The sequence below is a fragment of the Amblyomma americanum genome, chromosome 1 (assembly GCF_052857255.1).
Source record: "Amblyomma americanum isolate KBUSLIRL-KWMA chromosome 1, ASM5285725v1, whole genome shotgun sequence".
NCBI lineage: Eukaryota > Metazoa > Arthropoda > Arachnida > Ixodida > Ixodidae > Amblyomma > Amblyomma americanum.
In genome coordinates this window covers 101,151,922-101,222,377 of record NC_135497.1, presented here as the reverse complement: position 1 = coordinate 101,222,377, position 70,456 = coordinate 101,151,922, and the positions used below count along the sequence as shown (strand labels likewise).

The following is a 70,456-nucleotide window of genomic DNA, read 5'->3' as shown; positions in this document are numbered from 1 at the left end:
AAAATCAAGCTGCTGTATCGTTGGGGCGCATATAAAACTCGCGATGCGTCCGTGATAGGTCCTGCAGCACGCCTATACACGCTCATGATTGTAAACAAGCGCATGCGCTCATACGTACGTGTGGATATCAGGTGCGTCGACAAGCGAAGGCCTGTCCTCTCTTGGAGTATATTACGCGAGCTCTACAGCATGCACGTTGAGGCACGGGTTTACAAAAGTGGGGTGGTCGGTCACACACTCGGCCCCTTCCGGCACTCGGGCTGCCACCTTTGGAATTTCGCGGCAACACAGCGATTCTTGATTCGTTTCCATGGGCTTGGTTCGTTTCCATTGGTTCTCTCATAGCCTGGGTCGCTTTGGGACGTTAAACCCCCATAAACCAAAAATAAATCATGGGCCGACACCGACCACAGGTGCACCTGCAATAAATACGAATTTTATCGTATCTCGGACTCTACCATATATCACGCGGACAGAAAACTTAAGAATAAATTTAGGCGCCATCCTCTTACTTGATTGTGTACATACGTACTACTCGCGAGTAAATATGACCGCAAAGCGACAGATATTACATCTTTTTTACCGCTCGCGGCAACTGCAACGACAAACTATACTGCTGTGGTAGAGATCGAGCGCGGGCAGAAAAATGGGAAGGAAACCCCTCTAGTCGAAACGTTGGCTAAGCGTCCCAAACTCCCTACTTCATTGTTCAGTCTGCTTTGGTTATTCATTGCGGAAACTCAGCATACATTCTCGTTATAAGTTTCAACAACCTACCTACCAGCTGTGCGATAGCGCGCTACAGAAATTGCCCTGACACCAGCCGTCACTCGGAAGTGGCCTCACTATACCGAGATTTGTTTCCTCGGCCAGGGTGCCCGATATGTAAACACGAGGACATTGAAGCCAACATTCATCACTTACTGTGGGACTGCCCAGCTCTCAAGCCTACAAGGATCCGGCACCTGATGGTAGCGGGTCTTTCACCAAGCAACCCTGCTTCATACATTGCTTGGATGCAGGGACCGTACCATCGTTCTCTACTGGACTTCATCAAATCAGCTACCCTTTTTCCATTCATTTAATCTCTACGACATCATTCATCACACCTACACCCATCATTGATGCCCTGGGGCAATAACTTTCTCTTAAAAAAATATTCACAAGAGCACTTGCCGATCATGATCTTCTTGAGCACAAAGGCGTTCACAGCACGACGAGACAAAGGGCCTAATGGTAATATAGCATACGCCGCCTACATTGGAAAACAGCACAGTGTACAAAAATGTCAACGATAGTGCCTTACCACTCAACGCTGACCCGCCGCTCAACTTGTTGTTGTTGTCCTCACACAATGGCACATACCCACAAGGGGGATTGGCCATAACCAGGCGGTGACTATTTAAATGACCAGTTGCATGTGGCAAGCATGGGATGACCTACCAAAATTTGGATCGCACAGTTTCCGTAGCCGAGGTGGTTGCAGGAGGTTAGGGGGGTCATACAAACTACAATTTAGGCAAAGAAGGGGTAGGGATTACTATAAGTGGTTGTAAAAACAGAAATACAGAAGCTGATAATGGGATGGGCAGGACGAAAGCTCGTGATGGTAGACGTTTTGATTCTAGGAGATAATTTTGAACGGCAGAGCAAACATTCCCATTGGTATGGCCAAGCATAGAAGCGCCAAGAGACAGAACAACCGCAGAAGACAGGCGCAAACAGATTCTGTATCTTCATCGCTGGAAGCGGGTCAAATCTGAAGTGGTTTGTGGGATCGTGAACAGAGACATCTTCCCGGTCGTCCTCGCTGCTTCCGTCAAAAAAAAGAAAGAAAAAAAAGTGATGTACTCGTCGAAATCCGAAAACGACGCGCCTTCGTCGAAATCTCGCTCACTGCGACATGGCGATGTGACTGTCAGTGGTCGCTTGTCTGCTTATGCTGGCGCAGCACGTGCGTGCGAGAGCAGACGATGCAGCACGGTGTACGTTTGAGTCCCACGTGACCAAGGCGGCCTGCGCAATTCCTTGATCATGACGTCACAGCACAAACTGCCGCCCAGAAACCGAAACCACCGAGTTTAATAATGCGATAAAAATTATTTACCGGCCATATATAATTCCTACAGGGCGTATCATGCTTCCTGAAGCAGTAAGCAACGGTTGAAACAAAGAACGCACAAACGAAAAATGTGGCGTCTCCACCCCTTTAACCATCTTAATTTGAATCATTGCTCGCTCCGCCTTGCATTGTACGACGTGCTAAAAAGAAAAAAACTGTACTGCTTTCCAAATAACAAGAACATTCCTTGGTTTATTTCTATCCCCGCGGGCGAGACGTGTGACCACGTAATCGCGCACCTGATTTTGTGAACTAAATTTTTTTGCAGGCATGGTATATAGGGAATTGACGCTCAGCGTTTAGTTGGGTAAAGCGTACACGTGCAAGCAAAAAAAAATCATGGGCGGTTTAGCTTGGGGTGAACCACGAATTATCGCTATTGCGCGCAAGCACCACGAGCCCTGTTCTTGCATGGTTTTATCTTTACTTTCTATGCTTTTGGTTGACCTGAACTAGCTTACTTTGGTTTATATATCTTATGATGTAAGTTCACGAGATATTGCATCATTTTAGACGTACTGCAGTGGAATTGGTTATTCTCTAGATTCACAGATCCCAGGGTAACCTGATTCCGCTCCTGGCGCAGAGGTACAGCGGTTAAGCTGTGCCACTGCCCTGCGATGGCAGGTGCTGTCATCGGTGGGGCTTGTGAGATCCATGTTGTTCCTGAGGAATCTCTCGCGACTAATCATTGATTGAACTGCCACGGTGGGCAGTTTGCTCGCAATCCGGTGGACAGCTTGTGATGACGTTACAGCGTCACGTGGCCAAGGCGGCCCACGTACGTGCTAGAAGCAGGCTTCGGAAAGACAGACGACCGCTTTTCGGCAGAGTGAAAACGTTAGGGCATTAAAATGGCAACCACAGGAATCGTTCACTCCAGACTCTAGGAGTTGGTGATTACGATTAGTCAGCACAAATGCTGCATTTTAGCGAACCGTTTTATTTTCAAGTGGCCTGAATAATGTTTTATTTCAAGCGGCAGCATAAGATCCCCACTGCAGCGCAAGGCCGGCATCACACTGGGGAAAGACAGTAATTAATGAAATAAAAAAAAGTCATAGCTGGGGGAGCGGGATGCGAACCCGTTGCGGCGCTAAAAACTCAGTTCCGCTGGCCGCTGCTTCAGACCACTACGCCATCGCCACAGCAATTTTAAAGAATGGTATTCATTACGTCAAAATATATTTTATTTACATTAAATTATTAACAAAGCTTTCAGGAAACCCCACGAAACACATCGCAAAAAGACAGAGCAACAGAGCAGCAGACGCGAGGTAAGGCTGAGCACATAACCAAGGGAGAGTGCTACTCCGGTTTAAAGTTGGTCGGTTCACACACTCCCCTCAGATGAAGCAGTTGGGAGAAATCTTAATTAACGGCCTCCCTGTATACGAACTGCCAAGCTCTCGCTGTGCTTGTAATGTCGATCGTCGTCACGTACCCGCGTTTACGCGTGTTAAACTCCCAATCTCCCACGCTGTAGTTCGAAAGCGTGGTCTTCATCATCTTTCACCCGTGCGCGTGCAATCATATGGAACGAGCATGCTGCAAGCCGCACGAAATGGCGGGAGATTAGAAGCAGTGAAATTCAGAAGTCCCAGTGCTATCGCAATGTCATCGGGTAATGGTAATTTAGCGACCTACAAACTTTCCTTGTTCTGAGTCTATTCTGTGTTTAGCATTTATTGTAATTGTCGTGGTAAACGCTACTGCATTGTTTTCTAAATAATCTTTCTCTACACAGACACAACAACGCGCTGACTCAATTTAGCAGTTCATATCGATAACAATGAAAGGAAGAAGCTAGTGAAGCGAGGCAGTCCATTAACGAGCTAGCGGTAAGAGGGAAAATAGAGGAATTCAGTATATCGCTGCAGAACAGATATTCAGCTTTTAATAAGGAATACGACCTTAATGTCCATACAATGAACGATAATCTGACGGCTATCATTACGGAGTGCGCAGTAGAAGTATAGCGGTAGGACGGTTCGACAGGATACCAGCAAGATATCTCAGGGAGACGAAAGATTTAAGAAACGTCAAAGCATCACAGCGTCTAACACTACAGACAGAATAGAACTAGTAGAGCTATGGAAGTTAATAAATAAGCGCAAGGATAGCCGACATCAGAAAGTTTAATATGGAGAGAATCGAGCATGCTCTAAAGAACGGAGGTAGCCTAAAATCGGTGAATAGGAAATTAGGCATAGGTAAAAACCAGACACAGCAGAGGAGAGCACACCTAGAAATTCTTACTAAACACTTACTACAAAGTGAGGCCCAACAGGGCCTCACTTTGTCGGTTCCCCTCTTCCTTTCTTTCGGCGCGAGCGCCAGGGGTTTTGCATTGCATCAAGTTTGCGAGTACGTCCACAATTATATAACAGCTACCAGCAGATTCCCTTGCTAAATGTTTCAAAAATTTCCGAATTTAAAAGACCGTTTGGGTATTTTCATATATTTAATTCACAGATATTCTCTCCCGATATTTTGATTTTTTCCTTTTCTTTTTAATTACTCTGAAATTTCACCCAAGGCACAACCATTATTAGCTTGGCACAAGTCTACTCGGCCTATTCTAAGAGGTCTCCCCACTAAACCCTGGCCAATCCCCCCGTCGTGGGTATGTGCCACGTTACGAAGGCAACAACAACAAAAACTAGACGTATGCGTTAAGAGATAAAGAGGGCAATGTCATTAGCAATATAGATAAGACAGTTATAAGATAGATATAGATAAGATACTAGCGCACAGCAATGCGTCATCCCGACAGTAACGAAAGAGGAAGTAAAGGCACACTTAGGAGCAATGGAAAGGAGAAGAGCAGCTGGTGAGTATCAGGTAACAGCACATCTGCTGAAGGACGGAGGGGAGTAGAAAAACTAGCCACCCTGTATACGCAATGCCTTATGACCTCGATCTTACCAGAAGCTTGGAAGAACGTTAACGTTATCTTAATCCATAAGAAAGGAGACGCCAAGGATTTGAAAACTTCCAGACCGATCAGCTTACTGTCCATTGTCTACAAGGTATTTACTAAGGTAATCGCTAATAGAGTCAGGACAACCTTAGACTTTAATCAATCAAATGATCAGGATGCCTTTCGTAAAGGATATTCCATCATAGCTCATATTCACACTATCAATCAGGTGATAGAGAAATGCGTAGAATATAACTAGCCCCTATATATAGCCTTCATTGATTACGAGAAAGCATTTGACACAGTGGAAACCTCGGCAGTCATACAGGCATTGCGGAACCAGGGTGTAGATGAGCCTTATGTCACAATACTGGAAGACATATATAGGAACTGCACAGCTACAATAGTCCTCCATAAAGCCAACAATAAAATTCCAATAAGGATGGGCGCCAGACAAGGAGACACGATCTCGCCAATGCTATTCACCGCCTGCTTACAGGAGGTATTCCGAGGCCTGAAATGGGAACAGTTAGGGATAAGAGTTAATGGAGAATACCTAAATAATCTGCGATTCGCTGATGACATTGCCTTGCTGAGTCACTCAGGAGATGAACTGCAAATCACGATCAATGAGTTAGACAGACAGGACAGAACAGTGGGTCTAAAAATTAACATGCAGAAAACCAAACTAATGTTCAACAATCTAGCAAGGGAACAGCCGTTCACAATTGGCAGCGAGGTGCTGGAAATGGTAAAGGAATACGCCTACTTGGGCAGGTAGTGACAGCTGATCCGGATCATGAGAGGGAAATAACTAGAAGGACAGGAATGGGGTGGAGCACATATGACAGGTTCTCTCAGATCATCAATAAGAAGGTTACCAGTATCCCTCAAGAGAGAAGTGTACAAAAGCTATATCTTACCGGTACTGACCTCCGGGGCAGGAACGTGGAGGCTAACGAAAAGGGTTCAGCTTAAGCTAAGGACAACACAGCGAGCCATGGAAAGAAAAATGATAGGTGTAACGTTAAGAGACTGGAAGCGGGCAGAGTGGGTGAGGGAACAAACGCGTGTTAATGACATCCTAGTCGCAATCAAGAGGAAGAAATGGGCTTGGGCAGGGCATGTGATGCGAAGGCAAGATAACTGCTGGTCCTTAAGGGTAACAGATTGGATTCCAAGAGAAGGCAAGGGTAGCAGGGGGCGACAGAAAGTTAGGTGGGTGGACGAGATTAGGAAGTTTGCAGGCATAGGGTGGGCGCAGCTGGCAAAGGACAGGGTTAATTGGAGACATGGAAGAGCTCTTTGTCCTGCAGTGGGTGTAGTCAGGTTGATGATTATGATTGATAACAGTGAAATGTTATAAGCGCAGAGCACATGTATGTATGCAGTGCATGCCAGAAGTAAAGGCTGAGTGATATTTTGGGACTCGTAACTGTTTCGGTTTCGTCTCATGTATACTAGTGCACGCACGCACGCACGCGCACACACACACACACACACACACACACACACTCTCTCTCTTCTCTTATACGTTTATTACTCAGTAATATCGCCAGAAGTTGCCGACTACAAAAATACCTCGAGTTTTAAAATGGCCGTTAGTATTCCGGAGCCCTCCACTACGGCACCTCTCCCTTTCTTCTTTCACTCCCTCCTTTATCCCTTCCCTTACAGCGCGGTTCAGGTGTCCAACGATATGTGAGACAGATACTGGGCCATTTCCTTCCCCAAAAACCAATTATTGTTATTATTGTTATTACTCTCCCACCTTCGCCCTCACTTCAAAAAATTTGCTGGCCCTCCCTCGTCCTCACATCATCGGCTCACCCTGACTAACGGCCGTTTTAAAACACGAGTTATTTTGGTGAGGGAGGGCCGGATAACTTTTCCGAATGAGGGCGAGGGTGAGGGAGGGCCATGGATTCAAACGTGAGGGTGGAAAAGTAAAAATGAGGGTATTTGCCCACTTCTGGTCATTAGGAATGCCCACCCTTCATGCAAAATCCCCTTCAGAGGAGAATTTGTGGTATTGAAAGTGAACTGTACAGAATATGATCGGCAGCAGCAGTACCCCGCCTATCTACTACGAATAAAGCCCGTTCCAGGGGTGTCTATGGCGCTCCCTCCTACTGTGGTGTCGCCGGGTGCCTACCGATGAAATAGGTAGGAGGGCGCTTCCGGCCTGGTGCTCAGCCATCGTGGGGTTTCAACCCTCAGAAAGATGACCCAGCTCGTTCTGAGAAATTGCCCCATTGGCAACGGCGGCCGTCTTTAACCGAAGCGAAGGCCTTGTGGCAGAGCATCCGCCTCGCATTCGGGAGGTGCTGGGTTCGATCCCCAGTGCCGCCAGGTACCCATCGGTTGTAATGGACACAGAGTTTACCCCAGCCTGGTGCTCGGCTTTTGCGAGATGAAATGCATGGGAAAGGGTCTGAGACCAAACCGTTGCACGACGGGCCAGTGATTCCTTCCATTGTCGAACAACCTTAAATCCGCCTCGTGCGGTAAAAGCCCACTGGTGCCCCCCCCCCCCCCCTTTTTTTTCCCTCAGAAAGTCAGACAGCCGGAAAAACCAGACTTGCCCAAAACCGCAGTGATACTCCGAAGTTTCTTCGAAACGTCGAAGGATCGCTTACAGTAGTGACATTTGAACCTATACGTGCATTGAGACACGCAGGTTCCAAGGTAGCACAAACTGAGATAAAGGCCGTCCTCAAAGCAACTATCCGAAATGAAAAAAAAAACAGCTAGAAAACGTGCATGGAAAATCCGTTTTCAGCTCGTTAGCCTCTTAAATCAGTCATATAGGTCGTCTAATGTCTGGGTAAAAAGACGTTTCAGAATCCTTCTTCTAGGGATAGTCGAGAAACTTCTATAAGTGGTTTATCGAATACCTTTTCTAAACGCAATAAAAACACCTAGAAATGAGCAACAGGAAGACCTTTTCTATACGAATACAATACGATTTGTGGCCCCCATTTTGTTCCTGCGAACTTTGTTCAGCAAAAGAGGAGCTAGAGAACTATGTAGGCCTACATCAAGCTTACACTGTGCACAGCACAACAAGCCTGCTGCACGCAGCAAGCGTGATGCTGGCGTCAACGGCAGTTATTACAATTAATTGAAGAGAAAAATATCCGAACAACGCTCTTTATTGCGATGAATAAAAGGCCTTATAAAAAACAAATGGCACAAGCAGCGTCTGAGCAGGTTGAACTAAATGGGGTAGCGGAGAAAAAAGAGCGAACCTGGAATAAGTCGTATCACCGGTATCTGATGCAGACGAATGGTGCATCAAAAAAAAAAAACAGCATTACGACACAAGCAGGTAAGATCCAATTCAAAATCACCTGAGACGTGACATGCACATGACCGCGCTTGTTATGTCGCGAAACATTCGTTACATGGTGGGCAGACAAAAAAAAAATTAAAATGGGCCTGACCACATCGCCCATGTCGAAGCGATCTATATCAATTTAAAATAATGAGGCCCAAGCTGATCGTGAACTTTCCCGCCTCCTTGCGCAGACTGTGGCACATCAACTATTCTCTAATCCCGCAATAGCTTCTGTAAACTACAAAGTTATTGACCAATACGCTGCAACTCAAAAACAGACCATTTAAGCGAAACGCGCACCAGGAAATGAGTCGATATTGTTTTTACTCTTCTGTTGAATGCGCCCTCTGCTTGGCGTGCACATGGCTGCTTGAAAATTGGTTTTTGAGGAAAGGAAATGGCGCAGTAATTGTCTCACGTATATCGGTGGAGACCGGAACCATGCCGCAAGGAAACGAAGGAAGGTGAAAGTGAAAGAGAGAAAGAGGTGCCGTAGTGGAGGGCTCTGGAATAATTTCGACCGTCTGGGGATCTTTAACGTGCACTGACATCGTACAGCACACGGGCGCCATTTGCGATGCGCCTGCATCGAAACGCGGCCGCCGCGCTCGGGTTCGAACCCGGGTACTCCGGCTCAGTAGACGAGAGCCTTAAACAGTGAGCCACCGCGGCTTCGACTCTGAGAAAAAAAAAGTAATGGTGCTTTTAGTACAGCTCCAGTCCAGTGTAAATAATATGTGCGCGCATTCTTCGCCTGTCCGGATAGTGATTCACCGTGCTTATGCAGTCTCCTCGCCTTCGAATTCACCGTGCTTGTATAGTCTCCTCGCCTTCGAAGGCGAGGAGACTGAATAAGCACGCTGAATAAATTATTCTGGCAAGAGCGAAAGCAGATTCTGTATACTAACTTGATAAAAGAGGCGAATCAAGCAATACCCATGCATGAGAACAAGATAGGGGTACTGTGACAGTATTGTGGCGTAAAGACTTTCAGTTCTGCTGTCTTTTAAAACGAGCACTGCTCGGAATTCGGGATTGGAGAACGGGATTGTGTGGGCATTGGGTACGTATAAAGACAGACCCTATTGAAAAATCTCGTATATATGTGTTAAATGTGTCTCATATATAAGCAATTATTGGATATGTGTCCACATATATGGTCGTATGAATACATGCTCGTATTGCATACGCGTTCTCTCCACGTATGGCGAAACACATATATACGGGTGATACGTGCCTCATATATACGCTATTGGATATGTGTCACTCCAGTCCCTCGTATACCTTCGTACAGATACGAGGGCCTCGACATGGGGATACAATGGCCTTGCAACACGTACTCTGGTGTACAGTTAATACCTCTGAATATGTAGGCTACCCGAATGAACTTGCAACCCTTCAGTGCAGCAAATGCTGCATCCCAGCACTAAATACCAGGCTACAGTCAATGAAATAATTTTTCTTGCTGCCTTTATTTTATCATTTTTATCTGACTACAGCCATTGACTACAGGGGCAGGTGCAGGCGATGATTACTTGATGTCCCTCAGCATGTCCGCCAGGTAGCAATTCAACTGCTCTGCGCATTTTCTCATCCTCGGCAGCTTGTGCAGCTTTGATGTATGCATCAAATGCATCTGAAAGAGTATTAATCATGACAATATTGAAGACATGCAGGTGCTGTAAAATAAAGGTATTTAAGTCATGCACACTTAAATAAACAAATGCCTTTGTCAGTCAGGAAATGTACCTAAATAAGAGGCTTACTGCCCACAGATGCTAGTTTTTCTGAGCTCATCCGAGGCTTCTGCATGCCACCAGCCTTAAGCGATTGCCGGCATACTGAGCCGGTGATGCTCCTTCCCTGAATGCTCTTTCCCCTAAGGCTCTTCGGGGAAGGAGCATCACCAGGAAGGAGCGTCACTTTTGTGGGGAACCCCACAAAAGTTTTGTGGCGTCCTTGCAAAACAGGAAGTCTCGACCTTGGGAAAGAAGCCAGCGCCACCGCTCTGCACTGACAATTTCCGCTCCCGAGGTGGATCTGCAATAAAACAGCTGCACATATGCTTTGTATAAAGCCCTATAACAGATTGGGGAGAGAAGTATTTGCCACATTAAAACTGCTAAAATCCTATTCCTCAGGACTCCTATATGTAACATTAAGAAAATGGCAGTTTTCCTTGCAAACGCTACTAATGATAAAACATGACACATCGCTCTCTTCTTCGGAGTGAGCAGCACGATGGGCCACCAGGTCGCGTTTATGTGCAATCATATAAGCTGCCTTTGACAACATAGATGAGCCTTTTTATCTTTACTTCAGGCTCCACTGCACCCTGGCAACAGTAATGCTGCCAAATATTCGGAAACACAGAACGAACAGATGAAAGATTATGAATATTTAAAACACAGCAATTAAATCTTAGCACAAGAGGCTGTGCTAATTAGAACATGAAAGGTGAAAGGTTGTGGTCATGGCTTAGTGATCTAAGAGTTCATTAAGCAAAGCTGCCCTGAGCTGTCACAGGTTCAAATTGTGCCTGGGGCTCCTGCGCAGGCAATTTTTTTCCGCTCCACGCCATTTGGATGGAAAATTCCACGTGTCCGAGAGGTGTGCACTGATCCTCAGCCCTATACGTTTCCACAGTTTCTAGATTGTTTGCCTGCAGTTACCAAGAACGAGAGCTAAAAGCATTTCAAGCTTACAAACTAGTTCTAAATATGAGAAGCCATCGTACCTGGCCATTGACCTCAGCAAGAACACCTGGATTCCATGGTGCAGCAGGACCCATGCTAGTGGAAGCCTGGAAAGTGTGCAAAGTGTTCGCATTTGCAACAAGAGTAATGTACAGTGTCGGTGAAGTCTTAAGGCCAAAGGCTTTTCGCTTCAGCCGCATAGCAGAGCCATTACAGCAATATTAAAGACCAAGTGACCTTGAAGTGCTAGCAGGTTTCTTCTTGCGATACAGAAGCTTCCTGCTTGACTACAGTTTTGAATGATCCGCTACATGAATTATTCTAGGAACATTGATTTCACTGCAGCTGAATGCTGTAGCCTTAACACTTTTGACCTAGACTGTACATGGTACATTAAAGGGACAGTGAGGAGAACTCAATCAAATTTCTTTTGTAAGCAAAATCTGATAGTTCAGCATTTCATGGCTTTGTTGCCGCTTGTCCGAGAGCGAAAGATGCATTTATTTCAAAGAAATTTGCATTCGAAGTTGAAAAAGTTTTTCCCGCCACTCCGATTCAAACTCGGGAACTCTTATGACATCACGGCGCACTCTTATGACGTTACAGGACGCAGTGACAAGAAACATGACGTAAACGCAGACTCCGTGATTTCTCGCGGCTAGTGGTGCGGTCTAGCAGCAGCCAAAATGAAAGCTACCGCCCCCACACGTTGAAGGCATCTATCGAGGGTCGCTACCATTGCTTCGTTTATGTTTGCACCAGCATCTTGCCAGCGTTACGATGGATCCCGTTCCCGAGCCCGATGACAAAGTTCTCGCAAAAACTCCGGCCTGCATTTCAGCGACCTCTGCCCCACAGAACGTGCGATGCCTTTGAGGGAGCACGGTTAGTTAGGCGCTGGCGGGTCGATCCCCCTTCCGCCATGAGCAGCCGTTGCAAATTAAATATCATAACCCCAGTGCGGGGAGTCGCGAGGGGCCAGGACAAGGTCAGTGCGTCGCGCCCATCGGAGGCTGGCCGGGGCTTTGGGGTCAACAGATTGTGATTCCTTGAACGGCGCGGTTGCACGGTGCAGAAGACGGCGTCCAGGTCTCCCACGGTTGCAAGGGCGAGGTTATTTATTTATTTTTTTGCCACAAAAACGGATGGGTACTCAAGGGCGCTTGCATTTAAAGTAGGCAGCTTGAAAGTAAGGCCGACGCTTCAACGGCTTCTCCGCATTTCCGGAGGTACAGGGTCCACTGGACCGGGTTCTCTCGCCCACTTGCATGTACCTTCAGATGTGTACTGTGAATGGATTAAATTAGCCGAGAGTTCGAAAAGAACAGCACCGCTTAACGACCGAAGCTATTGAATGATGTCACAACGCGCACCTCGCCATGGAACCGTATCAGTCTGGTCTGGCTGGCACAGCTGGCGCACTCGGCGCGAAATAGAGACATGCTCTAAGTCTCCGCCAATGTGGTCAGAGTGCGCCTAAGCTGCCGAACGCGTCACCGGTCAAGCACAGTTGGAGTATAGAGGGTCTCGCTTTGGCCGACGTGACGTTGGTGTGCAGTGCGCGTGCATGCATTACGCCAGGCTATAAACGCGCATTAAAGGGACACTGAGGAGAAATTGAGGTTGCCTTGTATCGATAGAATACAAGCTCCTGATCACAAAAACGCAACTCTTACAGAAAACAAAGCTCTTGTAAGGTAGAAAATAGCAAGTTCCAAAACACAGGTATCGCCGCCACAGGGCAATCTCGCAAGTACAAGCGTGATGACGTCATAGGACAAGAGACGCCACCTTGGAAGAATGTTCCTTTTTACATGGAAGCTGCTAAATCTCTGAGGCTGAGAAAAGAAGGTTGCGCGGTTCAATATTGAAGTAAATTTTGTTTTAAAACCGATAGCGCACTTTTATCACACCAGGAACACAGACAAAAGACAACCTGAATGTTGGAAGCAAAGAAAACCAATGCTTGGGGGCGCCACAGGCAGCCACGAGAGTTTCGATTTGTTATGGCGCTTCGCATCTATGAGCTTTGCGTGCCCCGAGGTTTTGTTTTTGACGCACCTCTATTTACAAGTGCCGAACAGCAGAGGAGCTCCAAGTGCCGCTTCAAGTGCTAGTTAACCTTTGAAGGAGCCTGTTAAGGCTGGTCAAATGATCGCCACGGTCGATGAAAAACTATCATGGCACGATGGTCGGTGATCGTACAAGGCAGTTCGCAGTATAAAGAGCACTTGTGTCTTCACATGCTCGCCCGGCGAAACATTCTTTGGCTGTGCCAGTCAACTTCAAACTACTTAACGGAAATCATTTATTAGGGACGGGAGACAAGGTACAAGGCAGTTAAAAAAATTGATGGCCTAGCTGTATTAGGCCAGGATATAAGTAGCGAAAGCGCGGAGACTTCTGCATCGGAAGAGTGCAATCACTAGATGCGCCTTTTTTCATAGTTAAATCTTGAGCCGTCGTGGCGGAGTGGTAGAGTCTCCGCCTAAAACTACAAAGGCCCTTGTTCGATTCTGAGCCTCGGCACAGGTTTTCTTTTTTTTCAGTGAGTGGGCGGGGGGTTTCAGTGGCTACCATAGGTGCCGCCACTGAATACGTTGGTTAGCTGTTAAGCGCAGGCTCTGTTAAGGTGCGTTTACACTCCGGAGTAATGCGCGCGCGCGCTGCATGGAGACGTCACATCGGCCAAACCGAGACCCTCTATGCTCCAACTGTGCTTGACCGCCAACGCGTTCGGCAGTTTCGGCGCACTCTGACCGCACTGGCGGAGACTTTAAGCATGTCTCTATTTTGCGGAGGGTAGGCCATCAATTTTTTTTAACTGCCTTGTACCTTGTCTCCCGTCCCTAATAAATGATTTCCATTAAGTAGTTTGAAGTTGACTGGCACAGCCGGGAATGTTTCGCCAAGCGAGCGTACGACGACACAAGTGCTCTTTATACTGCTAACTGCCTTGTATGATCACCGACCATCGTGCCATCATGGTTTTTCATCGACCGCGGCAATCACCTGACCAGCCTTAACAGGCTCCTTCAAAGGTTAACTAGCACTTGAAGCGGCACGGAGTTCCTCTGCTGTTCGGCACTTGTAAATCGAGACGCGTTAAAAACAAAACCATGAGGCACACAAAGCTCATAGACGCGAAGCGCCATAACAAGTCGAAACTTTCCTGGCCGCCTGTGGAGCCGCCAAGCATCGGCTTTTTTTGCTTCCAACATTCAGGTTGTCTTTTGTCTGTCTTCCTTGTGTGATAAAAGTGCACTATCGGTTTTAAGACAAAACTTACTTCAATATTGAACCGCGCAACCTTCTTTTGTCAGCCTCAGATTCGCAGCTTCATGTAGGAAGGAAAATTCCTACAACGTGGCGTCTCTTGTCCAATGACGTTATCACGCTTGTACTTGCGAGATTGCTTTGGGGCGGCGATACCTGTATTTTGGTTCTTGCTATTTTCTACTTTACAAGAGCTTTGTTTTTCAGTAAGAGTTGCGTTTTTGTGATCAGGAGCTTATATATTCTATCGATACAAGCCAACTTCAATTTCTCCTCAGTGTTCCTTTAATTGGCATCTCCAGGAGATTTTAAAGCACTTTGAGTTTATTATCACATTACAGTTCTTGAACTTTGTCTGAGTTGCAAGAAATAATTCTGCAAAATAATGAAATGTCAACAACTAGAACACAAACAAAAACTGCATTTCGACCACAAAGCCATCGCTAAGCAATACTGCTCCGAGCTGCCACAGGTTAAAATTGTGCCTAGGGCTGCTCTGCAGGCAATTTTTTTTCTGCTTCATATTATTCGGACAGAAAATTTCCCATTTCCAAGAGGTGTGCACTGATGCTCATCCCCATGTTTCCGGTTTCTAGATTGTTTGCCTGCATTTATCAAGGATGAGACCTAAAAGCATTTCAAGCTTACAAAATCATTCTTGTAAGATCGACAATTGGGCTTTGATGCCCCAGCGCCCCGTGCTGAAGAAGGAGCAAAACACAGGCAAAGACGAGGCTGACAAAGTTCAGTTTGGCACACAGAAAACGCTTGGCTACCGAGGTGCGCTGTACTAGCAAAGATTGTGGCCGTCGACACTTCTTGTTAGCACTGCGCACCCAGCCCCTCCACAAGTGTAAAGACGCAAATCAAACAAGAAGTGTGGACGGCCACAATCTTTGTTAGCACGGCGCACCCCGGTAGCCAAGCGTTCCTGAGCACCAAACTGAACTTTGTCAGCCTCGTCTTCCGTCTGTGTTTTGCTCCTTTATCAGCACTGGCCGATGGGGCATCAAAGCCCACTTGTCTTACATTCTAAATATGCGACACCTTCATACCTGGCTGCTGACCTCAGCAAGATATCCGGGTTCTGTGGTGCAGCAGGATCCATGCTAGTGGAAGACTGCAAAGTATGAAAAGTGTTCATATTTGCTACAAAAGACTAATGTACAAGGTAAATTAAACGGCAACTTCAGAGGATTTTCAAACATATTCTGTTTACTATCACATTACACTTCTTGAGCCTGGTCAGAGTCCCGAGAAATAATTTTTCCAAATAAGGAGCAAAGAAATAATGAAATACCATTAACTAGAACACAAAAAAACTTGATTTCAATCAACAGATCAAAATATGATGTTAAAGGGTTTTACTGGCAACACTGGTGACTCACATTCTGTAATGCACCAACTAGCTTTAAAGGAGTATAAACACCCATCTTTTGGGTGTGTGTTTTTGCTTTCTAATGAGGCATCAGGCATTATTATCCATGGATTACCTTGTGGTATTCTCCTATTCTCAAGTCTAGCAAGAGAACAGCAGTTCACAATTGGTAGCGAGGTAAGGGAAAAGGTAAAGGAATACGTTTATTTAAGGCAGGTATCAATAGTGACAACTGATCCGGATCATGAGGGAATAACTAGAAGGATAAGATTGCGATGGAACGCATATGGCAGGGTCTCTCAGGTCATGAATGGCAGTTTACCAATATCCCTCAAGAGAAATGTGTACAACAGCTGCATCTTACCAGTACCCACCTATGGGGCAGAAACGTGGAGGCTAACAAAAAGGGTTCAGCTTAAGCTGAGGACAACGCAGTGAGCCACGGAAAGAAAAATGATAGGCGTAACGTTAAAGCAGTATAACACCTACCGTTTGGGTGCGTGCTTTCTTGCTTGTAATGATGCATAAGGCATTATTATACATGGAGTAGCAGCTAGTAATCTCTTACGACCGCTTAATAATTTATAATAGCATTTATTTTTCGTCCAGTTTCGGCTTCAACACTTGAACAAGGACAGTGACGTCAATGTGTGCTTACACGTCACGAGACATGAAAAAACAGCAATATAATCACTGCTTGCACATTTGTTGTCATTCCAGCAATTGAGGAAGGCTGATTTCAACACTGCAGTAAATTAGAACAATGAAGCAGCGATTCTATGGACATTTTTCCATGGCTCACGTGAAGGAAAAGCCCTCTTTGACGTCAGAGCCATCGTTCGGCTGTTCCAAAACTGAAACAGCATGCCAGAAAAAAAACAATTATAAATTATTTAGCGGTCGTAGGCAAGCATCACATGGTGATTCATGCCTAGTAGCGTCTTCTGCATCATTGAAGAAAAGAAAACATGCCACCAAAATTAGGTGTCTATACTCCTTTAAGAGACCGGAAGCAGGAAGAGTGGTTGAGGGAACATACACGCGGGTTAATGACATCCTTGCCAAAATCAAGAGGAAGAAATTGGCTTGAGCGGGGAATGTAATGCGAAGGTAAGATAGCTGTTGGTCCCTAAGGGATTCCAAGAGAAAGAAAACATAGCAGGGGGCGGCAGAAGGTTAGGTGGGCGTATGAAATTGAGAAGTTTGCAGGCATAAGGTGGGCGCAGCTGGCAAGACATGGTTAATTGGAGAGACATGGGAGAGGCCTTCACCCTGCACTGGGTGTAATCAGGCTGATGATGAAGATTCTCCCATGACTACTAAATAATTTATAATCGAATTTCTTTCTCGCGCCGTTTCAGTTTCAAGAGCTGAATGGGGACTATGACGTCAAAGTGAGCTTATAGGTCATGCGAGGCATGAAAAACTGCAATATAATCGGTGCTGCTACATTTGTCATTCCGACTATTGAGGAAGGCTGGCTTCAACACTGTAGTGAATTAAAACGATCAAGCAGCAATTATATCGCATTTTTTCCATGCTTCACGTTACATATAACCTCTCTGATGTCACAGTCTTCACTCGGCTGTTGAAATTGAGACAGCATGGCAGAAAAATTCGATTATAAATTATTTATAGGTCCCAGGCAAACACCACATGATGATTCATTCATAGCAGTGTCTTCTGAATCATTGTAGGGAAGAAAACATGCCACCAAAATAAGGTGTCTATACATCTTTAAATCTTTAAATTATCATTGGGCTTTTTCAAATTGCCGTGCTCGGAGAGCCTGTTCGCTGCCAGAAAATTCACTCCTGACAGGAAGGTGCATCATGCTCACATGAACTAGTCGCCGCCAGAACCAGCCTGCTGGCAATCATGGCGCCAAGGCCGTCCATGGATCACGGAAGGCGAGTGCCCTCTGCTGCTTTGCTTGCTGTTGCGTCTCATTGCTCGCATGCGTACGGTAGAAATCTGATCCTTGGGAGCGAAAGAAAGGACGTTAGTTATTCAGGGCAGCCGCGGACTCTTGCACTCAGATGCATACATCGGCGGCAACAACGCAAGTATATGTCCTTCAGTGCGTTGTGTGCTGTCGTGAAGTCTGCATGTAAGCTTCGAGATATCCTCAAAAGCATATGTGACGGGCAGTCGCACTCTAAAGACTTGCATTTGACACCACATAGGAGGGCTAATTGGACAGTGTTAATTGGAAAGACATGGGTGAGGCTTTTGCCCTGTAGGTGTAGTGAGGCTGATGATGAGGAGGAGGGAAAAACTGCGGATGCACTGCTCAAACAACGTGCTGTAGTCTCAGATTATTGCATATTTGTTAACCACACACTAATTACTTGGGCGCCAATGATCGACCCTGCCTATACTGACTCTGCTGTGGTAGTTGCAATTTCTGTTTGTGAACTAATTCCTGTGGGCTGTAAGCAGAAAACAATCACGATATGTTCCACTCAACTGTAGTCTGCCGCCCTCCAGCTGTTAATATTGCTGCCAGCAAGTAATGCACGCATTATTTTGACAAGCGTGCATATCAGCTGGTTGAACATTTTTCTGAAGTGCGTGCACTGTACAAATTTAGCTGCACGTCGTGTCTGTATGCTATCGCTTTTACTGCAGAGCTAGCACTAGAATGAAAGGCATTACAATCTGGCCTTGCATGTCGGCCCCGCACTGTGTGTGCAGGCATGATCATCCACACCGGGAAATTTTTCTTTTTGATGAGTCAAATGCAAGGTGAAGTATGCATACGGTATTTCTCAGGTATTTTAAGCACTTGTGGCAGAAGACCCGAGCACCAAGCTTTATGGCAACAACCGAATCGGCACACGCAAGGTTATGCTTCATCTTCAGCTGTGAAATGAAAATGACCTCCGTAGAGAATAAAAATTTTGAACAACAAATTTGGCAGAGCACACATGCACGCCAGCCGGCAGCCACTACTTAAAGTGCCCCGACCACCCTCTGGCTGAAAATGTCCTCTACCAAGGTTGTTGTGAGGCACCGTCCCCGGAACACACAACCGCAAACAATCTTTAATAAAAGACATTATATTGGAGTTACATATATGGCAAACTAGCTACTTTTCCATGCTCCTCTCCTTCCATTCCCTCTCAGAGGTTTTTCTCCCTTCCGCTTGGACCACTAGCTTTAGTCCTCGATCCCTGCTTGTTCTGTGTGGCTGCCCTTCCGTTTACAAGAGTAGACAGCACCCCTTTTGTTTGAAAGTCAAATGGGGAGCTTTTGGTGGCGTCCGCGTTGGGCCTATTATGAACGGAATGCACACCAGCCGAAGAGGATTAAGGTGCAGATCCCATCGACAGGGATGACCACGGTGGCGCAGCAACAGCAGCGGCAATTTCGACAGCGTCATCAGGTGGCCGACGACTGCACAAAATGAAAGGATGACTAGCTGGGAAGGAGCCTGTTCTTCCCACGCTCGGCTCAATTCAAATGACCTTCCCCCTTTGACTGGTTCCCTGCAAGAAGCGACCGACGATGAACAGATGACGGGAAGAGGGGAACGGTGCCTTCCAGTAATTAATCGTGTCTTGACAAGAGCCGCCCCGACCGGAGAGAGCCCACCGCAGTTGTAGCCCACAGCGCAGCACAGGTGTTTTCGATAGACACGTGAATAATAATTATCACCCCTCGTGAATAATAATTATCAGAGGCCCTATCCGTGTCTCACGTGGCCCGATTCGCTTTGGTATGCCGCATAACCGAAGAATAGCAGGGCTTATAAATTTCCAGAAATACATATGTTTAACCAGTATCATGGCACTGAGAAAACAGGCCACCGAGTTGCAAGCCGAAGCTAAGACAACGTGCTGCAATGAGAGAAGTGCGCTGTCCCGCAACGCCGTATCGGTGGGCTCGATACAAAGCTCTCTGTTGTTGAAGGCAGCCTGGCTGCTCCCCCAAACAATAAATATTTTAGACAACAATGTGAGGAGGCAATACGAAAAATGAAACTTTGACCTGACATGAAGCACACAATATATGAGAGAACAAAAAACAGAACGATGCTTCCATTCCACATGCGGTTCTCTAGTGTCCTACGCAATCTTTTACAATGGTAGCATTTAAGCAATATCTCTATACTACAATTCAAGATCTGCTACAAAGCTCTCTGTTGCTGACGGGAGCCTGGCTGCTTCCCGCAACCATAAATATTTTAGACACACACAAACAGAGACGCCTGCCTGGCTCTGAAGTATGCTGCTATGTAATGTACATATTGCGACTGGTAAGCGTGCGAGTGGCAGTAGCAGAGGCATCCGCAGTAAAACTTCGCCCAGTACATACATGTATCTGTGCAACTGTTGTTGCTGGCTCAGACTTTTCAAGGTCCATTGCAGTGATTTTTCTCTTGGACACCCTCTGGATAAGCTCCGCTTTTGTTACTGGAACACAAGAAATGAGAGATAAAATAATGAAAGCGACAGCAAACACAGGGCAAGCTACGGAAACGGATCAGTTAGTGTGTCGCGTTCATTGCTTTCCAAAAATCATATGATGCGAAAAATTAGCAGATCTGAACACAGCCGATTTCCCCCTGCCTCATGCAATTACTTGAATTCATGAAAAAAATCACGATATATTATTTCGCTCAGAGTGACGCTTACGTCGAGACCTGCTACAACGCGACCACGCAGTTTTTCCCTTCTTTGGGAAGCATGCGCTGGGCTGCTGTGTGCTCGGATCGCAAGCACAGAGGAAGTGGTATCGTAAGCGTTCTGCAAGTGCTCGCAACAGTAAAAAAGCATGTGCATCGACTTTATGTAAAACGCCACCAAGCTTTGCTAAAAGCGTTAGGCTTGACTGTACACGCATCACACGTTTGGCACTTCTGAAATCTGACCAAGTAGCGAAGTAACTGCAAAACTCACCTCCAAGCTCCATTACTTGGGCGGAATAGAATGCCTTCTCATCTTTTCCGCCGCGCCAGTAGACGTCCTTTTTTTTTTTGCCAGGTCGCTAACGCCAGTCGGTGAGGCATCATGGATAGGTGTAGCGCAAAGGAAACAAGGACGACATAGAGACGTGTACGATAGCTTTTGCGCCGTCGGTCGAAGTATTTCACGTACGCATAGCTCGCCGCAGCTGACGAACCCATAGTGGAAGTGTCACATGTGGCTGCAAAACACACAATCTAATAACTGTAACAACCACACACACCGACACGAGTGACGACGCAAACGTTGGACGCAAACGACCGCAGACTTGGATTGGCTTGGCGACGCGCACCGCACAGGGCACTGCATACGATGATGATGATGACCTCTTCTTTACAAACCAGAATAATAAATACGTTTTATTCGTTCAATTTCGTCTGTTTGTTTCCTGCGGCAGAACTTGCGTCTCCGACCGTGATCTCTATACCGCTTCATGTCGCAGCCTCCTCGTGCAGCGCATCCGTCCATCCAGTTGACTGCTGATTGACCGCATGTAGTAGCAGACGACGCGGGGCTCTACACACCATGAAATACTTATAGTTGAAAAGTTACAAATACTACTTTGAAGGGGAAATAGTTATGAGTTCCGTGTCAAGCTGTGCCACAGAGCGTTGGTCCAACATAAGCAGAACCAACTGCAGAACCAACTAGCCCCTCAAATCGGTCTTGCACCTGTGACTGCCCATGGAGTGTGAATAGGGTAGCTTAGTGTAACTCTGTGGGCTCTATCATGTATGAGCTTTATGGTACCGCTGTAACCTAAATGTTTGAAGTGTTCTGCGATTTTTGATCGCCACTGCATTAAACAAAGTAGTCGCTATGTGACAAATCGCTTTCGGTTTCGGTTTCAAAGCTGGAAGCTATAGTGGCGCGCGGTGCCTGATTGTGCTTTGCGCTTTTTACTTAGTGCTTTAAGCAGAAAGTTTTGTGTGGCTTACGACAAACAGGAAGCACCTATAAAGTCTGGGCCTGCTGCTCTCGTGGGTATTTATGTTCATTGGGTGTAAGCGAACCTTGAGAGTGTTCACCAGCGTTGGTAAGAGCACCGGACGCGATATTCGGAGGTCGTGGGTTCGGATCCCACCGGCGGCATGGTTGTTTTTTCTGCTGCTTTATAAGTAATTTTCTTTAATCGATTTATTAATCTAAGTACTCTAATATCCCACTGATAAGCACAACACATAAAAAAAAACATTCCCCTATATGCACCTTGGTTTCGGTGACTGTTAGCTCCCTTAAAAAAGTTTGTCAAACGGGCCCCTCATTTCATTTAACTTATCTGCTAATAGCTTAACGAGGATCTCGGTTCTGGCAGTCTTGATGCCATAGGTAGCTTAAGAGGGCTCTCGCACAGTTTCCGCCCTCGCCGTTAGATGACGTTCCACGTCACACTCGCGGTATTACAGGACGTGCTACGTCCGCCGCTATGGTCGAGGGTGGCGCTGGTGAACACTCTCAAGGTTCGCTTACACCCAATGAACATAAATACCCACGAGAGCAGCAGATTGGACAGCCGTCGCCGTAGCTCAGTTGGTAAGAGCACCGGACGCGATATTCGGAGGTCGTGGGTTCGGATCCCACCGGCGGCATGGTTGTTTTTTCTGCTGCTTTATAAGTAATTTTCTTTAATCGATTTATTAATCTAAGTACTATAATATCCCACTGATAAGCACAACACATAAAAAAAAAACATTCCCCTATATGCACCTTGGTTTCGGTGACTGTTAGCTCCCTTAATATATATATATATATATATATATATATATATATATATATATATATATATATATATATATATATATATATATATATATATATATATATATATATATATATATATATTCAATGTTCAAAGCTTGATGCAAAGTATCACGATGCGGTGACGACACTCCAGCTGTCAGGAAGACAACGAAAAGGCTTCCAAAATTAACTGTTTAAGGGGCTGACTCACGCCCACTAAGAACTGAATTACTCGGCGGCTGCAATAGGCTTAATCATGCGTGCTCGGCGGTCATCGACCTGAATGCCATGCAGTTCTTGGTCGTGCTGAATTTAAAGCTGGCAAGGAACCTTCGAGATAGAGAACCAAAAGCAGCAAGAATCTGGAAAAATGTGGAATCATTTGCACGTGGCCATGATCAAAGGCATAAGTCTGGTCGCACCTCGCATTCCAAAACAAAATGATAAAGCCGCGTGCCGGAGGTTGTGAGTGCGAACGAACAAACGGAGCAAAGATCTATGGCAATATAAAATTAATTGAAATGAGGAGCTTATAGGTGGGAAGCTGTACGCACGAGGAGTGATCAATTCCATTAAAAAAGCCTGTGCATAGTTTGTTTAAATTCTGCTAATCGTGATTATGTACGCGGTCAGGTCGATATATAGTCGATCGAATTCTGTAGGGACATGACCGGTTCAGGTTACTCATATACCAAATGTTTTACAACTGGCTACTAAGCCAAGCAGCTCATGCAGCCCCACTGTGCTTTGAATTAAGAGGTTAGAACTAATATGTGTTTCAATTTTCAGAAATCTGATCCAAGTAGAAGCAAATGGAGATTGGGGGGGCACACCCCCCCTGAAAAATGTGGTGGGGGGGGGGAGGCGACCTTCCCCATTTCCACCCCCCTGTTCCGTGCTTCTTGAGTATAGCCCCACCTGAACTCGGGTAGGCAGCCCTATAGGTACGTGATCGGCCCACTGGAGTGGGTATATCTCGCATATTTTATATCTGATATTGGTCGCAAAGCCGATGTCTATTGGTAAACAAGTTTAAAACATCCAAGGTGTTCTGAGAGATGTTCGATCCAGTGAAGCATTCGGTCAGGAAAGACCTTTGAAGGCAGTTCGCAGTGTATACCGGATTGTTTTTTTCCGAATATATAGCTTTCGTTGAACTATAGGAACTTTTTGGAATTCTTTTATTGACATATCTCAAATAAACCCTTCATTTCTGCAAGAAAAAAAAACACACACGGGTAAGCGGCCCTATAGATACGTGATCGGCCCGCTGGAGTGGGTATATCTTGCATATTGTATATCTGATATTGGTCGCAAAGCCGATGTCTATTGGTAAACAAGTTTGAAACGTCCGAGGTGTCCTGAGAGATGTTCGATCCGACGAAGCATTCGGTCAGGCAAGATCTTTGAAGGCAGTTCGCAGCGTATACCGGATTGTTTTTTTCCGAATATATAGCTTTCGTCGAACTATAGGAACTTTTTGGAATTCTTTTATTGACATATCTCAAATAAACCTTTCATTTCTGCAAGAAAAAAAAACAGATGGGTAAGCAGCCCTATAGATACGTGATCGGTCCGCTGGAGTGGGTATATCTCACATATTGTATAACTGATATTGGTCGCATAGCCGATGTCTATTGGTAAACAAGTTTGAAACGTCCGAGGTGTTTTGAGAGATGTTCGATCCGACAAAGCATTCGGTCAGGCAAGATCTTTGAAGGCAGTTCGCAGTGTATACCGGATTGTTTTTTTCCGAATATATAGCTTTCATCGAACTATAGGAACTTTTTGGAATTCTTTTATGGACATATCTCAAATAAAACCTTCATTTCTGCAAGAAAAAAAACACACACGGGTAGGCGGCCCTATAGATACGTGATCAGCCCGCTGGAGTGGGTATATCTTGCATATTGAATATCTGATATTGGTCGCAAAGCCGATGTCTATTGGTAAACAAGTTTAAAACGCCTGAGGTGTCCTGAGAGATGTTCGCTCCGACGAAGCATTCGGTCAGGAAAGATTTTTGAAGGCAGTTTGCAGTGCATATCGGATTGTTTTTTTCCGAATATATAGCTTTCGTCTAACTATAGGAACTTTTTGGAATTCTTTTATTGACATATCTCAAATAAACCCTTCATTTCTGCAAGAAAAAAAACACACACGGGTAGGCGGCCCTAGTAAATAGAATGGTTAACAGAATAACAGAATGGTTAGAAAGGGCCAATGCAACATATTTTTACTAAGAACAGAAATTATGTGGACATGTCCTTAGTGTTCCTTTGAGAAGCAGTATTTTCTTTTGTGTGTTGTGTAAACAATAGTTGAATACAACTCAAGAATGAAGTGGCAAATGCTTCTCTATAATTCCCTTCGCAAGTTGTTTGCATGGAAGGTACGACAACCTGAGACAATCAGGATGGCGCACACTATATAATTCGGTTGCTGCATGCCTACCACACCCGTTGCCTTGTGACAGGTAGCTCCATTTCTGTGAATGAAGGTGTACTAGTGTTTCGGCTGTTTATTTCTTCAGCAGGTGACACTTCATGTCTTTTTATTTTTATGTTTGTTTTCAGATGGGCGACATGTTCACACAGTGAAGAGGGCATATATGGCCCACTTTTCTTTTTGTCATTACCTGTCCATATTCAGTTCTTTAGTTGTCACGTCACAGTTGTTTGGATGGACATTTATTCACTCCATTGTGGTCTATGCCCAAGGAAGCTGAGTCAAATCCAGGCGAGAGCAGCCACATGTTGATATAGGTGAAGTGGAAAACACGCCTCTTTGCTGTGCTTTGTCAGCGCATATGCAGTTGAAGTTAATCTGGAACCCTCTACCATGGCGTCTACAATAGCTCATTAGAGACATTGTCATTCTCATTATTGCTAATCTCATTGTGGCAGTGCTCGATGTGCTCGGCTTGTATACGCAGACGTTTAATGGATCACATTGGCCTGTTAACGGGCTCACATCTCATCGTCATCATCAAAACTCTCATGCACTGCTGGTTGTGTCCTCCTCCTCCATGCTCATTACAATGCCTGGTCCTTTGAGAGGCATCTGCCACTTCATTCTTAAGTTGTATTTGAGTATAGTAAATATGGAGAAATGTAACTAATATTGTATGTCACTTGCTGCTGTGTTGTTCGTGTGGTCTGTGTACAAAACTCTTACTCTTGTTCCATGATATAGTATATATGTAGTGTTTTTGTGTATTATGTAGGTTTGTTTCATTAAACAGATGGTATTGGTGGATTCTGTTTATACGAGGGGAGATCAGTATATTTTTTACCTCCTGGTCTGTAACACATTTATCACCTCGTGAAAGGGAAAGACGTTACAATGAAAAGAAAGTTTGATGTTCCCACTTTTCATATTTTCATTTTGCACATGACACCACTGATATTGAAGTAGTCACAAGGAAAGTGTTAGTATACATCAGTGTACGGTTATAACAGTTTTTCGAAACCAAATTTTGGATGGCAGAAGGTGTTCTCCCTATCATTATCCACCATCGAATGAGTCCAATTTATGGTAATGGGTATGTTATGTTTCCAGTCAGAAGGTGGGTACAAACTGTACGTACATGCAAGATCCAGCTGTGTTGAGTGTGAAAGACGAGGAGTGCAGTGGATGCCCACTGTCTGCATCTCGCATCTGAGCTCGTGGCACATGTGGATGAATTTATTTGTGATGATTGTCACATTAAGCAGACGGTTATTGTGGGCATTCTTGAACTTGAGGGTGCTGAAGGACCGTGCACTTTTTCTTAAAGTTTGTCCTAAAAAATCCATCATTTAATGTGACAATGCTTGGCATGACAACAAGTTAGGTGGCAATACCGCCGTGTTGAATAAGCTGCAGTTTCGGGATGTTCTGCATCACCCACCAATAGTTCTGACCTGGTGCCTTGTAGCTACTGGCTATACCGTAGCTGAAGAAACATTTGAAGATCTTTAGTGTCCAGTTGGGGCCATCAGCCTCATTCTTCTCTGAGAGCATGTAAACAAGAATAATGCATCGATGATGCAAGGGCATCAGTGTAAGTGGAGGACGATATCAAAAAATGAATTACACCTGTGAAAAAAGACATCTGAAGCTTCGTTTATAATAATATCTTTCACTTTCAGTAATTAGCATGTTATAGACAAGAAGGCAAATTACTCAACACACCTCTCAAGCTTGGGATATATGTATGGGAAATTTTTGCATCTGTATAGTCACTTCCTTATTATTGGAAGCTACTTGAGTCATTTATCCCATGGACCAATGTTTTGTGGCCTCATTATCTATTATGTTTTAGATGGTGTCCTTGGCTTAATTTTACTTTTCCTGAGGGTGTTCTAAACTTTTTTTTGAATGTGTGCACTTCAGCTGAGATGTAGCTTTGAAACAGGACAGTATTGGAATGCCATATGCTTGTCCATTCATGTGCTAAGCTGATACAGCGTAAAATGGTACTATACTTGGGATTTAACATCCCACCACGTTAGAGGGATCTAATTTGATCACCTGTGTTCTTTAATTATGAGCTCAAGTGCACCGCGTGAAAGACAAGATGAAATGTTATCCATTTAATTTCATACGTCGAGCCTTATAAAAGACAGATATTGTTACGTGACGGCAAGCATGGTGAAGAGTACTACATAACAGATGGCGATGGAATGATTTAATGGCAGTGGGCCTAGCGCGAGAGCTCCGTGCCGCGCCACTGCCCACTTTGTCGTCTTCGAGTCCGTGACACTACCCGGGGCTGCCGAGCGATCGTCCCGATCGCGCGAACTGAAAGACCGGCAGTGAAGACGAAACGCAGTGCGTGACGATTAGCGTGACAGGACGGATGAACACAGAAGAGAAGAAGATGCAGGGTTTGCCGTCACGATGAAAGCGATGAACAGATGATGATCAGATGAGCGCTGGTCCAAGAAGCTTCCGGGCCGTAGCTAGCTAGGTCACCTTGAGCCGACGGCCGAGGCCCATGAACACACCGAACGGCATGGGCAGGGGCTGTGTTCGAATATGTTGGCGACTTCTAGGGTCGGTGGGGTCATAGGTTCGAGTAGCGGCGGCGTCGTCAAGTTGTCGTGTCTTCTGGCCGGGGCATGGTCGGTTCTGCATGGTCTGGCGGGCTGGGGCACAACCGGGCGGTGCGGGCAGGAACACACGACCGACGACCACGGCACATGCAGGACACCGAAGCTCCAGGACCAGGATGGGGATGAACTCCGCACCTCACGCCAAATGTTACGCGACGGCAAGCAGGTGAAGACAGTACTACATAACAGATGGCGATGGAATGATTTAATGGCAATGGGCCTAGCGCGAGCGCTCCGTGCACGTCACTGCCAACTTTGTCGTCTTCGGGTTCGTGACAATATCAGCTCACTGAGACACGCAGTTCACCCATATGAGTGATACGAGAGCTGCATTTGCCTCAAATGAGTGATACGAAAGACACATCGGCCCATTCGGGTGATACGAAATCCATCATCATCATCAGCCCTACTACACCCACTGCAGGGCAAAGGCCTCTCCCATGTCTCTCCAATTAACCCTATCCTTTGCCAGCTGCATCCACCCTTTGCCTGCAAACTTCTTAATCTCATCCACCCATCTAACCTTCTGCCGCCCCCTGCTACGCTTACTTTCTCTTGGAACCCACTCCGTTACCCTTAAAGACCAGCGGTTATCTTGCCTTCGCATTACATGCCCTGCCCAAGCCCATTTCTTTCTCTTGATTTCGACTAGGATGTCATTAACCCGTGTTTGTTCCCTCACCCACTCTGCCCGCTTCCGATCTCTTAACGTTACACCTATCATTTTTCTTTCCATGGCTCGCTGCGTTGTCCTTAACTTAAGCTGAACTCTTTTCGTTAGCCTCCACGTTTCTGCCCCGTAGGTGAGTACCGGTAAGATTATGCTGTTGTACACTTTCCTCTTGAGGGAAATTGGTAAACTGCCACTCATGATCTGCGAGAATTTGCCATATGCGCTCCACCCCATTCTTATCCTTCTAGTTATCTCCCTCTCATGATCCGGATCAGCTGTCACTACCTGCCACTACCTTCTAGCTGTCACTACCTTCTATGATCAAACGAAATCCATATTTCGGCTCAAACAACTGATACGATAGACACGTATCAGCCCATAGAGGCATACGAGGGACACATATGCCCATACGAGGGATACGAAGGACACATATGCCCATACGAGGCATACGAATGACACATATCAGCCCATACGAGGGATACGAAGGACACATATAAACCCATACGAGGGATACTAGGGACACATATCAGCCCATACGAAACACTATTGGACACATATCAACTCGTATGACCACATACTAGACACATATCATCTCGTATGACCACATACTAGACACATATAAATTCATACGAGACACATATGCATCCATATGAGATTTTTCGATAGGGGAGAGGCCGAGGGGGATGCGGAGCGAGTAGAATGGAATGTGATTAATAATAATAATAATTGGTTTTGGGGGAAAGGAAATGGCGCAGTATCTGTCTCGTACATCGTTGAACACCTGAACCGCGCCGTAAGGGAAGGGATGAAGGAGGGAGTGAAAGACGAAAGGAAGAGTGATTACCGAGTTCTAATCTAGGACACATGGGAGAAATGGGTCGAATGACACCATTAGCGCCGCGCACCCCAGCTGGTACATGCAATGACAACGGGCGGAGGGACGTGCGGTGGTAGGCAAGTCCATACAACACCCACAATAACAAGGGGGCCTCGAGGTCTACACCCGGAGGTGTCTGCTGCAGTTGGCTGGCGAACTCATCTGCTGCAACGACAGCAGCCCTCGGGCACATTACACTAGAGCAGCTGCGACCAATCCAGGAAGCACGCTCCACCACTCACCGCCACCAACTTCAACCAGGTAGCAGCAGAGCACGGAGATAACCTAAGCCCAGTGAGACGCTGCAGCTGCAACAGCTCCAGAGAATGAGATGTGAACGATAAAGCGAATGTAGAAGTGGCCACAATTACCTCGGACGGACGCAAATGGTATATGGTGCGCGGACGCAACACGGTGGAAATGCCGCGCGCGCGAACAGGGGATCACCGAGGAACCATTGCACAACGATGGTGCGAAGAGGTGTGCGCGCTCGATGGTCGCTGCATGGCGGGGAGGTGGAACAGCGACAAAGTCCGTTGGGTACCACCGCGCAGCGATGGCGCGAAAGGAAGAACGCGCGATATCCACCGTGCAAACGGACCACCGGAGAGCCTTGCTATAATATATAGGGAGTGATGCTGATAGTGCTGCAGGCACGCAAAGACCGCGACAGGACGAGTACCGGGCGACGATGGGAGGTCCACGGGTGCTCACGCATAGCGCTGGCGCGAAGAGAGGGGCGAGCGCAGGAAGGCACAAGCAACGGCCACCGTGCAGAGAAGCCGGACGAGCGTCGAGGGATCCGCTGCTGAAACTCGGTAGAGTTGCGTGAGGTGCCCCCAAAGTTAGCACCACGATGAGGAACCTTCACATCTTATTAAAAGGCTTGGTTCAGTAATTCTCCTCCCCTATCCTCTCTTCCTGTCCCCTCACCTCTTTCATTTCATTTCTCCATTCTGCCTGCTATCCTTTATTTCCGCTGCCTCAGCTCAGGTGCTTCAGTATCGATGGCAGATGCCGGGGCTAGCAAAAATCTTCCTTCCTTTTTACTATTACTTTTAATAAAACCACTACCACCACCTGAAGAGAGCGCGCGCCGTTTCGGGCGTGCACCGTGGAGGCCGCAAAGAGCGGGGCCGCCGCTTCCTGTCAGTGTCGAGACAAGCAACTACCCACCGAGAAAATCACCAAGCCGAAACAGCCCGCCATAATTAGATGTGCTATTCTGCAGGGCAGTAATAGAACCAATCTTCAACCCCGTGCACCACAAGCTCGAAAAGCCCGCCAAAATTGGGTGCTTTGCCACCAAAACGTCTGTCGGCTACGAGATGTCTTAAATAGGGCTAACATAGAACCAGCCACCTGCCCCGTGTCCATACTGAGGCCAAAAAACCCGCCAAAATAAGATGCCTTTACTACCAAAACTTCGTTTATAAGACCTCTTTGAGAGGGAAGATCAGTCTTCTAAAGTCCTTTTAAGCGTATCGTTAGCACAGATCGAATCTCGATGGTAAAAGATCTCTTCAAAGCATTCATTTTGTTCGAAAATCCCTTTCATCCGCTCTACCTCTACGCTGCGATGGCGTAGAGGTAGAGCGTCCGCCTCGCGTGCAAGAGGACCGGGGTTCGAATCCTGATGCCGCGCAATTCTCCACAGTGTTTAAAAAAAATTTCGCGTGTCGATGGAATTGCATAACAAGGCTTGGGGTGCGGCCTGATCTCGGTGACCAGAACGGACAATGCACTCTCTCACCAGAACAGGATTTGGCCACCCTGGTGTAGTACTCGGCCACAACCTTCTATGAAAAACTTCTTAATCCTCGGCCCTCAGTCTCCAGCTGCCGCGGAGCAACTGACCAAGGCGGCGGTCAGACCTGTGATGCAGCGGAGGATGCTAAGAATTTCTGGCTCCGGACAGACCGCCATTGGACTCTGAAACTGGCAATGTTTAACGCCAGAACTTTATCTAGTGAGGCTAGCCTAGCAGTGTTGTTCGAGGAACTAGCGGGAATTAAATGGGATGTCATAGGGCTCACTGAAGTTAGGAGGACAAGTGAGGCGTATACAGTACTAAAGAACAGACACGTACTGTGCTATCACAAATTAGTGGATAGATGAGAACAAGGAGTGGAATTCCTCATTAATTAGGACATAGCTGGCAACATAGAGGAGTTCTTTAGTATTAACGAGGGTAGCAGCTATTGTAATTAAGCTCAATAGGAGGTACAAGCTGAACGTGGTGCAGGCCTACGCGCCTACATCCAGCCATGATGACTTGACCGTTGAAAGCTTTTATGAAGCCGTGAATTCGGCAATGAATACAGTAAAATCACACTACACTGTACTAACGGGCGACTTCAATGCGAAGGTGGGCAAGAAGCAGGCTGGCGACCAAGTTTTAGGTGACTACGAGATAGGTTCTAGAAATAGCAGGGGAGAGTTATTAGTCCAACTCGCGGACAGAAATAATTTACAGATCATGAATACCTTCTTCCGTAAACGAGAGAACAGGAAGTGGACCTGGAAGAGCCCCTATGGTGAGATGAAAAATGAAATCGACTTCATACTATGTGCTCAGCCTGGCATCGTTCAGGATGTGACCGTCCTCGGAAAGGTGACCTGTAGCGACCACAGAATGGTAAGGTCTCGAATTATATAGACTTGAAGAGGGAACGGAAGAAGCTTGTGAAGAGGAGGTCCATTAACAAGTCAGCGGTAAGAGGGATAGTACAGAAATTCAGGATATCGCTGCAGAACAGACATTTGGCTTTAACTGAGGAAGGCAATCTTGATGTTCATACAGGGAACTATAATCTGACAGCTATCATTACAGAGTGCGCAGAAGTAGGCGGTAGGACGGTTCGACAGGATACCGGCAAGCTATCTCGGGTGACGAAAGATCTGATTAACAAACGCCAAAGCATGAGGCCGTCTAACCCTACCGACAGAATAGAACTGGCATAGCTATCGAAGTTAATAAATAAGTACAAGGTAGCCGACCGTACCAGAAGCTTGGAAGAACGCAAATATATAATTCCGAAAGGAGACGCCAAGGATTTACATAATTACAGACCGATCAGCTTACTGTCCGTTGGCTACAAGGTATTTATTAAGCTAATCATTAATATAGAGTCAGGGCAACCTTAGACTTTAATCAACCAAATGATCAGGCAGGCTTTCGTAAAGGATATTCCACAATAGATCATATTCACACTACCAATCAGATGATAGAGAAATGCGCAGAATGTAACCAACCTCTATATATAGCCTTCATTGATTACGAGAAAGCGTTTGACTCAGTGGAAACCTCGGCAGTCATACAGGCATTGCGGAATCAGGGTGTAGAAAAGCCTTACGTCAAAATGCTAGAAGATATATATAACAACTGCACAGCTGCAATAGTGCTCCATGAAGTCAGCAAGCAATAAAATTCTATTAAGGAAGGGCGTCAGGTAAGGAGAGACGTCGCCAATGCTATTTACCCCGTTTACAGGAAGTATTCCGAGGCCTGAACTGGCAAAAGTTGGGAATAAGAGTAAATAGCGAATACCTCAATAATATGCGATTCGCTGATGACATTGCCTTGCTGGGTCACTCAGTAGGTGAGCATCAAATCATGATCAATGAGTTATACAGGCAAGGCTGAACAGAGGGTCTAAAAATTAACATGCAGAAAACAATGTAATGTTAAGCAGTCTAGTGAGAGAACAGCAGTTCACAGTTGGCAGCGAGGTTCGACTCAAGTTAAGGACAATGCATCGAGCCATGGAAAGAAAAATATTAGGTGTTACGTGAAGACACTGGCAGTGGGCAGAGTGGGTGCGGGAACAAATGCGGGTTAATGACATCCTAGTCGAAGCCAAGAGGAAAAAAGGGGCTTCGGCAGGGCATGTAATGTGAAGGCAAGATAACCACTGGTCCTTAAGCGTAATGGAGTGGATTCCAAGATAAGGAAAGTGGAGCAGAGGGCGACAGAAGGATAGGTGAGCGGATGAGATTAGGAAGTTTGCAGGCATAGGGTGGGCGCAGCTGGCAAAGTAAAGCTTAATTCGAGAGACATGGGAGAGGTTTTTGCCCTGCCGTGGGTGTAGTCAGACAGATGATGATGATCTCTCAAATAAATGTTTTGAAGGCTTTGCGTGCTTGCTACCTTGGTTAGAGCGTACGAACTTGAACTCTTCACTTCGCAATGAGAACCCGATGTACGAGCACGATAACACGAACCTTTGCAGGCAGCGGACTTCAAAACTGGTTTGAACCCATAAGGGCGCAGCAGGGTTTGCAGAGCCTCCTTCAGCTCTTACAACACAAGCAGGACCAATACCACCTGAAACATGAGATTCTTGAAGAACAGCAGCCTGCTTAGCGCTTGCACATCGTTTCCGTCTCACTCAGCACCTAGATGGGCCCATAAAGTTTATCGCATTCTAGCAAGATTCAGCATATAGTGATGGTGACAATTTTTTCTCCTCTATACATGAACAGTGATTTGCGCCTCCAGTTCTTACAGTTTGTTGAAATTTCACATATAATTATTCACGCTGCTTTAAATGGCCTACAAAAGTCACAGTCGTATCCTATGCTGCACGAAGTGTGCTTGCAAAAAAACGCCAGCCAGGTTCAATTTAAAAAACGATGGACATTTTTGAAATTACCGAATTTCCAAAAGTGGTACATGCTGTCAGGAACATCATTAGGCAACCCAGAGAACTGAAATTGAGTGTTACTACCTGAAGAATATGTTTATATTTATTATAGTATTGTGCATTGAAAACACAGCATTCCTTGAAACTGCACATGCTCATAGACTGATGACAATGTTTCTAACAAGTGACACATGCTGTTAAGCATATTAATAAGCAATACGAACGACAGTAATTTTGAGTATCTCCTTGAGATGTGTTTATTTTGTTTTCTTCCATTGCACAACTAGCCTTTATATATCACTGATCTATGACAATGTTCAGCAAGTTTCTTCAAATTCTTTCTCCTGCTTCCATCAACACCATGCTACCGTTCAAAACATGGAGTTGAGATTTGTTCTAGTTCCGAAAAGCTCATGAGCACATGGATGGCACCATGACACTATGATCACCAAGCCCAGGTAGATGGTCTCATTATTCAACTTGAACTGAAAAATTAGCAAGAAGCACTAGAGTGCCTACCTGCAAGCCCTTCTAAAACCCCTGGCACTCTGCCACATTAACTTCTCAGCGAAATTAGGGCAGCTATGTTTTCAGTCTGATATGCTTCTATTTACAAGATCATGAACCTGCACTTTGATGACAAACATGGAATACTTGGTAACACTGACCACCTAGTTTTACTGAATTACACAGCATAGACTTAATAAGCTGAAACCAAATAATTATCAGCAAAAATAAAAAGCCTTAATGGTGCCAGATTTCTTTGTTTCCACCAGAAGAGGTGCCATCCAGACCTTTGTACATGATACAACTGCCAATTCTGTCAAAGAAAGCCTAGGGGCACTAGCACTTCTGGGAAAGTACAATGGGGTAGGGGGAAATCAAAGATCTTATGGCCACGATTCAGGGGCCAATCACTGCTTTTTTTTGGTTCCATCAAGCCACCCCTCCTATTCCCTAAGCACGCAAACACTATGTGTAGCTATTTAAACACTTGTGTCGGGAATAATGGCTAACTGTAGACATCCAGAACCATATTGGTGGTCCAGAAGCGCAAACATACATAGACCAAGAAAGAGACAAGACACACTCTTCAAGTCTCTTTCTTGGTCTATCGTGTTTGTGTTGTTGAACCAACATTATGAATCAACACCAACTAGCCAAGTCTGCAGTTTTTATCCAGAACTAGCTAACCCAGCAGTTCTGCAATGCTGCACAGAAATCAAGAGCTCAAGAACTATAACAAAATTTATTTGCACTAACTCAAAAACATGAGCAAGAAAAGAACTGCACAGAAAATTCGAAGGTAACTTCAGCACACTGGAATACACAAGAAATTTTTTTAAAAAGGTGCACTCCTGACTTAGGCTATAAAAAATTTATTTGCACTAACTCAAAAACATGAGCAAGAAAAGAACTGCACAGAAAATTCGAAGGTAACTTCAGCACACTGGAATACACAAGAAATTTTTTAAAAAGGTGCACTCCTGACTTAGGCTATAAAAAATTTATTTGCACTAACTCAAAAACATGAGCAAGAAAAGAACTGCACAGAAAATTCGAAGGTAACTTCAGCACACTGGAATACACAAGAAATGTTTTTAAAAAGGTGCACTCCTGACTTAGGCTATAAAAAATTTATTTGCACTAACTCAAAAACATGAGCAAGAAAAGAACTGCACAGAAAATTCGAAGGTAACTTCAGCACACTGGAATACACAAGAAATTTTTTTAAAAAGGTGCACTCCTGACTTAGGCTATAAAAACAGAAAAAAAAGAGATAAAAGTGACAAAATTTGCAGTTCACTCCTTAGGTTCTTTCTTAATAATTGGAAGCCGAACTAGTTTAACAATAGGATTCAAATTCACCGCACGTGAAAACTGACTGTATGGCACCTTCACACTTCTGTTGTGTAGACAGACAAAGAGTCCATTATTATCAACCTCTCTTTTCTGAACTTCAGACTGTACTCGTTTGAATTGAAGCTGTGCAGTACCTCTTGACTGCTTGATGCCAAGTTGAATCCTTAATCCTTGAAGGTCCGAGCTGTCTCCAATAGATAGCACAGCGCTGGCAAGGTCAAAACCATTAATAATGTCCAAGCTGTGGAGCTTAACAATGTGCTTAGCAAGTTCTTCAAAGGTAGAAAATGTGAGGAAGCATTCAGAACACACATGGAGCCCTTCATTAACTCTACAGCACAAAGAGCCAGAGACTTTCCTCACAGGTGGACTGCTCACGGGCAACTGAGAGTTCAGCCTTCGTAAAACTCCACTGTCAACTACAATATTACCATTCACCTTTTTGATAGATGAAGCATCAATGTAAACTGATTGAAGTATCTTACACTTAACACTTCTAGCAATGGTGAATTGAGATGTTGAGGATGATGCATTATTTTGCAAATGAGGGGGAGATGTATCAACACTTATATCCAAGTTCTTGAACAGATGAGGTACCGCTGTAAGCTGGTTCTCAGAACTGTTGCTGCTGCCATTGCAGACAACTCCTACCGGTGCAGGGTCATACAACAGCTGGCTTGGAACTGAACGACCACTCGAAACCGTAGCGTCTGAACAGACAGTGTCAACAGAACGCTCGTACTGCAGCGACGTCCTTTCAGCTCCATGTACCAGCTTCAGAGATGCACTATGTGACACAGCATTGCTCTGCAAGAGCTCTGCTTGAGAAGAAACATTTTCAAGAAAGGTAGAACTGATGTAAGTAACTGCCCTCTTGAGATTCTTTAACATGGTCTTGCCTTTTGCTTGCAACTTTCCAGGCTGCACCATCCTCAGATACTCCTGAGCTTCCTTTATCCATAATGGTGCAACATTAAGACCAATGTCAGTCTCCTTTCCATCTTTAAGACAAAGAACAGAGAATGGCTGCCCTAAATGTAGGCACCCAGCATGCATGAGTAGACATCTTGACCTCTTGTATGGCTTGAAGCAGTGGCCACAGATGAATGGTACCGAGTGTGCAGAAGCCGTATGGTGGAGGTAGCTAGTCAGTGTGCTGTAGTTTGCGGAACACAAGCCACAGATGTACAGCCGGTTAGTGAGATCATCCTTAGCATCTTCCAAGTTCACTTCGCAACATAACTTGTCATCCCTAATTTCTCTATTGGATATTTCCATTTCTGATGTGAAATCAACACTCCCTGTACTTGTGTGGTTTCTGGAGGATGAATTACTAGTAGTACAGAGCCCTTGTTCATTTGCTACATGAGCACCATTCCTGTTCTCTTCTCGATAGATCTGATGTGCCTGAATTATATGAGTATCAAGGCCACATTGATCAGGACTTCCAAATGAACAGTCCTGATAAGGACAAAACAAAAAACCACCATGCTTTTCAACAAGATGCATAGAAAGATCAGTAGATGAGACAGTGAGATCACACTTCGGACAGGGGAATGACTGCAATGGATGGCACTCGGCGAGATGATTCAAATAGTCAAAAATGTCTCCAAATTCTACGGAACAGTTTTCTGCACTACAGGCAAGGTGCCAACTGTCATTAAGACTTGAACTTGTCTCTGTTTCCTGTAACGGCTGGGCCTTACCAGGTTCCAATTCCAAGTTCTGCTCAACATGGCAAGATGGGTGCAGACTTTTTGTCCCCTGAAGTTCTGTTGACAAGCGTTGTGTGAAATCGCTTGATGAAGAGTGCAGACCTTCTCCTGTGCTTAGTGGAGATGTTCTACCAGCACTTTGGTGGGTTACACAGACAGCAAAGGTAGCAGCATGATTTTCTACTAATTTTTCCTCCACTTCTGAGTCCATGTTCGACACTCCTTTGCAGGAATCATCCAAGCTCAGTTTGGCTTCAAGAGAAGAGTGCCCCAAATTCACCAGGTCAGCTCTCGGCATGGCTGCATTACTTGAAGTCACATTTACCTGTGTAAGTGCCTCCAGTGACAATTGTGCACAAGGCAGAGATGGGCCAACTCCAGACATAGGTTCATTACTTGAAGTCACATTTTCCTGTGTCAGTGCTTCAACTGATAATTGTGTGCAAGGCTGGGATGGCATCACAGGGTCCTCTGTTAGATATTCTTGGATCAATAGTCGCAGCTCTTGAGACACTGCAGGGACATCTCCATTTCGAAGCAAAATTCTGAAAGGCCTTCTTGAGTGCTGTTCCATAACATGGCGCATGACAATCCAGTCATCATTGTTACCAAAGTCACAGTATAGGCACTGCACAGCAAAAAATCCATGGTCCGTTTGATAGTGGTGAAACAGAAGACCACAAGTATAAGTGGACCCAATGCACAGGTGACATTTGTACGTACTGAAGTCCTTATGAGACACCAAGTGTTGACGAAAGATGTCATTGGTCAGACAGCTGAAGTGACAAGTAGTTGTTAAAGTACAAAAGTAGCGTTTTCTATGGACCAAGTTCTTGAACTCATCAAGAGGCAAAGCATGCTCAGCATCAGAATTGTTCTTATACCATGGAACCGGCTTAGCATCATGTGTAAAGTATGCATGAACACCTAGGAGAGCCTTTGAAGTAGACGAGTACGTACACAAGCCACAGTAAAACATTTCCAATATTTTCGAAAGGTGCCTCGCTGTTCAGTCCACTGCCTTTGGTTGGGGATCTGCACACCACAGATCCTGAAGGGTGTACATCACAGCCGGCTGTTGACTAACCTGAAAACGAGTCAGATACCAGAAACAAAAATGAATTTTCAAGTTTGCCAGAACAAACAAAAACCTGTAGTTTACTGATCACCTCAGAAGATGAGAGAAAAAGCTCTGCTAGCACCTTATAAAGTGGAATATGCCCCAGTGCCAACAGCAAGCACCATGTGCCATTAACATTTTATTTTGCTCTCCCACAACTGCAAGGCAGATAGTCCATAGTCCTAACCAATACTGGCAGCCAGTTTAACAAATTTTTATTCAAGATGTGTTCATATGTATGTGGTTCTGCCTATCAGAATTTTGTTAGCTGCTTACAAGTAATTGCGACTACCACCAAGTGCAGTGATGTCTGCTTGGAGACAAAATATTTAACAGCGCTGTTTTGACCTAGCAGTTCTGACTGGTTCTTCGGCCCAGTTCATATAGACGTTTGTTACAAAGCATACAAATGTAAATTCATGCCATTACAATTGCTGTACGCAGATCACTTTTCTGCAAAATCATATGCAAATTTTAATATGCCTTACCCATGAGCTTGGAACGTCAAGTTTTAAACTGCTCTCATTTCAAGCTTCAACTGTCTCTGATGCCACAGAACACTGCAAGAAAAAGTTCATTAAGAGACATTTCAGTGCAACGGCTTGTTTTACCCAGCACCATGCACACGGCAGAAAAGGCACGCCAATACCATTGCTGCACAATGAGCAGTTTCTCAAAGAACGTGTGAACAGCCAAGATGATGTACACAAACCAATATTTCAGCAATGCCAACATTTAAAAACGATCACTGTTAGTTAAAAATTGTCTTTTGCCATATAAGATTGTAAATAAGCTAAAGTGTTGTGAATTGGGCCTGTTGGTTACCAATCATATTTGAAACAAAGAAATGCAAGGACGGGACACAGTAAAGAAACACCACGAGTGCTGGCTATCAACTGGTTTTATGCCAAGAAATCAGGAATATATATAGGTCTGAAAAGCTAAGAACAACAAAATAATCCAGAAAGGTGCACAACGCGGCTTGACAGAGGGAACGGCATGTGATTAACTCAGCTGCTAAGAGGAACTCAAAGGGGAAGCCACAAAGAGCAACAAAAGTGTGAACAAGCAACGACAAAAACTCCTAATAGTGAATAACAGCTAAAATCTACTGACGGGGCGGGAATCGGAAACCTGATGATTTGAAGGGAAAGCACAAAAAGAAGCAAAACAAGCGTAAACAAGTTAACAAAAAATTCACAGCGATGTACAAGACACCTAAAATCTAGCTGCAGGGCACGCCAGAAATCTGATCTAAAAAATGAGATTTCCTTAGGAAACAAGGTGGCAGACGGTGTGCTCCCATAATGTTGTTCTCAATCATGAATGCTTCCCATATCACACATGTGCGCTGATCACTATACATCTTGATGAACGTTTGGGTTAACAAGGGATCACAACCGTCACTTTAGCAACAATTACAAGGTTATAACCTGTTGTCTTGCCTAATGAATTGGTGTGCTCTCACAACCTGGCATTAATGCACCTCCCGATTTGTCCGATATATAGCCTGCCACATGAAAGCAGAATTTCTTGGACATTAGCTTTGCATGGAATAAATCGGCGCTGGCACTTCTTGCTACGCACTGTGCTTTGAGACAAATCAGTGCTTACCTGCTTACATAGGGTGGCTAGCTTTTTCGGTGCAGCAAAATATACTTGTACACCGACCTTTTGAGTCTGTGAGAGAGGCCGTGCACATAGAGTATGATAGTGGTACATGCTGGGTTAAACTATGGGCACTGTTTGATGCAGCCCCCATGACGGTTTAGCAACCCTCAAATTGGCTGCCAGTGTGAGGGTTGTTATCCCGTTAACCCAAATGCGCATCAAGTATCGTGATCAGCCTATGCACGACACATGGGAAGCATTCATGATTAAGAACATTGTGTGAGCTGTGCACACAGCCTGTCAGTTTCCCGAAAAAATCGCATTTCTAGATCATCACATTTGATTCTAGATGTAATATATTAATAAATTTTTTGTTGTACTCGTTTTGTTTTTAGTGGTTTCTCCCCACATTAGGTTTGACACTTGCCCTGTCACTAGATTTTAGCTGTGTTACTGGCCTGTTAAGAATTTTTGTAGTTGCTTGTTCTGTTGCTCTTTGTGGCTTCCCCTCAGAGATCCTCTCAGCAGTTAGGCTGGTCATGTGCGTTTCCATGATGCTGCACTGTGCACCTTATGGAACTTTGCTGTTCTTAGCTTGCCATATGTATATGTTTTTGTGCTTCTTGGAATAAATCCAGTTGATACAGCACTCAGGTTCTATTTACGGTGTCCTGAATTAAGCTGTTTCAAATGATTGGAAATAAGGTTGATGAAAACCTGACTTCAGTGCAAACGTTCTCCTCAGCCTCATACAGCATTTCGCTACCTACCACAAACAGCATACCTGTGAATGCATTTGTCATACATACAATAGTGCTTTGCAAAACTGTATGCAGAGCTAAGATGCATCCCCATAAAGCAGCATGTCGGCCATGTTTTAAACAATTGCTGTCACTTGATTCAATTGCCATCATAAACCACATCAAAGTTTAAGAAGAGATTTAAGTGCAACACCTTGTTTTTCCCCACACCATGCAGATTTCAGTCAAACTTCACACAACAACTAAGTCTGCCATTAAGACTGCTCTAGACAGAGCAGCTCAATAGAATCATTTTTATTTATTCGTACAATAATATTAACATTTGTTCAAATGGCCATCATAGTAGACTGGCATTTTGCAGGATTTAAAACTTTCACTGAGAAAACAGTGGTCATGAAACAAAGCAAAAAAACAGCAAAGGCCCTGGATCGTTTCCAGTGCCTCGATATTATGTTTTGTGTAAGGGTCCCAGACGGCATGCGTACTCAAGTTTCGGTCTGATGATGGATGTGTAGGCGAAAAGCTTTACTCTTTGCTGAACAATAAAACACTAACAAAAGTGCATGGAATATTGGTATAAAGAACACGACTTTCACCACGAGGGAAAATATACATCATACACATATTAGCGCTCAGTATGTGGGTACCCAAAATAAATGCAATCTAAACCACAGGCAAAGGTAAAAAAGAATGCACGAACAAGAGCAGGTTATCTATTCCAAGTACATTTTTAGCACCGCCTTGTCAGATGTGGCCAATGCTAAGCTGCTGGGGAGGCGATTCCATGATCCAATTGAGCACAGAATGAATTTGCAAAGACGCAAGTGCGTGCCACAATTTCTTTTATTTCATATAGGTGATGCCTGAACAGCTAAGATGCCTTACCTTATAATAAAGCAGGATGTAAGCCGCAACGATGGTAACAAGAGCTGTCACAACTCCTTTTTCTTCCTTGTCATACAACACTGAAAAAAAAAATTGAGCCAATTTTTAATGAATTTGTTTTATCCCTACTAAGGCACACTTCTGTTAAGATGCACAGAGCAGAACAAGCCAACAATTACCACTGCTGCTGCACAGTAGATCCAGGGGTAAGTTGGAGGAGAGTACAGAAGTCAAGTTCTTTTGTGCATGACCAGCTTTATTCAACTCAAAACCGGCTTTGTATGTGGCTATAACAGCAGCCGTTTCTAGTAACCAATGTGCCAAGCATGGAAAACATTTCTGATGCGGAAACTGCAATATCAAAGCTCAAAATTAAATATCAGATTCATTACTTGATGCTCGTATGAAAACCCCTCGACCCTTTAAAGTAAGCAGTGTACTAGAATCAGAATCTCATTAATGAGGTGTGTTAACCCATTTGTACTGCATGTGGAGCTGCTGATGCATTGTCAGGAAATACTCTTCTTCCACAACACACTCTATATGGTATGGAATGGTTCGGATGGGAAGCGATGCCGTCCCAGTCCTGTTATCTTTCATCTGGTTCCAAAGAGATGAAAAGCTCAGGTAGTCCATAGTAACCTCACGATACCTGATATCTTCATCTAGGTTAAAAGTGCAGTTGTCATGTTGGAGTCTCATCGTGCACAAAAGTTGACATTAAAGCAGCGAACACAAAGGCAACAAAGACAAAAAAATGAACAGCACAGTAATTTCCACTGTTTGTTTCTAGCTGTTTCGTCTATACTGCATTTTTCCAATATACCAGGCATTGCTATCAGAGCTTGCTGCTCCATTTTCCCCTAGTAGGCATATTGCAATAACTAATACCCCTGTCACACGGCCAGTTTCAATCACCCTCGAGTCGAGGGTCTTCGAGATTCTCAATCGCCATCGAACTCGCCGCTGCTACACGGCAAATCTCAATGGCCTTTGAAATGGTTCTCGTGTCTTACGCCACAGATGTGTGGCGCCACAATCGCTACTTTAGATTTTGCAAAAATAACAAAAATATTTGATAAATGTATACTAAATGCTGAAATACAGGCATACGCGAAAGTCGTTAAAAACTCTTTTAATTGCACGTACGCGACGTACATATGCATACACTGCTGTAGCCACTCTAATACAAGACGAGCCAAAACCAAGCCAGTCCAACTGCGTCGGAGCGCTGCTTCGTCAGGCTTAAGACCGGGGAAATCGCCATGATATCTGAAAAACAAGAGCTATTTTTCTCTTGAAACTTTATGCGAGAGTAAGAATGGGCAAATCGAAGGCGAGTACAACAGCTTAAAACACGATATTGCTTTGAAGGACAAGCGACGAAGCTGTTATCGCTGTGAAGCGGGCGGGCAGGGTGCCGCCATGTTGTCAACGTTAAGTACGCAAGCAACGCAAAGACTGCAACGCAAAATTAATGCGCTTAATGCACTTAAAACCAGTCTAATATAATTTTAAAATAATTTTACAGGCTGTTTTTATTAAATTTTATGCGAATAATGTTTGTTCATGTTTTTGCACAGTGAATGTGTCGTGTACGAAAGTGCGCTTGGCGCCGCTCGGAGCAACGCTAGCAACCTTGGGCAGCACTCGAAGGCCCTCGAAATCTCGATGGAGTTCTGCGCTACTCCGTTGACTCGATAGGCTATTGACTCGATCGCCATTGAAACTGCCCGTGTGGCAGCGCTCGATCGCCTTTGAGTCGATAGACTATCGGTTCGAGGGCCCTCGAAATGCCCGTGTGACAGGGTATAAGGCATATTTTTAGCGCAAAGGATGGGACGAGATACAGACAAGACGAGCACGGGCGCTTCCCGTCCTTTGCGCTAAAAATATGCCTGTAAAATCCGAACACCAACTAGCCCAACAACTCACCCTGTCAGGGTATAAGGGGTTGTGTGCCTGAGACACTTTTCTTAGTTTTGCAAAAAAATCGCCTGAATTGTTTTAAACAGAGAAGTAAAGCTATGAGCGTCTTTCTCCTCAAAGGTGTCAAGAATTTGAAAAATGCTGAGAAAGATCAGATTTTTCATACAGCCTGGTGCTGAAAGTTGCAGTTAGTTTTCTATAAAAACTAAAGTTCTTGAAAAGTATTCTCCTAATGGAATATATCAGAAAGCACAAGTCAAGCAGTCCCAAAAAATCCGTCCCATTAAGTCCAAAGCTTGTTTATAGACTAGTTTTTATACCTGATGAAGTTGAGAGCAGGAAAACAGGAAAAATGAATTACATGCATGCATGTTCATTCTTTTTCAGTACTGGAGGTATTCACTGAGGCTGCGCTACGAGACAGCGTGAGGGTCATCGTGGCAAGCACGCCAGCTCGCGCAGTGTGGCGGTATGCCATGAGGTACTCGGAACTAATTGTTAGTGATCTGTAACATTTTTGCACAATGTTAAATGCATCAATGTTAAATGCATCAATGTCCAATTTTCTTTGTGAAACGCATATTGTGCATGAAGCTTGCAGCAAAACTGGCCGGCTGCACTGCACGCAAGAATGTGCAAAATTTGCAAATTTAATACCAGTTGACAACTGTCAACTACTTATACAGGACACATCGTGGATGGACAGCACATGATTAATTACCCAAATTCCAAAACTGGCGCTGCAGAAACTCATATTTCATGTGGCTGAAGTTCGCGAACTGCTGAAACTTCACAGACGGCATTTCAACAGAGAAAGCAAAGCCTCATAGCTGCCTTATTTACACGACCGAGCGGCCTAGCAAATACTGTCATGAGCTTGAAGCATGAATGGCAGACCTAGCGTGAATGCTTCACAGTTTTGATTGTAGCGGCGTAGCGCTGCTTCGAGTGCACAAGACCAGGAATCTAGGCCGGTTCGCAGGAACGCAATGTGCAGCGATTGCGCTAGATGCTGTAGAAACGTGCCACATTCAGCAGATAGAGATGACAAGTTAAGCTAGCTAAACGAACAGACATATTTATTTATTCACCTCTCCAAAAACGGCACTTCGACTGTCGGCACCCTCACCACAGCTCTTGGGCTTGCCTGCTTGTACAGCAATTGCACCCTCTCTAGATTTGAATGCTTTAATTCCTTGGCCTGTCTGTAAACTTAAGCCGTGAACAAGGCGGGCCTTGATAACGGTGAATTCAACGCGCGGCACCAGTCCCATACGTCGCACACCACGCCGGCGCCTTCGCACTCATATACGGGTAGACGATTTTACAAAGTGGAACCTTTTCAGCATACTCGCTCTTTTTTGTCTTGAACAGTTCACGATGTATCCAATCAGGCACATGGTGTTACAGGTCGGACAGAAATTATCTGCGGCGAGATTCGAAGTACACACATTTCACACATCACCACAGTTAAACGCTGCAACTGGCTGCGAGGACCGCATGCGCGACCACCAACATGGCGAACACTGCGCCGGCTACTAGCGCCCCTTACAGATGACGTCATGTCAATACCTCCTATACAACTGCTCTGAGTTTGTCACAAACTAGCAAAGCAAGTTGCTTTGGAAAACACTACGATATTTTAACGCGACAGCGTAAGAGCAACCATTCGGAACGAAATCTGCGCATTGTCACTCCAGTTCAGAATTAGTCAAGAGGGTGGAGTCGCACGTTGACTGTAGAATGAAAATTAAATATTGAAGGAGATACTTAAAGAAACCCCAATATTGCATTTAAGGACCCAATTTTTTTTTCAGCACAATGGAAAGCTTGCTGCCTAAGGTTCTGGATTCTGCAAGTTTTGTTGGAAACTGTGTAGAAAATTTTTACCAAGAACTTTTAAATGAGTGCATTTGCCCAGTTTTCTGTATCCCCATGCTTTAAAAATGATCAGTGGGTGCGATGCTGATTGCACATTGGCAAAAGTGCTACATCAAAAACTAATATAGATCTCACAGTAATAAGATATTTTTAGTTTTGGTTTATGGCAGTTTAATGTCCCAAAGCGACTCAGGCTATGAGGGATGCCGTAGTGAAGCGCTCCAGAAATCTCGACCGCTTGGGGTTCTTTAACGTGCGCTGACATAGCACAGTACATGAGCATCTAGCATTTCGCCTCCAACGAAATGCAACCGCTAGTCGGGATTGAACCTGCATCTTTTGGGTCATCAGCTGACCGCCATAACTACTGAGCAACCGCGGCAGCTCGACATTTATAATGGCAGGTTTCACAGCAAGATGGCTTTTTATGCTACTTTCAATGCCAAATTAAAATATTTAATCCTAATTTCTTTATTACTGCAATACGCAATTCTTACAGTACGAGGCAAAATCTTTTCATTTCTGCCATAATCATGACACCTTTTGGTATGCGGCCGATCCCTTTAAGCTCTGCTTCAAGGGTATGATGCGATGGCGTCAATAGGCTAATGCCAATATATGCAAAATTGGTCACTCTCTACTACACATTCATAGATCCCTGGGAGTAGACATGCCATGATGCACTAGTGCAGCAGTTAGTAAGCGATGTACCACTGTTCTGCAATGGCTGGTGCTGCCATCAGTGGAGCTTGCAGGAGCTAGGTTGCTCTTCCCAAGCAACCTCTCGTGACCACCTGCCACGGTGGGAAGTTTGCTCATAATCCAGTGAACAGGCTGTGATGACATCACACGGTCACGTAACGTGATGAAATCACATGGTCATGTGACCTAGAAGGACGTGACAATGTTATCTGACCAGCCTGTTTACCGACCATGGCAAGATGCACGAGCCAAAGTAGAATCTTGATTCCCAAGCCACCCTTCTCCGCCCTTTTTTCTGCTAACAATGCCGCTGGGACCCGATTTTCTGCAGAAAGGGGAGCCTCAATACTACCGTGTTAAAACTCAAGTTAAAATGCGGTCGCTGAAAAGAAAATCGGGGTAATTGGTTGAGAATTGCACCCATGACTCTTGGGTTGCGAGTCAGACATGTTGCCCCTAGGCCACTGAGGCATGCTCGTTCGACTTGGCTTAAGGGAGAACTTGCGCATCTTGAAGTGTATCACGGGGTCTATTATGGCTACTGATGTATTTAAGGCAGAGCTTAAGTGTCCCCCTGATTTTTTTCAAGAAGCACAGTGTCACTTTTTTTTACAGTCAATTGTTCTGCTTCAAAGGACTCTTTATACATTACAAGGATCACAGCAAAAAGAATAATAAAAAATTCTCTGCCAACAATGCCTCGGTATTTGACTTAAGAGCGTTAGATACGGGAGATTCAAGTGTTTACATAGGTATGCTCTGCAAACATGGAGAAGACCAAATCCAAACATCAGCGGATGTTTCCTTTCCGGAAACTAACTGATTTTGTGCTACTGAGAGTTATACCGCATTTACACGGGCATCCTTAACCATGGTTAAGTAAATTGCGGTTACCCTTAACTATAGTTAGCCGCGCTCACACGGAAAGCCAAACTGTAGTTACGCCACTAACCGTAGTTACCGTAAACCGAGCTGGCTAACCTCCGTTTACGCTTAACCGACAAAATGGCGGCGTCCGCGGAAGGCATGGAGGCAGCAGCAGCAGTGTCGCAGCAATCGTCCTCCCAGAGGCGTGTCAACTGGCCTGATGTAACAGCGGCTTTGATTCGCATCTGGGAGGACCAGCTACCCGCTCTGCGGGGAAATACGCGCAATGCGCGTATATACGCTGCCATGGTGGCGGAGCTGAACGCCGGGCTAGCGCCGGGCGAAGGCCGCTACACTGCAAAGCAGGTCAAGCAAAAAATGGATAATCTGAACAAAAAATACCGGTAAGTGCTATCTTTACTCTCATTGCATTGCTCACCTAGCGCGTTTTTTATGGCGCGACGTCAGCCCCACGTGTGCGGCAGCAGTGTGTTGGTTCAGCAACGTGCAAACTTTTCGCCGTCGTCGCGTATTGTTTACCTCGTGAGCGCCCAAGATGTTTCAATTATGTATGTACTCATATAAGAACTGAACAATGAGTGCCGTGTGACGGGAGCAGCGTATGTTACACAGCGCCAGTCCGTTTTTTTTCTTCGTAAACTGCGTAGTTGTTGGCCTAACAAAAGATGACACATACCCACACTGGGGGATCGGCCAAGAATCGGGTGGCTATTCACCTGTACTGAGTTAATAAAAAAAGAAAAGCACCTTTTCGTCTTCGTTTGTGTACGCGTGCATGCACCGCTCTGCATGCAAACTTTGTCTTTCTCATTTTCGCGGCAGCTGTTGTCGTTCAAAGCTTTTGTTTCAAACTGACAGAGCGCTGTACATAGTGACCTTGCCATACAGCCGCCAGCACGCATGGCAGCACGCATGGTCAGCGTTGTGATCATTACTTATCTCCTATTTAACTTGCACCGATTGACTGGCAGGCAAAATTCTCAGTCAATCAACTTCCGCTCAAGTGTAAGCATTGCGTGCAGAACCGAATACACGTGCTTCAAAATTTCACTTTTTTTTTCTGAGTTAAGGTGTCTTTATAGAGTGCTCGGGTACTTCTGGCTACCAGCTAAGGTAACAGTTCAGCAAATTTCTCGATTTTCTGAAATATATAACTTTAGGCCTCACTGGCCGACTATGCAGATATTGCTAGAATGCTATCAGCTGAACCAATCACTTGAAAAAGCTCCAACTGGTGCAGTTAAGTGACATTTTCACCAGTACCTGCCAGTTGGTACCTGCATATTGATGTAACATTTGTCTTAAGTACCAGTGTTCACAGGAAGTTTGATGGCCTAAAGAGATCACCAAGAGCACATTTATTATTGAAATAATTTCTATCTTTCCAGGCAGCTGAGACGAACTGGAACTGCCACTGGCTCTCCTGGTGTCCCGTGGCAGTTCTACTGGCAGCTGCACAGTTTCCTCGGCAGCCTACCCATCAATGCTGATGGGCGGGTCGAGGAAAGTTTGGAGGTAATTTACAATTTCGAACATTACCCATTATTAGACCGCTCAGTCACTGTGGAATTCCATCACTATGAATTTTTTAAATGTACAGAATACTGCACAAGGCACGCCGGCTGCGGATACTAGAGAACTGAGTAGAAAAGGGAGGGAAGAGGTTGCACAGAAAAAAACGACACTTGTACAACCATGGTTGTCAGGCAAGCGCGAACAAAAGGTTCTTAACCCACAGCAGTTCAATCCAAAGTGTCATACTGCAGTTACCACCTCATCTCTATCTAATTTGGTTCATTGGTTTGGCCTCTTGCCAAGGTTATATACCAAGTTGTACGTAGTTGATTACTTGTAATCTGTTACTTGTAATTGAATACATTTTATGTAATTTTGTAATCAATTACTTTTTCAGACTAACATTACGGGTTATACAGTTATCCTTTATTTTTATAGCATTGTTTATTGCCTCTGGGCATAAGGAGAGTTGGGAAGAAAAGAGGAAGGATATAAATGGCGAAATTGAGGCCACGTCCCAGTTACGGCAGGAGTGAGGGCAACCCCTACCCGGATCCTCCGGAGCACAATCTCCTCTGCACGGGTAAGACCGTGAGGCGGAGGGTTATCGCACTCTGAGGGACGAGAGCACGTGTGTGGCGCCGGAGGTGTTCCTTGTGAGGAGGGTAGCATCATCTATACTGAGGAATTGAGGCATTGATGTGGGTAGGGTCGGCAAGCAGGTTGCAGAATCTGCAGAGCTTTGTGAATTGATTAGGTCACGTGGGACCCACTCAATTCGAATGGCTTGCGGGATGCAAGCCACCAGGCGATGTATATTCTGGCAGATTTCTGGGCTGCGGTTGACGCGTCGGAGTAGACGTATTGCTTGAAGGGCGTCAGTGCGGATGATAATGTGGGCTGTAGGGAAGCAAGGTAACTGCGGCTACAGAGGGAAGCGAGTCTTGTATAGCAACCAGCTCAGCACAGAAGGAAGAAGGTTCCGCGAATCGAAGCCTGACCGTCTTGTCAAGTGCAGGCTTGCAGGGACAGTAAACTGCAGTTGTTGTTACACAGCCCTGGGTACTGACATCAACATATATAATAATTGAGCCACGTTATTATTATAACATATGTAATAATGTTAGCCGCTCAGTCGTGCGGCTAAAATACCTCTGTGAGCTTGCACAGTGTTGATTTTAGAGAAATAGGCCGGAAGTTGCCAAGATCCGTCGGTGGCTTCCCTGCTTTTGTAATTGGGATCACAGTGGCCAATTTCCAGGTCTCAGGAACAGAGCCGTTTAGCCATACTGGGGCGGTAATTGACCACTGTAATCAGTTACATTTCAGATGGAGTTATTGTAATTGTAGTTGGTAACTTATTTTATGCAACGTGTACAAGACTGGTTATATATTACCAATGACACTATCGATGTCTCATTCGTTTTAAACATGCTATTCATTATTGCTGTTCAGTGATTAGTTTTTGCTAGACTCTATAATTAAGTTCTTCAATAATATATCTATGCAGCTACTAGACTGTGTTAAGTTCTTCAATCATATATCTATGCAGTTATATGCAGATAAAAGATTTGAACTGTCCCTTTGTTCTAGCTGGCATAGGTTGGGGCAGCTGATGATTGCATACTATTACGGCAGCTTTGACCATTCACCTAGGAAGATGAAAAATGCAATATACTATGTTTGGTCGTGTGCAGCTGCCAGTCGTCAATGAGGTGCCAGGCACTGCCGAGGTACTGGCGTCAGGGGAAGATGAGCCCCTCGGAGACAGAGCGGACCCCCAACTGCTGAGCACGTCTCCCCTGGCTGTGCTACCCAGTACGAGTGGAACTATGGGCTGCAGCAACCGAGGAGGAACAAGTGGAGGCGGCAGAAGCCGACGCAAGCGGGACAGCAGTTCCGTTGTGCACCAGCTTCTTGCGCTTCATAAAGACGAAGCCGCACAGGCGGTGAAAGCGGAGAAAAGGGCCCACAAATTTAGAAAGAAAATGCTTAGAATGACACAAGAGGGCAATGATATTAACGCCAACTTGGTTCGGGTGTTAGACCAGTACATGAAATCAAAAGAGGATAAAGAAAATAATGACAGGTAATTTAATAAAACTTTTTGCTGGGCAAGTTGGTTCATTTTACTTGAAGGGATGCTTGTAGCGCGACAAAAAACAAACAAGGGACAGATGTCGAACGGGACAAGTGCTACTCTCAACTAGTTTTTATTAAAAGATCAATCGCACTCATTTATACAATTTCCCTTTTCCTTCAAGAACACAATCACCAGAACACTCATGCGAATGACACACAAATTTCACACGCATCACATCAGGCTATTTAAAAACTTATGCTCGTTAGAGTACATCTTTACCGAAGGGCTGGTGGCGCACTCCAACCCTTTCTTTTTGATATGGAACGCCTCTATCAGTTCCCGTGTTAGTGCGAGCATGAAAAATGCGTCGAGAATGGGAGTGGAACGAATCCGGTAGTTCACTGCAAGTCTTGCAAATGCTCGTCATTCCTAAAAAAGACAAGAGGTCATTGGTCAAAGCAAATGCGCGCTAAAGCGGGAACTGATATAGGCGTTCCATATCAAAAAGAAAGGGCCAGACTGCATCAGCAGCCCTTCGGTGAAGATGTACTCTGACGAGTATGTTTTTAGATAGCCTGATCTGATGCAGGCGTGTGAAATTTGTGTGCCATTCGCATGAGCGTTCTGGTGATTGTGTTCTTGAAGGAAAAAGGAAACTATGTAAATATGTTCGATCGATCTTTAAATTAAACTAGTTGAGAGTAGCGCTTGTCCCGTTCATCTCTGTGCCTTGTCTGCTTTTTGTCGCGCTACAAGCATCGCCTTAAGAAAAATGAACCAACTTGCCCAACAAAAAGTTTTATTGAACTTCATTTCTAGTACAGTGGGCCCTTCTTTCGTGTTTTCCTCTCCATCGCAAGAGTCTGTGTTAATCACCCACATCACTTGGACGACATGCAAGGCAAGACGCTTGGCGTATTGCATAAGGAAAGGGCTGGTGCCGGTAGAGTTGGCTGCCGCCATAGACGTTGAAGATCTCTACTATTCCATTCCCCACAAAGAACTGTTTACCTCTGTTCTTAAGTGCATTGAAGAGAAACCTAGTTTGGGGAGCTGCTCCAAAGACCACTCTTCAAAATATTTACCTCCTTCAGAAGAAAGCCTTAAGAATTATTTTTAACCAACCTTATGATTATCCTTCCGCAGCCCTTTTTCACAATAGTAACGTGCCGAGAATATTTAGTCTCTTTGATATACGTCTGTCCTTGCGCTACAAACAGGAAACTTGGGACAAAATTTCAACACTATCTCAAATCGCTAAGCTTGAGCTCCTTGTACCTACATACCCGCTACGCCGTCTGCGGCACTACAACCTTAACACGCCACGAACTAACTACGGGATACAGATGCTTAGATATTATCTACCCGCACTACTCAACCGCATCTTTGATGCAGGCATTGACATTAATAAATGCAGCAATGCTGACCTCCGGGCGTTCTTTCACTAAATAATTCTCTTTTTTTATGGTTTGTGGCTGTTACGTATATGGTCGAAATATGCAGGTTCGTTGAAAGCTTAGCATAACCCGACAGCACGCCAATATCATGTTGTCTTCATTCATGTATGTTGAAAGTTGTTCTTTTTTATACGTTGTCAATGTGTTCACTGCTGTGAAATTGTGCTATAATCTGTATATAGAATGTTTAAATCCTGCTTCCAGTCCATGCTTTGAATTTTGTATATAACTTGTTCTTTATGTTATATTGTGCGCTTAGTTTGTGTTTCCGCTATTCATTCATGGATTGTGAATTATGCCTTAGGTTTATGTATGCCTTTCTTGTTTGCGTGTGACCAATGGTGCCACTGTTGCTGGATGTTGTGGGCCTTGGGAGCTTGCCAAGCTACGGCATTTCTTCCCGGGGCCCACTGCTCTGTAGCAAGAAATAAATAAACTGAAACATAAAACCCTTGGTGTTTATTTCTCCTCTCATCTACAGTGGGACAGTCATGCAGACTACCTGCGAAAGCTTTCGGCTGTTACTGGAATATTGTCACGTGGCCGAATGATCCTTCCTCAAACTGCTAAACTCCAAATATATCATGCCTTGTTTCTTCATATATAAATTATTGCATGTTAGTCTGGAGTACAACTAAAACAAAGTTCTACTTCTTCAGAAAAAGCAATCCTTCATGTAGCGAATATACAGCCAATGCACACAACTATGCATACTTTACTGCATGTAACATGATACGAGTTGATCGTATATATAAATTTTGATTACTAAAGGTTATGTATTTTTCTACATCTGGTGCCAAAAAGAAAGGGTCGGACTGCGTCAGCAGCCCTTCGGAGAAGATGTACTCTTACGAGTATAAGCTTTTAGATAGCCTGATCTGATGCGTGTGAAATTTGTGTGTCATTCGCATGAGTGTTCTGGTGATTGTGTTCTTGAAGGAAAAAAGAAATTGTATAAATGTGTGCCATCGATCTTTCAATAAAACTAGTTGAGAGTAGCACTTGTCCCATTCGTCTTCTGTCCCTTGTCTATTTTTTGTCACGCTACAAGCATCCCCTCAAGTAAAATGACCAGTAAATGCAGTAAATATCATACATACTCCTATCATCAACTACCCTGACGATCATAGCATTATCTTCAATCATCAGTGCTGTTTTCGCAAGGGCTACTCATGCGACACCCAACTTGCCGGTTTTATTTACGACATACATGCACTGACTGACGCTGGTTTTCAAGTTGAAGCAATATTTTTCGATTTTTCTTAAGCATTTCATTGCATTCCTCACCAAAGGTTGTTAAACTTTCACAACTGAACATTCACCCTTATATTATTGCATGGATAGGAGATTTCCTCTCATCTAAAATCCAGTTCACAGCAGTTAACAACTCAAACTCATGTTTTGCTAATGTTACGTCTGGAAGGCAGTTTACTTTTTCTCATCTATATTAATGATTTACCCAGTTACGTGACGTCTATAATCAGGCTATTTGCTTATGATTGTGTGCTTTATCGATGTATAACCTGCAACGCTGACAACCAATTACTGCAGTCTGACCTAGAACCGATAAGCACAGTGTTCTAATTGGTTAATGCCATTAAATCTTTCCAAATCTAAGGTCATGTAATTCACCAACAAGCCACATGTTCCTACCACCTACTCTCTTCATAGCTATAGTGTAGAACTCGCCACAAGTTACAAGTATCTTGGCGTGAACCTTCAGTCCAACTTATCATGGAATCATCACATTAATCTCACTCTTGCCTCCGCTAATCGTACTTTCAGACTTCTCAAACATAATTTGAGAGGCCGCAACAAATGTAAAAAAATCTTGCGCATACCACATTATTCAGTCCGAAACTCTTCATACACGTCTGCCATTTGGGATCCTCATCAGACTTATATCATAAGTAACATCAAAACCTTGCAAAACCGTGCTGCGTGATTCATCTTTTCTGATTATTCATGTTACACCAGTGTCACCTCATTGAAGTTTACAGCCGAGTAAGAAAATTTTCTGCCTATCACTTTCCGTAACCTTTATCACCAACCTTTCCTTCATGGTGAATTCTTTCAGCCACTGCCTATTGCATTTCCATGTCGTGATCATCCTCACAAAGTTAAACACATTAACTACCAGTCATCCCATTATGCATATTCTTTTTTACCCTGCACAATAACTGAACTTTACCATCACACATTGCCATATGCGACCTAAATAAGTTCCAACACCTTAATCACGCATGTTTCAACAAGTAAAAAGGTTTTTTTCAGCGTACTGTCTTCTGCCTTGTCTTCTTTTATTTTTCATATGTACTTCAGCGCACTTTTTCCGGCGTTGTCTTTTCCTTGCGGTGCTGTTATCTGTTCCTAAAATTCTGCTGCTATGTGCATTGTTCAGACTCTTCTTGTGGATGTCTATTTTTCATTGATATTTGTGAAACCACAGCGGTGGCCAAGTTGTTGAGCATCTGTCTCGTATGCGAGAGGTGCGGGGTTCGATCCCCAGTGCCGCCGGGTACCCACCGATGATACAATGGGTACAAGCTTTCCCCTGCCCTGGTGCTCGGTTTATTTAGGGTGAAATGCTTGGGAAATGGGTCTTTGACCCCACCTTGAGAAAAAGAAAATTACCTTGTGTCATGGCGCTCTTTGGCCATAGATGCTTTTGCACCATAAAAAAAAGATGTTTGTGATTTCACCGGTTTGGTTTAGTGCATTATTATAACCTTGAAACAATGCCTTGTACCCACTTCCCCCCCCCCCCCCCCATGTAATAACCTCGAATAAGGGCCTTTGGGGATATTTTAAATAAATAAACTGAACATTCATTAAGAATGCTCAATATTTGTTGGTTTGCATTCATGATACAACAGCATGTGATTAGCAGTAGCAGTAAGTGTTTATTTTAAAATTAACAAAAAGGAAGGAAAAGATTTTTTGCCAGCCCCGGCATCTGTCATCGATACTGAAGCACCTGAGCTGGGGCAGGGGAAATACAGGACAGCAGGCAGTTTGAAGAAATGAAATGAAAGAGGTGAGCGGACAGTAAGAAAGGATAGAGGATGAGGTGATAAATACACTATTTACATAATACATTTGTACAAGTCGCGCGCGCGTGCAGAGTTAATAAAAGAACGGAAAAACACGCGCACAACAGTTCGCACACAACAGCTGCAGCAGGGTGCCCAGCTGTTAATCGTCCGAGGTTGCACACGCGGAGCGTTCGGTCACTGCACGGCACTACTTGATGCAAAACAGACGGGATGTCAAGCCCCTCTGTTCGAGAAGTGCACAGAGGCTCACCAAGGTTCGCTCACGGGTGTGCGCACTGCCCTGCAGCCATAATACCGATATTTTACAGGCATAACTTCAAAGCAGTAAGCAAGCATATGCACTACAAGAGTAGTATGTGAATAAGGAGTGGGTGCAGGTAACCAGTAACATCACTGTTGCTTTCAGAGTATTTAAGAATAGAAAGCACAGTGCAAAACACAGGATATGAAAGATTTGTGAAAAATTGTATTTATTATTTTTTTGCAACTACCTTTGTAGCTATGCTCAGGTCATTCAAACAGGTTACTACTTTAGCTCAAGTGTTTTGCAATCTGGTCAACATCGGAGTTCAGTTTTGTTGCCAGTTATGTGTAATTTATATGTAAACAATGTAATAAGAACATAGCACACTACTAATACAGCACACACAGCACACCACAGTAATAAGCACAGCGTCACGAACAACCAGCGGAACCATCCAGGCACAGATCAGAGACCGCGTTTAGTCCAGAGCACGCACGAGCGACCGAGCGTTCGGCGCTCGAGCGCCACAGTGTTCGGCGGTTCTCGTCGTCTTCTTCGTTGAGCGCCAGCGTCTAAAGATTCTAAAGCCCGTGTCCAGTCTTACAATTTCCCCCGGGCGAAAGGGTGCCATCCTGGCGGCCTAGGGCGATGTGACGACGGCGGGGTTGTAGTAAGGTTTGAGGCGGGTCGTGTGGACAATTTCGCGGCCTCGGCGGCGATGATCAGAGGATGGCGTAAGGGGTTCGATGAGGTAATTGACGGGGGATGTCTGCTGAAGAATACGGTAGGGTCCCTGGTACTTGCTAACAAGTTTGGACAAAAGGCCGGGAGCTGAGGAGGGTACACAGAGCCAGACCAAAGAGTCAGGAAGGTAAGCGGGAGAAAGTGCAGGGGGATCACGGGTGCTTTTCTGCTGCTGCTGGGCGTGAGAAGTGAAGGACCGGGCAAGCTGTCGGCATTCTTCGGCATAAGTTGCGGCTTCAGAAAGAGTTGTAAATTCGGAAGCATCAGGGCGGTAAGGTAGAATGGTGTCCATTGTGCAAGAAGGCTCACGGCCGTACAGGAGAAAGTACGGAGAGAATCCGGTGGTGGCTTGAGCAGCGGAGTTTAAGCGTATGCGACAAAAGGGAGAACGCGGTCCCAGTTACAATGGTCGGAAGCAACATACATGGCCAGCATGTCGCTGAGGGTGCGATTAAAACGCTCAACCATGCCATTTGTCTGGGGATGGTAGGCGGAGCTGGTGCGGTGAACAACGTTGCATTCCTGAAGGAGAGCTTCTACAACTTCTGAGAGGAGGGCCGGACCTCTATCACTGAGCAGCTCTTTGGGCGCACCATGGCAAATAATGATGCGATGGAGAATGAAGGATGCAATGTCGTGGGCTGTAGCAGATGGTAAAGGCGATGTTTCAGCGTAATGTGTAAGGTGGTCGATGGCAACGATGATCCAGCGGTTCCCGGCTGATGTGCTGGGAAGAGGGCCATAGAGGTCGATGCCAACACGCTCGAAGGGCTGTACTGGGCAAGGCAGCGGCTGCATAGGAGCGGTGGGTCGGCGACGTGGATGTTTCCGTCGCTGGCATGCAGTGCAGGACTGAACGTACTGGCAGACGTAATGGGCCATCCCACGCCAGTAGTACCGCTGTCGTAGATGGATGAAAGTCTTCAAGAATCCGGCATGGGCACACTGGGGATCATCGTAGTAGGAAGAGCAAATGAAGGAGCGCAGATGTGTCGGAATGACGAGAAGCCACTTGCGACCATCCGGGAGATAGTTGCGGCGGTAAAGGAGCTCGTCTCGGATGGCGAAATGGTGGGACTCACGACGGAGAGCACAGGAAGGAGGTCGAGACGATCGGCCAGATAGGAGATCAAAAAGGCAAATGATCCACGGGTCTTTGCATTGCTCAGAAGCCATATCAGCGAACTCAAACTTCAAAGAAGGCAGGGCGGATATACAAGGCGCTGCCTCAGATGGTACAGGGGAACGTAAGAGGGCATCAGCATCGGCATGTTTGCGGCCGGAACAATAGATAACGCGAATGTCGTGCTCTTGGAGTCGCAGAACCCATCGCGCCAGTCGACCAGAGGGATCTTTCAAAGAGGACAGCCAGCAGAGGGCATGGTGATCGGTGACGTCAAAAGGGCGCCCGTACAGATAGGGGCGAAATTTGACAATCGCCTAAAGGATGGCTAAACACTCCTTCTCGGTGACAGAATAGCTGGCTACAGCTTTTGTGAGTGTCCAGTTAGCGTAAGCGACAACGTATTCGTCAAAGCCTTGCTTGCATTGAGCGAGTACTGCACCGAGGCCGACGCTGCTGGCATCGGTGTGGAGTTCCGTCGGAGAACGAGGGTCGAAGTGACGCAAAATTGGTGGAGTGGCGAGGAGGCGACGGAGTGTCGTAAACGCTTCATCACAGGCTGGCGACCAGGCCGAAAGGTCGTGGCTGGAAAGGAGCTTGTTCAGGGGGTCGACGATAGTGGCAAAATTGCGGACAAAGCGGCGGAAGTAGGAGCAGAGGCCGACGAAGCTGCGGAGGTCTTTTATTTATTTATTTATTTATTTATTAGTACCTCACAGGCCCCGAAGAGCATTGGGTGAGGGGGGCAAATACAGATGTACATACAGATGGAAAAAAAAAAACATAATATCGGTGCAAGAACGCGGTACAAGTCAAATACAAGAAAGGAACACGAAATTTATACAAAACCGAGTTAAAATAACATCAGACACGAAACAACGTTAAGAACAAATGAAACTGTTGTACATTTCGAACATCACTATGGCAATAAATGTATACATAGATGTTTTTTAAACTCACCAGGACCAATGAAAGAGATTATGTTGTCAGGAAGATCATTCCAGAGTTTTATTGCTCTAGGTAATGCAGAGGAATTAAACGACAGGGTCTTCCCATATATCCGGTTGAAGCTGAGTTGATTGTGTAAGCGTTGTGAAGAGCGGAAAGGTGATGCCAGAGGTAACAACGAAGGACGGGTGTGAACATATTTATGGAATAAACACAGAAGTGAAATGGAGCGACGAATTTCAAGTATCTGTATGTCATTAAGGTATTTAAGCTGGGATACACTTGCGAGGGGACTATAATTGCTAAAAATGTACCGGGCAGCTCTGCTTTGAATGGACTCGAGCATATCTATGAGATATTTTTGATGGGGAGACCATATAGGTGAGATAAATTCCAGCTGTGGGCAAACAAATGTAAAATATGCAAGTTTTCGAACGGAGCTAGGTGAGTTTCGAAGGTTCCGGCGTATGAAACCTAATGTCCTCGACGCTTTGTTGCAGACTGCAGAAATATGAGAAGACCATGAAAGATTTGGTGTGAACTGAATTCCAAGGTATTTGTACGACGTAACCCTTGATAGAGAGGTATTATTTATAGAGTATATGAAGTTAGAAACAACATGCTTGCGGCTAAAAGTCATTGATTTACATTTATTAGGGTTAAGAATCATTTGCCAGTTTTGACACCAATCAACAATAGTGTCAAGGTCATTTTGAAGGGTCAGGTGGTCAGTCTCAGAAGCGATCTTACGGTAAACAACACAGTCGTCTGCGAAAAGGCGTAAACGGGATGAAATGTTAGTGGGAAGGTCGTTAATGTAGATTAGAAAAAGTAAGGGTCCAAGTACGCTTCCCTGTGGTACGCCTGAGGTTACGTCACATAGGGATGAGGAAGAGCCGTTGACAACTGTGAATTGCTGACGTAATGAGAGAAAGTTTCGAAGCCAAGATAATGTGAGGGAATCAAGGGAAAGGGTAGATAATTTTGTAAAAAGCCGGCCATGTGCAACTCTGTCAAATGCTTTTGAGAAATCTAAAAAAATGCAATCTGTTTGCTGGATATCATCCATGTTGAAATGCAGGTCAGTAGTAAATTCAAATATCTGGGTATCACATGAGTAGCCTTTCCTAAAACCATGCTGATTTGAAAAGAAGAAGTCATTTCGTTCCAGATGGTTGTAAATGTGAGAAGCGATAATATGCTCAAGTAATTTACAGCATATGCAGGTTAACGAAATAGGCCGATAGTTATCAGGAGAGTTTTTGTTACCCGTTTTGAAGACAGGGATGACTTTGGCTTTTTTCCAGTCAGTGGGCAGTTCTCCGGAGGATAATGATTGCTGAAATATATGACACAAAATCTGGCTGGAAATTGAAATGGTGTTTTTAAGTATCTTCGAGTTAATGTTGTCCACTCCGGCAGATGATGATAACTTTAGATTTTTAATTAGTGATGCGATACCCTCAGCACTAATGGTGATGGGCTCCATGAATGGGTAGTCAGACTCGAGAACAATTGGCATACTGGAATAATCTTCCTTAGTAAACACTGATGCAAAAAATCTGTTGAACGCGGTTGGACATTCAGTGTCAGCTAGCGGCAAGTCATCAGTATTGTGTAGTTGTATGAGGTCATGTTTACTTTCGGGAGATATAGTCTGCCAAAACTTCTTAGGATTAGTCTGCAAAAGTGACGGCAGATCATGAGTGAAGTATTTGTTTTTGGCAGCGGTAACAGCAGAACAGTACGCTTTCAAACACAGTTTATATCTTTCCAACGAGGTTGAAGAAGGAGCAGATCTAGCTTTTCTGTATAGGCGCTTCTTTTTATTCCGTAATCAACGGAGGGTCTTGTTGAACCATGAATTTTTTATGTCATTAGCTATTGTAATCAGAGGAACATGTTTCTCTATCAGTGCAGATAGTTTGTGTTTGAAGAGCAACCAGTTTTCTTCGGTAGATTGTTCGTTCCTTAGCGGGAAAAACACCTCATTGAGAAATGAGGCAAGTTCCGTGTTAATTTCATCATATCGTGCTTTACTATAATCTCTAATTTTTTTAGTTGTAATACCTGCAAACAAGCTCGGAACTAGAATATCAAACTGCAACATCTTATGATCGCTAAATCCGTCAAGATACATAACCGGCCCTATGGTATCGGGAGCAGTGGATAGAGCTAAATCAAGAATGTTAGAACCACGCGTATTCTGGCTAATCACTTGAAATAAATTGAAATCTAGTGTTAGGTTGATGAATTCTGTTGCAGCATGACTAGTTGAAGACAAAGAAGGCCAATCTATTTCAGGAAAATTAAAATCACCCAACAAGTAGATGTTGCTAGGTGAACTGTGTTCGACAGCGGCAGCAATGCTAGACCGAAGATCATGAATGAAAGAAGTCGTACAATCGGGTGGACGGCAACACACTCCAAAAAGTAAATTCGAAGATATAGTTTTCCAGGCAGCCCAAACTATTTCGAGGTCTGAGTTAGAATTGATAGCAGTGGATGGTAACGTTTTTTTAATACCAAGAAGCACCCCACCCCCTCTTTTATCTGCACGGTCATGTCTGTAGATATTGTAAGCATGGGCGTCTGGAAAGATTTCATTGTCTTTTGATACCGGCGTGCAACCAAGTTTCAGTTAAAGCAACTATATCAGATTCACTGTCTTGCAGAAAAGAGCAGAGATGATCACGTTTAGGCATCAAGCTTCGGATATTAGAAAATGAAAGGGACAACGTCGGAGCCTGGGGGCATGACGTGGACTGAGGACAATCACGCAATCTAGGTGCATTGCCTAGCTATGGTGATACTAATATGACCGAATCAGTGGCTCGGTCATACGCATATGTTTGTTTGTCCATTCTAAGTTTATCAAATGCCAGTTTATAAGACTTGGATTGTGACTTTGCAAATTTGGTCAACTTGCTTCTAGCCTCACGAGTTGTAGCGGAAAAATCCTCACGGATTGCAAAACTGGAGTCCTTCAATTTGTGGCCATTTGAAAGGATGTTCTGCTTGTCTTTAAAGAAGGTCATCTTGGCAATGATTGGTCTGTGCCTATCAGTTTTGAATTTGCCTAATCTATGAACCCTTTCAAACTGTGAAGCAGTCATAGATAAATCTAGGTGCTCTGAACAAAATGCAATGACTTTCCCTTCAGAATCTGCCCAGCTTTCGTCTTCCACATCGTCGATGCCAAAGAAAAGCAAGTTATTTCGGCGCAATCTATTTTCAGCATCATCACACCTTGAGTAAATACTAGAACGTGGGCTTTGGAAATTCAGCCACAGCTCGCAACTTGGCCGGGTCCGGGAGACCGCCATCTTTCGACACGACATGACAGAGAATGGTGAGCTGCCGAGCTCCGAAGCGGCACTTTTTCAAATTATGTTGGAGGCCAGCGTCGGCCAGGCAGCGAAGAACAGCCTCGAGGCGCTGGAGGCGAGACGGAAAGTCCGAGGAAAAGATTACAACGTCGTCTAGATAACAAAGGCATGTGTGCCATTTGAGCCCTTGGAGTATGTTGTCCATCATGCGCTCGAATGTGGCGGGTGCATTGCAGAGTCCGAAGGGCATGACATTAAATTCATAGAGCCCCTCGGGTGTGACGAATGCAGTTTTTGGGCGATCGGTCTCCGTCTTTTTTCTTGACCAGAACCACTGGCGATGCCCACGGGCTGCGAGACGGTTGTATCACGTGACGCTGGAGCATGTCGGTCACCTGGGCGTCAATGATGCTGCGCTCAGAGGCTGACACGCGGTACGGACGTTGGCGCAACGGGGCATGCGTTCCAGTGTCAATACAGTGGGTAACGGTGGTGGTGTGGCCCAAGGAAGGTTGCCGGTAGTCAAACGAAGGTTGAAAACGCTGCAGAACGGCTACAAGCTGGTCTCGTTGAGTAGACGTCAGGGCGGCGTCGACGGAATGGTGAAAAATATCGACAGACGACTGATTCGTGATGGGAACAGGCGTAATGGCGCTGACGTGAAGGCCGGCCGTGCTAACGACGAGGGGGTATGCAGAGGCGGGATCGAGAACAGCAACGTTACCAAGCGATTGGCCACGGAGAAAAGTGGTAGGGCAGGAGAACGGGTTGGCCACATAAATAGCGCTGGAGCCACGAACAATTGTCAGCACAGCATGAGGCAGCAAAACAGACTTCTGGTCAGTGCATCGTAAACAGGGGGTATAAGTTACAGTTGCATCTGAGAGCACAGCACAAGAAAGAGGCACCAGCACTGAAAAGAAAGGTGGAACGTCTGTGTCCTCTGAGACGACCACAGTAGTGGCAGCAGCACCGGTTACGTCCAAGGGGGCGTCACTGTAGGGCGACAAGTCAAGCTGAGCACGGGCGCAGTCAATAACAGGGTGATGTGAGGAGAGGAAGTCCCAACCAAGGATAACGTCATGAGAGGAGCGGGCGAGGACGATGAACTCGATTGTGTAGGGAACGTTCCCGATGAGCAGGCGGGCGGTGCAGGCGGCTAACGGTCGAATGTCCTGAGCGCTGGCCGTGCGGAAAGAAACGGGAGGAAGGGGCGTCGTCACTTTTTTGAGTCTGCGACAGAGGGTGTGATTGAGAACCGAAACGGCTGCGCCAGTGTCAACAAGTGCTTCGACGGCGACTCCTTCAACGAAAACAGTAATATTGGCAGGTGCAGAAACAGGTCTTGAGTGAGCCGCTGATGAAGCAGTTCTTGCCTCCGGAACTGCGGTGGTTAGTTTTCCGCGTGGACGGCGGGTTGGCGACGGAGCATTGCAGAATGGGAACGACGGCCAGGAGACGGCGAGCGGTGGGAGCGGGGATGGTAACTAGGAGAGGAATCCGGAGGCGGCAAGTGTGACGCAGGCGAGGACGACGGCGGAAGGTCGTACGTTGGCTCACGCCTATAATCGTAGGGACAGTGGTCACGACTGCGACACAAACGAGCCACATGACCAGCGATGCCACAGGCGTAGCAAATAGTGCGGTTGTCTTGTGTGCACCAGGGGTTGAGTGGCTGCAGCTGTGATCGGGGGTGGGCAACCGGATGGTAAGGTGGGGTAGCAGGTCGCTGAGGTTCTAACTGCCGGGTAGGTGGCCTGTAGACGGGCAGCAGGTGAGGGCCGCGACCGCAGGTGGTAGGCAATGCGCGGGTGTGAAGCTCCAGGGCAAGGGATCGTTGGCACTTCCACCACTTGTAATAAGAACACAGCACACTACTAATACAGCACACACAGCACACCACACCACACCACAGTAATAAGAGCACAGCACAGTAATAAGCACAGCATCACGAACAACCAGCGGAACCATCCAGGCACAGATCAGAGACCGCGTTCAGTCCAGAGAACGCACGAGCTTCGGAGTGTTCGGCGCTTCTCGTCGTCTTCTTCGTTGAGCGCCAGCGTCTGAACATTCTAAAGCCCGTGTCCAGTCTTACAACAATGTCTTCTGATATCACTCATTTTAGGTTATTTGAATATGCATACATTACCATTCATCTCTGTTGTCACTTTTCTCTTAACTTTGCTATGGCCTGTTCAGAAGTGGACGCTCTTCTTTTATAAACTGGTAATGAAACAACCAAATCTCTGCCGATCAGCAAAAAACTAAGCGTCTGTTTTTGTAGCTCTCACGAAAAGCTAAAGATTGTGCCACCTTATGCCAGATTTGCCAGATTTATGCAAAATGCTTCAGTTGCCTGCAAGGTGGTTCGCCAGGGCATTCCTTATTGCTACTCCTGACGGCTCTAATCGGCTACTCGTGTATACTGGTTGGGGACGCCTTTCGTTTGCACTTTGCACCGCACTCAGCCATCCTGCATCACACCCATCACTGAATTGCTCGCAGACATTGTGTAGCACACAAGCAGCTCGAACCACAATGTTCACATTGTGAATACTGCACTCGAGGCCTCTCAACAGCATTCTGAAGCGTGCCTTAACACGTCCAAACGCATTTTCTACGACACGTCTGGCACTTGACAGATGGTAGTTGAAAGTCTGTGCGGGCGACCCAGCAGTTCCAGAAAAGGAGTATGGCTTCATTACATTCCTCTGCAGGGCGAACGCTTGGTCAGCAAGAAGCACTGGACCAACTTGCACCCCTTGAATTGTCCTTGTTTCTAATTGAAACAGGTCACTGTCTAAAATACACGGAAGTCGTGAGGTTTGAAACACTGCAGAGTCATTATTTTTGCCAGGACTCCCACTGTTGGTGTACAAAAACTTGTACTTGTGGTCAACCACAGCGAGGAGGATGATGCTGTACCACCCTTTATAGTTAAAATAATCTGCCGCCTCTTCCTTTGGAGGGCACACCTCGATGTGGCAGCCATCCAGGGCACCAACACCTTGAGGAAAGCCACAAACTGCAGCAAACTGGCGCATGTGCTCCTGCAATTCATGCAACTTCGGGAAACACACAAGTTGAGCTTCCAAGTTGTTCACAATTACGGCGCAGAACTCGCGAAATATCATGTTCACAGAGGCAGGGCTCACGCCAAAAAGGTTCGCTACAGTCCGCTCTTCAGCTGACGTTGCAAGGCGGTAAAGGCCAATCGTCACGCGTTTTTCCAGAGCGATTGCCTTTCGCATGCTGGTGTCTTGCCGACGCATGTTCTCGCAAACGCCCACAATATAGTGAAATGTGGGGCGGTTCATTCTGAAATTATCGCGGAAGCCGCTGTCCGGAAGATGGGGCAGCGTCGTCTCGTACCACGAATTTGGGCGTGGATACATCCATAACGCTCGCTGCCGCGTGCATTGAGGAACCGCCGCCAACAAAAGGCGTTTCGATCGCCTGCGATGACGCCTACTTTTCGCTTCCAGCATGTCGATTTCGGCGCTCAGAGCAAGCCGCTGCATGCGGAGACGTTGAAGTGCTGCCTGATGCGCCGCAAACACAGCCCAAAACTCAACGTCGGCGTCGTCCCCACCGTCCGCCACAGGCCCGCGTGAAGCCATCGCAGCCTGAATGCTGAATGTCGACACACTCACAATACACGATATTGCACACACAGAACGTAAGCAGGCAATTAGACGCCGCACGTGACTGCACTGATCACATACACGAGCTGCGCTTGCAATCAAAAGAGGCACAATGCTCCCACGACGGTTCCCAGCACAGTAGCGGCTACAAGTGGCTATTATGCCGGCTAAAAAGTCAGCTAAAACCATCGTTTGTAGACTTCTTTTTGCTTTTCGTTAATGTCCGCCACATGCGTAACCAAAGCTCTGCCCCGCAGGGGGTAGTGCGATAAACAACCTTTTTTTTCTTTCATTTATCCTTTTTAAAGTAACCGTATTTAATAATACACTGGTATACGTGCAGTCACAAATTCGCAATGGAGGTGATCACATGGTTTCCGTCACACTAACCGACATGCCTAAACCGCGTGTAAGCGCGGCCAACTACGGTTTGCGCTAACCATAGTTAAGTCCTATAACCACAGTTAAGCTTAACCATGGTTAAGGCTGCCCGTGTAAAGAGGGTATTACAGCCACCTTCGTTATACGGTATATTTCCTGATATCAGGTAATACATTTCATCAGTGTGCATCACAACACGACAAATCTTACACCATTCAGAACCCCCTGCTACAAACGGTTCAGCTGTAATGGCCGCCTGAAGGTCCTCGGAATGCATGGTTTGGGGTGGAAAGGTTGTCGGTGTGAGTCCCACACATATTTTGGGCTTAATCTCAGTAATTTTATCCTCAGGAACATGCCGTCATTTCACACCACTTCAAATGTTCTCTGTCAAACGGATGGGCCCCCAATTTTATGCAAATGGTGGTCTCGGGAGGTGTCCCACTTCGATGGCCGCTTTACTGACACATATATAACGGATAGAAAGTAAAGGCATCAATTGAGACTCTGCGTGCCCATTGTTGCTATGTGATATGGTGTGGTCATGTGGTAATTGTTTTGGTCAATTTGACCTTCACTGCACACAGACACATCCTTGACGAAGTTAAGTAGTCAACGCTCTTAAAAAAATGGAGTGTGAAAACGAATGTTATTCCCCTCACAACATTCCAAATAAAAAGATCAGACAAAGTTGCATTTCACTTAATCACTGCCAAGAATGGGCACTATCAAAGCTATACCTCGCACTCTCTCAATGAGAGCTTGCATGCAATTGCTGCTTTGCTAGGGCAGCCTGGAACTGCATATTCCAACATCATCATTCCATGACACTGATAGGGCAGGTGCGATTGAAGCGTGGAACTACAACAGTGCCATCTCATGTCGTGTTGCAGATCTCTCAGTGTTGGGAAGCTACCACCTGTTGCAGCCCCCTCCCATTTCCCCCCATAGCCAGTTCTTGTTCCTCTAAAATTTTTGTCCGGTGTGTGTCCACCATACACCAACAGTACAATGCAGCGTAAGGCTCCTAGTCTGCAGTAAGCATGGCACTGGCGTTGCGAGCAAAAAAATCCAGAGTAGTCTGAAAGTTTGTTACATCACACATGCAGCAGTGTATTTGAAGTGATTGAAACAATGGAAAACTGGTGATTAGGACGTTGCACCATGACTCAAATGTCACTAGGGCATGCAAAGTAAATGAACTGCACTGAAAAGAAAATTGAGGTAATTAGTCTAGAATCAAAACCAAACCCCCCCTTGGATTGTGAGTCAGACATGCTACTAGTAGGCCAAGGAGGCATGTTCGTACAGAACTGGTTAAAGCAGGGCTTTATATGTACGTCGTGTGGTCTTTCACATAAAGACTGTGATTGTGAAAGAGGGAACAGTGTCCCTGTATGTGTAGGCAAGAGTACGGACCCATTAATACTGTTGAGTCATACCCATTAAAGGCAGAGCTTAAGTGTCCCTCATTTTCCTTTTTTGCTGTCTTCTCAGTATCGGAAGTTTGAAAAGCAGATCGCCTACGACAATTTGAAGCGAAATAGAAAATGTTGCCCCTAGTGTTATTCCTGCTAATTCTGGTTCACTTGTGCCCATTTACAGTTGCTTTCCCATACTGAGAGATAATGTTTGAGTTTATAAGAATTATTCCTTCAACAGTATTTAGCAAGAAATTAAGGAATCAAACTGGATACCTAACCAACCAATCGGAAGAGCCTCCCATCTCACTCAATGCCGAAAACTGCCACTACGTATATCGATACTATCGGCCCCCCAAAATATTTCTGGAGCAGATTAAAGTACTAAAATTTTGGTGATAGCCATGGTCACAAAGAATAAAAAACATTCGATTTCCGGTGCAGGGTCCCTTTAACATTGAGTCCTCTACACAAAACTACTTTATCTCGTAATTCCTGACGATCAGAACCAGCACCAAGCAAACAGAAAGGGAGTGATATGACACGGAGAGTGAAGCATGTAATTAAAGCTGCTAATGGAAGAGACATCACATGAAGACTCAGTGTCACTAAAAGCAGAATGCCGACGCCACGACGAACAGGAAAATGGCGTACTCGTGCACCAGCTGGTGTTCCTCTTACAAGTGAGCACAAAGGAAGGAAAAAAGAAAGGAATGAAGTACTGACTCTCCAAAGAAGCTGATGACTGAACAAAAACATCTGAAGCAATCATATGCCTGAACTTCACGGAAGGGACTACTGCAGGAACTCCCAAAAAACATCTGAGTGATGAAGACAGACCCTCCAAGTTGTGTCGAACTACTGCCATCCATCACAGTCGCATTGCAAGTGACAGGTCATTGATTGAGAAGAATATTTTCAATTAAATTTAACTGCACGTAGACAAGATTGAATTGGCTACTAGAAACTGTTCTTGTGGCTGAATTAGCTGCTAAAAACTCTGTTCTTGTGGTGTGTGCCAGCAGGTGTTTTAAATGCTCCGGGCACAGTAAAAGGTCTTGATTCTGAATATATTATGCAAGCCATCAGAAGGAAAATTAGGAAAGCAACAACTTCAATTGTTTGCTACAGGAAGACATCAGTACTGTGCAAGAAAAGGAGATTGCACTAGTTTTCACAAACAGAAAATTGGACAAACAAAAACTACAGTCATGCTTCACCTTTTACAGAGGCTTTAGTATGCATTAACAAAGTATTTCCTTGCTTTTTCAGCAGTGTCCCATCCCTCACATTTTATGTCCCATTCCTCTCAGCATGGAAGATGGAATTGGACTAATGTTTGAAGAAAATATATTTCTCGAGGCATTTCTTTTGCAGTTGGGCCTCTGGTTTTCTTGTATGCTGTGGAAATTTCCCACACTCACATTTACAAGAGCACGGCCGACTCAAGACACAGGCATGGCTGGTGATGTGGCAAACATAACTGATGGTACCCAGTGTAACAGTGGTGTTCAAAAGGTAGACAGAGCAGGAGGCGGTGAGAATAAAGTGGGTAGATGAGATTAGGAAATTTGCGGAAATAGGGCGCACACAATTGGTGCAGGACAGGGTAAGTTGGAGGTCAGTCGAAGAGACCTTTGTCTTGCAGTGGTCTAGCTAGGCTCATGATGATGATAATCTTGTTTGTGTGACAAGTTTGGTATAAAAAATTTTTATTAAAGCGGCCCACTCCTACGTTCTGCAGTTTTTCGCAAAGCTATATGTGAACAGCTGAGATGCCTTACCGATACAGCAGTATGTCAACCTTGCCAATGGTTTTAAATGACTCCCGTCTGCAAAAGGAAGTTTATGAAGAGCCAATTCTCATCTAGAATTTGTAATGCAGCACAAAAAAATCATGCAGTTGATTGTGTCACAAGTTGTGCAGTCTTTTGCAAAAGTATATGTGAACAGTTGACATTCCTCACCCTTTACTCAGGACATCAGCCACCACTGATGGTTTTAAACTTCTGCTTCTTAGATGCCTTCAAGCTTACTGGGAGGCTGAAAATAAAGTTTATGAAAAGCTTATTTCAGTGTAACAAATGGCACCTGACATATGCGCATTGTTGCGCTCGGCGCTTTCACCTAGTAAACAGCACTTCCTACAAACTTGAATTGTTAAGTCTAGCCACAACTTAGCGAATGGCCGTATCTCTGTGCAAAACAATAGCGATTACGAATATTCGTTTTTCGCACATTTTAGTATAGAACTCCAGAGTACCTCGCGGCGCCACTGCACTGTCACAGCGAGAGAAGTCACAACAGAGATGCTGAACTTCAGGTGTCCAACAATATATGTGGCAGATACTGCGCCATTTCCTTTCTCCAAAAAACCAATTACTGAAGTACAAAACTGCCTGCTTGATGTAATAACATCACCTTGTGCTACATTTTTCTCGGGGAAATTAGTTTATTGAAACACTTCAACAGACATGCATTTGTGCCCTGTTCCGGGAGGAAGGGCTGTTGAATTGAATCGGAACAAATAAGAATAGGCACTGCACAGAAAATAAAAGGGCAAAGAATGCCGAAACGAATTGCTTACCGCGGTACCGACCGTTGCCGGTGTGAACAGCGGTTCGGTAAAAAACTGGCAAACGGTATAAAAGAAGAGCAACCACTGGAGACCTCGTGACGCCGTCTCTCAGGACCAAACGGTTTGAAATGGCGGCAATCTGCGCGGGCAACGAAATAAGTTATAACATCACCAACGACAACGCCAGCCCGAAATAAAGCGGATAGAATCGGGCAGAACAATCGACAGCCATTTTGCAAGCTTTAAAGCGAGCTCGTTTAAGCTTTAAGCGCTAGAAATCCGGCCACACAGTACCTTTGAGTCACACAATCTCGACTGTCTGAAACAAAGCAACAGCATCTACAATTTTGGCGCGAAAAAGCCAAAGGCAAGCCAAGATTTGCGACTGTTGCGACGCTGTGTGTGGTGGAGAAATGCATAACAATTCAGAACAACATTGAAGCGTTATAATGGCTACAGCCATCTCGTGGCGACGAATGTAAGCACACTCTATGGGATACATTTATTCTTCGAACTGTAATAATATATTTGAGAAATTCTGTATGGTATATCCCCAACAGTTCCAAATATCAACTTTATTTTTTAACAGTTGTTTTGTTGCGTTTTTAAAATACCATGTTATTGTGCCTCAATATCACATGATTGCCGTTATGGAGGAAGGATGCCATTGCGGTCAGTCCCCTTCATGGAGGAAAAAAAAAATGCTTCCTCCATGGTCCCCTTTGTAACGGGCATGCTAGCAGAGGGTACGGGTACTGTACAGAGGGTATCAGTACAGTCCAAGGGCGTTATATATTAAATAACCACCTTGGTACATCCATAACCTCCTTCGTAG

At 45.2% G+C, this 70,456-nt stretch overlaps 1 protein-coding gene and 1 long non-coding RNA gene across 9 annotated transcripts; both read right to left on the bottom strand.

Annotated features, from left to right (window-relative positions):
* Positions 1 to 9,838: 9,838 nt before the first annotated feature.
* Positions 9,839 to 20,994, bottom strand: LOC144113364 (uncharacterized). The gene is made up of 6 exons (XR_013310745.1): positions 20,640 to 20,994; positions 20,056 to 20,153; positions 17,576 to 17,715; positions 15,413 to 15,477; positions 11,123 to 11,188; positions 9,839 to 10,021 (listed from the first exon to the last, which is right to left on the bottom strand). It is a non-coding gene; the product is annotated as an uncharacterized LOC144113364 (long non-coding RNA).
* Positions 20,995 to 34,970: 13,976 nt separating this feature from the next.
* Positions 34,971 to 70,032, bottom strand: LOC144113362 (uncharacterized). 8 transcript variants are annotated; one of them, XR_013310744.1, is made up of 7 exons: positions 69,916 to 70,024; positions 69,631 to 69,760; positions 69,011 to 69,086; positions 68,828 to 68,875; positions 41,696 to 41,775; positions 38,927 to 38,998; positions 34,971 to 38,405 (listed from the first exon to the last, which is right to left on the bottom strand). XR_013310744.1 is itself a non-coding variant. In XM_077646417.1 (6 exons), the coding sequence occupies exons 1-5, from the start codon at positions 69,958 to 69,960 to the stop codon at positions 38,966 to 38,968; spliced, it is 336 nt and encodes a 111-aa protein (XP_077502543.1). In that variant the 5' UTR covers positions 69,961 to 70,032; the 3' UTR covers positions 34,971 to 38,405; positions 38,927 to 38,965. The 8 variants fall into 8 exon arrangements, 6 of the variants coding, with proteins under 6 accessions (XP_077502543.1, XP_077502544.1, XP_077502540.1 ...); XR_013310743.1 differs by lacking the exon at positions 68,828 to 68,875; XM_077646417.1 differs by lacking the exon at positions 69,011 to 69,086 and having other exon boundaries at positions 69,916 to 70,032.
* Between the last annotated feature and the right edge of the window lie 424 nt (positions 70,033 to 70,456).

Excerpts from the sequence above, each read along its gene's own strand:
- LOC144113362 (XM_077646414.1), bottom strand. The coding sequence starts at position 38,297 with ATGTTTTACTGTGGCTTGTGTACGTACTCGTCTACTTCAAAGGCTCTC.